This window comes from Coregonus lavaretus, assembly GCF_964263955.1.
Source record: "Coregonus lavaretus genome assembly, chromosome: 6".
Taxonomy (NCBI): Eukaryota; Metazoa; Chordata; class Actinopteri; order Salmoniformes; family Salmonidae; genus Coregonus; species Coregonus lavaretus.
In genome coordinates, this window is record NC_139993.1 from 63884584 (window position 1) to 63942099 (window position 57516).

Here is a 57516-nt window from a genome sequence, read left to right on the forward strand (position 1 = left end):
GCACAGAATAACTGACAAATTTACGAATGCTCAACACCTGTTGAATATGGCCGGTGTCAGTAAATGTCTGCCAAAAAAAAGTTTTTAAATTGTTGCCAGCAGCACAGTTGCAGCCTAACCAGCTCTGCTAGGGCGAGTAAAATGGTCAGAGTGAGCTGTTCCCTCATTTGTGTCTGGAAGTAGCTAGCAAGCTAGCCAACATTAGTCAGTTAGCTTGGGTGCTTGACTGCTGTTGTTAGGTCAGAACGCTCAGATCAACCCTACTCCTTGGCCAGAGCGTCCAGTGTGCGCTCTGAACGCTCAGAGAGCGAAACGCTCTGAAATTACGAAAGGACAATCTGACAACCTCTGAGTTTACGAACGCCCAGAGCGCACTCTGGCACTCCAAATGGAATTTACGAACACACCCGTAGTATAAACCAGCCTTTAGTCTTGAAATCTTTGGTTGTTTAGTACATGGCCTCACGTGTGAATCCTTAAAGAGATGGGTGGGGCTAAGGCTTAAGAGGGTGTGAACGATGCTAAATGGGTGTAGACAAAGAAGAGCTCTCCAGTAGGCACCAAAACATTCAAGGGCCATTTTCTCAAAAGTGAGGTTACAAGTTGATCAACCGTCCTCTGTAGCGCCATGCGGTCGAGGGCGGTGCTGTTGCCATACCAAGCGGTGATGCAGCCAGTCAAGATGCTCTCAATGGTGCAGCTGTAGAACTTTTTGAGGATCCGAGGGCCCATGTCAAATATGTTCAGCCTCCTGAGGGGGAAGAGTCTCTGTCTTGCTCTCTTCACAACTTTTCGGGTGTGTGTGGACCATGTTAAGATCTTAGTGATGTGGACGCCAAGGAACTTGAAGCTCTCGACCCGCTCCACTACAGCCTCGTCGATGTGGATGGGGGCGTGTTCGGCCCTCCGTTTCCTGTAGTCCACGATCAGCTCCTTTGTCTTGATCACGTTGAGGGAGAGGTTGTTATCCTGGCACCACACGGCCAGGTCTCTGACCTCCTCCCTGTAGGCTGTCTCATCGTCGTCGGTGATCAGGCCTACCACCGTCGTGTCGTCAGCAAACTTGTTAATGGTGTTAGTTCTGCGTGGCCATGCAGTCGTGGGTGAACAGGGAGTACAGGAGGGGACCAAACATTGTTTGATTTTTAAGCACACACCCCTGAGGGGCCCCCTTGTTGAGGGTCAGCATGGCGGATGTGTTGTTGCCTACCATCACCACCTGGGGGCGGCCCGTCAGGAAGTCCTGGATCCAGTTGCAGAGGGAGGTGTTTAGTCACAGAGTCCTTAGCTTGGTGACGAGCTTTGAGGGCACTATGGTGTTGAACGCTGAGCTGTAGTCAGTGAACAGCATTCTCACATAGGTGTTCCTCTTGTCCAGGTGGGAGAAGGCAGTGTGAAGTGCAATTGAGATTGCGTCATCTGTGGATCTGTTGGGGCAGTATGCAATTTGGAGTGGGTCCAGGGTGTCTAGGATGATGGTGTTGATGTGTGTCATGACCAGCCTTTCAAAGCATTTCATGGCTATAGATGTGAGTGCTAAAGGGTGATAGTAATTTAGGCAGGATACCTTGGAGTTCTTGGGAACAGGGACAATGGTGGTCACCTTGAAACATGTTGGGATTACAGACTGGGACAAGGAGAGATTGAAAATGTCTGTGTCCTGGGCCTGCTCCGTGTCCTGGGCCTGCTCCGTGTCCTGGGCCTGAGCCTGCTCCGTGTCCTGGGCCTGCTCCGTGTCTTGGGCCTGCTCCGTGTCTTGGGCCTGCTCCATGTCTTGGGCCTGCTCCGTGTCTTGGGCCTGCTCCGTGTCCTGGGCCTGCTCTGTGTCCTGGGCCTGCTCTGTGTCCTGGGCCTGCTCTGTGTCCTGGGCCTGCTCTGTGTCCTGGGCCTGAGCCTGCTCTGTGTCCTGGGCCTGCTCCGTGTCCTGGGCCTGCTCTGTGTCCTGGGCCTGCTCTGTGTCCTGGGCCTGCTCTGTGTCCTGGGCCTGCTCTGTGTCCTGGGCCTGCTCTGTGTCCTGGGCCTGCTCTGTGTCCTGGGCCTGCTCTGTGTCCTGGGCCTGCTCTGTGTCCTGGGCCTGCTCTGTGTCATGGGCCTGAGCCTGCTCTGTGTCCTGGGCCTGCTCCGTGTCCTGGGCCTGAGCCTGCTCTGTGTCCTGGGCCTGCTCCGTGTCCTGGGCATGGCGCTTGCATGCAGCGTGTGTGAGCAGGGAGGTCAGCAGTTAGATGTTTAATGGATGAGAGAGGCTATACCTCCTCTAGGTCCATAGACTCATTTCCACTGAAGCATCTCTCCTCTCCTCCTCTCGTCCCGGTATAAGAGCTGTTCTCCTCTCGCTCTCTGGCTTCTTCCCTCTGACTGACACACCGCTAGCTTTCCCACCAGGTCATCTCAGTACAAATGCCAACAGCCGGCCTTCAACATCTGAACTCTATGAACGGGCCGATTTGTCCCCCTTTTAATGGCCTACAGAAACATTTGTTTCCTCTTACATTTCTCTACTTGGAAGAGCGGTTTCAGATTTAAGGCTGTGCTGGGCGGCGGGCCAGAAACATAACTGCTTTCAAGTTGTGATTATTTGCACAGGGGAAGACCTCATTCATCAATGTATAGACTAAATTATGGAGGAGTAGGAGAGGGGGTGAAAGAGAAGGAGAGGGGGTGAAGGAGAAGGGGTGAAGGAGCGGGAGAGAGGGGTGGAGGAGAAGGAGAGAGGGGGTGGAGGAGAAGGAGAGAGGGGGTGGAGGAGGTGAGAGGGGGTGGAGGAGAAGGAGAGAGGGGGTGGAGGAGCAGGAGAGAGGGGGTGGAGGAGGTGAGAGGGGGTGTAGGAGAAGGAGAAAGGGGGTGGAGGAGAAGGAGAGAGGGGGTGGAGGAGAAGGAGAGAGGGGGTGGAGGAGCAGGAGAGAGGGGGTGGAGGAGCAGGAGAGAGGGGGTGGAGGAGAAGGAGAGAGGGGGTGTAGGAGAAGGGGAGGGGGTGGAGGAGAAGGAGAGAGGGGGTGGAGGAGAAGGAGATAGGGGGTGGAGGAGGAGGAGAGAGGGGGTGGAGGAGCAGGAGAGAGGGGGTGGAGGAGAAGGAGAGAGGGGGTGGAGGAGAAGGAGAGAGGGGGTGGAGGAGAAGGAGATAGGGGGTGGAGGAGAAGGGGAGGGGGTGTAGGAGAAGGAGAAGGGGAGGGGGTGTAGGAGAAGGAGAGAGGGGTGTAGGAGAAGTAGAGAGGGGGTGGAGGAGAAGGAGAGAGGGGGTGGAGGAGAAGGAGAGAGGGGGTGGAGGAGAAGGAGAGAGGGGTGGAGGAGAAGGACAGGGGTCTGGAGGAGAAGGAGAGGGGGCTGGAGGAGAAGGAGAGAGGGGGTTTGTTCTGTTTGATGTGAAGCCATTTGAAGTTAATTGACCTCTTCACTGGAGGATGTTTGATCTGAAGCCATGGGAAGTTAAAACCTCTTCTGGATATATCTCAATTTCCGCCTAAAATGACATATCCAAATCTAACTGCCTGTAGCTCAGGACCTGAAGCAAGGATATGCATATTCTTGATACTATTTGAAAGGAAACACTTTGAAGTTTGTGGAGATGTGAAATTAATGTAATGTAGTTACTTACTGTAATGTAGTTACTTACTGATCTGAAAGTGGATATTTTCCTTATTCCGCGCTGGAATCTAAACTGTGGTCACTCAGAGTCCTCATCCATTCGTTCTGTGTCACTCTCCCGGTCAATTTCTGCAATAATTGGACTTCGATTTAGCTTTTCCACTCTTGGTAGCCAAGTTTTACTTTTTCTGTTTTTAGAAAAATGTACAAAAGAGAAGGAATCGCTGTGTAACGTAAACTACCGTTCGTCCTGTTTTCTTTCCCCTTGAGAATGAATACGGTTACGCACAGCTCTAGCTTGATGGCTGTTTGTCGTACAAAGGGTGTTCACATACTACTGTAAAGCCCAGCTCATTGGCTATCTAGCTAGCTATGTTTTATAACGATAAGTGGTCATTGGTCCAAGACACTGTCAATCAAGTGAACACCGCTCGTCTCATTGGTGCGTAATGATGGCTGACCTTCATGGGCTAATTGACGTGCTGTGTAGCCAATAGGTAATGTAGAATGATGAAACATGTTTGGTTGCCTTCTAGAGTGTCTGAGGATTGCACGGAAACCAAATTTGACCGGGTTGAGGATTAGATTTCATAAATTGTTTTGTTGTTGAAAGAGTCGGAATTCATGCAAAACGCTGTACACAACATGCATCGTGTTAGGATATAAAAATTGATTTTATCAAACAAAACTACGCTACATTTTATCTCTGGGACCCTCAGGATGACAAATCAGAGCAAACCAGTTGCCTTGATAAAAGTGTTTTGTTGTTGTGTACTATCCTCAAACAATAGCATGGTATCTTTTCGCTGTAATAGCTACTGTAAATTGAACACTGCAGTTAGATTAACAATCATTTAAGCTTTCTGACTATATAAAACATGTCTATGTCCCAGAAAATTGGCTGTTGTTCACAACGCCATTCTAGTCAAATATCGCATATTGAGCAACAACTGTCCCGATTTCGGGACACTGATCCAGCAGAGGTTTTAACTCACCTCCTCACTGGAGGATGTTTGCTCTGAAGCAATGGGAAGTTAATCTCTAAAAGTCTAAGCCGTTGGGGGGGGCAAAAAAGACAGTCAAAAAATAAATCAAAAGGAATAACGTTTTGAAGTGTCTGTCCTATATCTAGGAGATGTAAGAAAGATCAGGAAATATATATTTTTTGGGACACATATTTAACCCCTTATTTTTGTTGGCACAAAACTACCTCCGTACTTCGATTAATTTTTTTATTGATTACCTTCAGACGAGTCCCATGACACGTGTGTGGGTCATAGAGCAAAACAAGAGCAAAACAGAGAACACCATTGTGTGCGTGAGAGTCTCATCTTTCCATAGCGTGGTCATACCATTCAGACACTACAGACGTTTTTGTAAGAAGACCGATTTTTACCCCCCAAAAAAGGGGTTGAATATGGTAAAAACTTGTTAAAAAATATATAATTTCCTGATCTTTCAGATATAGGACAAACACTTCAAAAAAACTTTATTTTTGGACTGTCTGTTTTTCCATGTATGAATCTGTTATTCAATGCGTTTCTATCGGCTAACAGCAGTAAGGGCAAATGTAATGTTTAATCAAATATTTTTAAAGATATTTTTTTTAGATACCTAAAGGGGTCCTAAAATTGAAAATCAAATAGCTAAATGATTCTTGGTAAGACTTGTTGACCGTCAGATAAGCTTGTTGACCAATCAGGAACTGATTATGACTGCACGTCACATAATAATTTAACACATTCATAAATGTTTTTACGTGGTTAATATAATTGATTACTCTTATCACTCGTATTTCATATGTCACATCGATTCGCAGACACTTATGCTTTGAAGCTGGTAAAGTCGTCTCGCGCAGCTACTGCTGGTCAGAAACACACTTCCCCAAGTTCTGGGACAGTGCTAGTCAGAAACACACTTCCCCAAGCTCTGGGACAGTGCTAGTCAGAAACACACTTCCCCAAGCTCTGGGACAGTGCTAGTCAGAAACACACTTCCCCAAGCTCTGGGACAGTGCTAGTCAGAAACACACTTCCCCAAGCTCTGGGGCAGTGCTGGTCAGAATCAAAGCTAGCTAGCTGTTGGATACAAACAATGTTCTCCCCCCAAAACATAGCGAAATGACATCATCTGTTTCAGTAGCTATAGTTAGCTATCTAACTCTCTAGCTAGGTGTCATCTAAAATACCCCTAATTTATAAAACAGTTTTCGTATTTGGTGGATTGTCGGACCCACTAGCCATGCTAATAACGTTAGCTTGGGGCAACAGGGCTAGGTAGCTTGCTAGCTTTGTATAGTTTGTTATCTAGCTAGCTAGCTAGTTATTTTCCTGAACTGAAGTTCGATTTCAATAGGAAAACAACAAGTGGCTTCGTAGCTAATACTTAGTCACATGAATTCCTAAATCATTGCTAAGAATATTGAAAATGATTGCAGTTTCTGGATATTGTTTTCAGGCTGGTTGCATTGGTGCTAGCTAGTATCAAGTTAAAGCTAGCTAGCTAGCTATCCTAGAAATTGGTAAAAACATCTATATCAAAGATATTTGTGAGTGACTTTGTCATACTGCAAACCAAAGTCAACATAGTAGGGAGACAGCCTACCTCCAGTTTACAAACTGTCGTCAATGTTGATGGTGCTTGGCTTGCGCATGCAAAATTCAGCTCACACAACATTCAAAAATATAATTTTGTTATTTGATGCGTCAAATTATAAGCTTATTTGACGTGTCAAATAGTGTTATTTGACGTATATTTTTTGACACACAAAGACCCAAACGGCGTTCCATAGTTATAGTTTGTATCTCTATCTACAGAATTAAATTAAACTCAAAAGTATTACATTGTATCTCTGTGGTTCTAACTATCCATTGTGAGACATTCTAGAACAGACAAGATACAGTTCATAAGTACTGGTGTTCAAATCATAGTGGATGGGAAATGTAGCCTGGTCCAAGTAGGCAAGCCAGCACAAACAGATTTGGGACCAGGCTAGGAAGAACACACCTGTCCTGTCGCCCTCGATCACAACAACGCTCAAAACCACATCAGACTTTCTTCCTGACTCTCACATTTGGTTCTCTTCCTGGTTCTCTTCCTGGTTCACTTCCTGGTTCTCTTCCTGGTTCTCTTCCTGGTTCACTTCCTTCTCAAAGCGTCTCCTTGGGAATAGACCATAGGTATTTCTCCTCACCCCTGTCCTGTCCTCCTCTTCTCCTCCCGTCTGTCGATCTCTCATTACCCTTTCTTTCGTTCATGCTGTTATTGTTTGGTGTTTTTTTTTTTATGTCGACCCACAACTGAAGGGTTCTGTTGCATGCTATTTACTGTCTTTATCCCCAAACTATGTGACTTGTCTATTGGATGTGTGTCTTTAAAAATCAATGTTGTTCTTTTAATCTTCATGAACAAACACTGTCTTCTCTCAATAGCATTTTAGATGCACATGTAGGTTACATATCCCAGACAGAGATAATGTTTAGAATAGACAGAAGCTTATTCACATTATCATAGTGATAAACAATGTCCCTACACATTGAAACTACCACTTGATCGGCCGATAGCAATAGATTGTAGCTATTCTTGAGAATACCTTTAAATAGTTACATTCCTGCTACAGTAGCCAAAACCTGTATTTGTCTAGTAAAGTTAACACCCATTTTCTGGTATTTGTAACACAACTATCAACAGGACCATTCAGAAAACCACCCATCCTGATTTGCTTTCAGTGTGCAGCATACTCCAACACTAGAGTAGGTTTTATAATCTGTTAGTTAGTAGTATTCATCGAAGACAGACAGACAGACAGACAGACAGAGAGACAGACAGACAGACAGACAGAGAGACAGACAGACAGACAGACCAACCAGAGACCACTATGTTAGTAGTAGTCATCAGAGACAGACAGACAGACAGACAGACAGACAGACAGACAGGCCAGTGACCACTGTCTCAGAGTTCAGACCAGGGTCGAGGAGCTCTCTGCTCAGTCGTTCTCTCTGCATGGTTAACTCCTCTCCTCCCTCCATCAGGACATTCTATCGCTTCGAGGCTGCCTGGGACAGTGCCATGCACAACTCCCTCCTCCTGAACCGTGTCACTCCCTACGGAGAGAAAATCTACATGACCTTGTCGGCCTACCTAGAGGTAACATATTATATAGTTATATACAGTATATAGTATATCATTGTATATAGTGCTATATAAATGACCTTGTCGGCCTACCTAGAGGTAGCATATTATATAGTTTTATATATCCTGGACTTCCTGACGGGCCACCCCCAGGAGGTAAGGGTAGGTAACAACACATTCGCCACGCTGATCCTCAACACGGGGGCCCCTCAGTGATGCGTGCTCAGTCCCCTCCTGTACTCCCTGTTCACTCATGACTGCATGGCCAAGCATGACTCCAACACCATCATTAAGTTTGCCGATGACTCAACAGTGGTAGGCCTGATCACCGACAATGACGAGACAGCCTATAGGGAGGATGTCAGAGACCTGGCCATGTGGTGCCAGGACAACAACCTCTCTCTCAACGTGATCAAGACAAAGGAGATGATTGTGGACTACAGGAAAAAGAAGAGGACCGAGCACGCCCCCATTCTCATCGACGGGGCTGTAGTGGAACAGGTTGAGAGCTTCAAGTTCCTTGGTGTCCACATCACCAACAAACTATCATGGTCCAAACACACCAAGACAGTTGTGAAGAGGGCACGACAAAACCTATTCCCCCTAAGGAGACTGAAAAGATTTGGCATGGGTCCTCAGATCCTCAAAAGGTTCTACAGCTGCACCATCGAGAGCATCCTGACTGGTTGCATCACTAACTGGTATGGCAGCTGCTCAGCCTCCGACCGCAAGGCACTACAGAGGGTAGTGCGTACGGCCCAGTACATCACTGGGGCCAAGCTTCCCGCAATCCAGGACCTCAATACCAGGCGGGGTTAGAGGAAGGCCTTAAAAATTGTCAAAGACTCCAGCCACCCTAGTCATAGACTGTTCTCTCTGCTACCGCACAGCAAGCGGTACCGGAGCGCCAAGTCTAGGTCCAAGAGGCTTCTTAACAGCTTCTACCCCCAAGCCATAAGACTCCTGAACATCTAATCAAATGGCTACCCAGACTATTTGCATTGCCCCCCCCCCCCCCCCCCCCCCCCCTCTTTTACGCTGCAGCTACTCTGTTTATTATCTATGCATAGTCACTTTAATAACTCTACCTACATGTACATATTACCACAATTACCTCGACTAACCAGTGCCCCGTACATTGACTCGGTACCGGTACCCCCTGTATATAGCCTCACTATTGTTATTTTTACTGCTGCTCTTTAATTATTTGTTACTTTTATTTCGTATTATTTTTTTTTTTTTTTTATATATATTTTTTGCATTCTTTCATAAAACTGCATTGTTGGTTAAGGGCTTGTAAGTAAGCACCCTAGTCATAGACTGTTCTCTCTGCTACCGCACGGCAAGCGGTACCGGAGCGCCAAGTCTAGGTCCAAAAGGCTTCTTAACAGCTTCTACCCCCAAGCCATAAGACTCCTGAACAGCTAATCATGGCTACCCAGACTATTTGCATTGTCCATTTTTTACTAAATACTTATTTTTCTTAAAACTGCATAGTTGGTTAAGGGCTTGTAAGTAAGCATTTCACTGTAAGGTCTACACCTGTTGTATTCGGCGCATGTGGCAAATAAAATTAGATTTGATTTGACTTAATGTATCAGTGATGATCCCTGCACTTAGACCTAACATGCAGTACTGTATCCAAAATGACCCCTACTGTATTCAACTGACTGTATCTGATGTTATGATCTAAATTAGCTTTTGATCCTTTTCCTTTCTGTAGATGGAGAACTGCACTCAGCCCACAGTCATAACCAAAGATTTCTGCATGGTGTTCTGCTCTCGAGACGCTAAACTCCCGACCTCCCGATCCATCCGAAACCTGTTTGGCACCGGAAGCCTGAGGACAGCAGAGGGGTGAATTAAACATCTATTATTATTATTAGCAGAAACAATATTTTCTTCTTTTGCATTCCTGAATGATGATTATTAAATCAATTACCTTGAAATAAACCATAAAATCAAGTCTGTTACTGTTTATCTCACCACAGTAACTCCACAGTCCTTTGCCGTGGTTGCATTCCTGAAAGATGGTGGTTAAATCAATGACCATGAAATGAACCCAGAGTTGTGTCTGTCTGCTGTTTCTTTCTCTGTCCAGTAACCGGGTGACAGGTGTGTACGAGGTCAGCTTGTGTCACCTGGCGGATCATGGGAGCCCAGGTGAGACACTTTCTCCTTTGAGCTTCCCCTTTGTCTGTGTTTCTACAACTCTTTCCCAAAATGCATTGGAGGAGAAGGTCCGAAGGGGAGAGGGACCTTGGACCTTTTTCACCAAAACGGTTTAAAAGGAGACAAGATGCAAAGAATCCAAACAAAACTGAGACAGATAAAGCGTATTTCTGCCTGACCCCTGACCTCTTTCACCACCCCGCAGGAATGCAGAGGAGACGTCGGCGGGTGCTGGACACCTCGGTGGCGTACGTCCGCGGGGAGGAGAACCTGGCTGGGTGGAGGCCACGCAGTGACAGCCTCATCCTGGACCACCAGTGGGAGCTGGAGAAACTCAGCCTCCTACAGGAGGTGTGTTGTACTACCCCCTACACATTTACATAATTTAGCAGACGCTCTTATCCTACACCTACACCTATACCCTACCACCTACACCGTACACTTATTCCCTACACCATATACCTATAACCTACACCCTACACCTACACCCTACATCTATACCCTACACCATATACCTATAACCTACACCCTATACCCTATACCCTATACCCTACACCTACACCATATACCTATAACCTACACCCTATACCCTATACCCTATACCCTACACCATATACCTATAACCTACACCCTATACCCTATACCCTATACCCTATACCCTACACCTACACCCTACACCCTATACCCTATACCCTACACCCTACACCCTATACCTATACCCTACACCCTATACCTATACCCTATACCCTATTCCCTATACCCTACACACTATACCCTACACCCTACACCCTATACCTATACCCTACACCCTATACCCTATACCCTACACCTACACCCTATACCCTATACCCTATACCTATACCCTACACCCTATACCCTACACCCTACACCCTATACCTATACCCTATACCTATACCCTATACCTATACCCTACACCCTATACCCTACACCCTACACCCTATACCTATACCCTATACCCTACACCTATACCCTATACCCTACACCCTACACCCTATACCCTATACCCTACACCCTATACCTATACCCTATACCCTACACCCTATACCCTATACCCTACACCATATACCCTACACCCTATACCCTATACCCTATACCCTACACCTACACCCTACACCCTACACCCTATACCCTATACCCTATACCTATACCCTACACCCTATACCCTACACCCTATACCCTATACCCTATACCTATACCCTACACCCTATACCTATACCCTACACCCTATACCCTACACCCTACACCCTATACCTATACCCTATACCCTATACCCTATACCCTACACCCTATACCTATACCCTATACCCTATACCCTATACCCTACACCTATACCCTATACCCTATACCCTACACCCTATACCCTATACCCTATACCCTACACCCTACACCCTATACCCTACACCCTACACCCTATACCTATACCCTACACCCTATACCCTACACCCTATACCCTACACCCTATACCCTACACCCTACACCCTATACCCTATACCCTACACCTACACCCTACATCTATACCCTACACCCTATACCCTACACCCTACACCCTACACCCTATACCCTATACCTATACCCTATACCCTACACCTATACCCTATACCCTATACCCTACACCCTATACCCTATACCCTATACCCTACACCCTTTACCCTATACCCTACACCCTACACCCTATACCCTATACCCTATACCCTACACCTATACCCTACACCCTATACCCTACACCCTATACCCTATACCCTATACCCTATACCTATACCCTACACCCTATACCAATACCCTATACCCTACACCCTATACCCTATACCAATACCCTATACCCTACACCCTATACCCTATACCTATACCCTATACCCTACACCTACACCCTACACCCTATACCCTATACCCTATACCTACACCCTATACCTATACCCTACACCATATACCTATAACCTACACCCTACACCTATACCCTATACCCTATACCCTATACCCTATACCTTACCCCTATTCCACCCTACACCCTACTACCCCTATATCCTACACCCTACTACAACTTGACCCTACACCCTACTACCCCTACACTCTACTACATCTATACCCTACACCTAGAGACATCAAGACTGATAAGACTGGGTGGAACTACATCTAGGGCCAGATTTCTAGACACAGGGTGGAATAGGGGTAAGGTATAGGGTCTAGGGTATAGGGTAATCTGATTTCTAGACACAGATCAGACCTAGTCCTAGACTAAAAAGCATGTTCAGTGGAGAAGCTTCATCTATGTCTGGTAAACTGGCCCCCAGAGTGTAGACGACAGAGTGTAGTTTAATAAACAAGTGAATGGTTGAAGGCTACTTCTTAACCGTGTACTGTATGTGTATATCCATGTACTGTTGTGGTGTATGTTCATCTGGTTTGATGTGTTCTAGGTGAAAACGTGACACTACTTGCTCCTGAGGGTTAGGGTTAGTTAGTTAGTTAGTTAGTTATGGTGTTTATCTGTTTCATTCAGGTGGTGAAGACGAGACACTACTTGCTCCTGAGGGTTAGGGTTAGTTATTTAGTTAATTAGTTAGTTAGTTAGTTAGTTAGTTAGTTAGATAGATAGATAGATAGATAGATAGTTAGTTAGTTAGTTAGTTAGTTATGGTGTTTATCTGTTTCGTTCAGGTGGAGAAAACGAGACACTACCTACTCCTGAGGGAGAAGCTAGAGTCCACCCTGCTGCTGGGTCAGGAAGGGTTGCTGTCCTGTGTGTCTGCGGAGCAGAGTGAGTCCCCTCAGCCTTCCGAGGGCCACGCCCAGGACCTCAGCCTCAGCCACACAGCTGACGCCCCCAATGAGAGGCAGAGGGAGCTAGCCGCTAAGGTCAGTGTCTCTTCTTTAAAAAAAATAAACTAGTAGAATTTAGTTGTAACATTGTTGCTTAAATATTCCCATTCTTCCTTGCGTGCATACCCGGGGGAAGATGTTTTGACTTGCATTGCATGCATGTGGTCCTCTGTAGCTCAGCTGGTAGAGCACGGCGCTTGTAACGCCAAGGTAGTGGGTTCGAACCCCGGGACCACCCATACACAAAAAAAAATGTATGCACGCATGACTGTAAGTCGCTTTTGGATAAAAGCGTCTGCTAAATGGCTTATTATTATTATTATTCATGTATAATTGCGTTTACGTGGTGGCATACAGTTGAGCAGATACATTTGTTGGATTTCCACACGTGTGGATTATTTTGTTGTTGCATGGTCTGGAAAAAATATAGCTTTTAATAAACACATTTCATGCAATTATACATCATTTACATGATAAAAGAAATTAGCAGAGTATTTTTCAATACCACACAAATGGCCAAAATGCAGGCTACTGTGAAACTTGCTATTCAGGTAGGATGCAAGTTTATAACTTTTTTTTCTTTTTTTTTCTCGTATTTATAATAATTAGTTTTATCATTATTATTCTTGTATATCATTGTTATTATTGTAGGCCTATTTAATCATCTAAACAGTTCTTTAAATATGCTAAACGTGTTTTGTTTCATTCTGTTGAGACATTTTCGTTGGCTAAATTAAGTTCGATCTATCTTTTTAATTGCGTGCTCCGTATTTAGTTTAAGATAGGTTATAAGTATCCTAGGCCTTCTGTAAAATAAATATAATTAGCCTATTGCTGTCATTTGTTGCGTACGTTAGGCACTACCCTTTCTTGGTAATTGCTGCAATCTAGCCTGTTCAAAACTTTTGTGAAGGTTTAAACCGGTTCTCAAGTGTTTATTTTTATTTTTATATTCTGTTGAGCCATTGTCTTTGGCCAAAAATACTGTAATGCTGTGTTTGCCGCGATATAACATCCTGCTGGTATTTTCCCCTGTAAACAATGACTTGACTTACTTTAGATATGACCTTAATAAAGTTAAGCAACTCTTGTGAAGGTTTGGTGAGGTGTTACTATTATTAGGGTTAGCTACTGCAGGCCAATGAAAGCGATACGCACCGGCGCTCCAACTCACTCCCACAGTTGGACTTGAGGTGAGGAAGAGTGTTTCAGGCCTACCGGAGTCACTCCTTTAATCTAACAATATAATGCTTATCTTTATTTTTAAAAAACGTTCTGATAGAAAAATAGAGAATTGGGCTCCTTCTTTACTCATGGGTGGATTGGGCCGTCTGGCAATTCTGGCAAATGCCAGAGGGGCCGGACCATCTTTTATTAGGGTGGGCTGGCCGAACCAGTCAAAAGTTTGGACACACCTACTCATTCCAGGGTTTTTCTTTATTTTTACTATTTTCTACATTGTAGAATAATAGGGAAGACAGGTGTGTCCAATCTTTTTACTGGTACTGTATATATATATATATATATATATATATATATATATATATATATATATATATATATACACATACAGGCTACAGAATAAACAGTGACACTGACTCACCCAATGATGAAAATGTGGATGAAAAAGAAGCATGGGTGATGTGGATGCAGATGAAGCATGGGTGATGTGGATGAAGATGAGGCATGGGTGATGTGGATGAAGATGAAGCATGGGTGATGTGGATGAAGATGAGGCATGGGTGATGTGGATGCAGATGAAGCATGGGTAATGTGGATGAAGATGAAGCATGGGTGATGTGGATGAAGATGAGGCATGGGTGATGTGGATGCAGATGAAGCATGGGTGATGTGGATGAAGATGAAGCATGGGTGATGTGGATGAAGATGAAGCATGGGTGATGTGGATGACGTTAAAGCATGGGTGATGTGGATGAAGATGAGGCATGGGTGATGTGGATGCAGATGAGGCATGGGTGATGTGGATGAAGTTAAAGCATGGGTGATGTGGATGAAGATGAAGCATGGGTGATGTGGATGAAGATGAAGCATGGGTGATGTCGATGAAGATGGGTGATGTGGATGAAGTTAAAGCATGGGTGATGTGGATGAAGATGAAGCATGGGTGATGTGGATGAAGATGAAGCATGGGTGATGTGGATGAAGATTAAGCATGGGTGATGTGGATGAAGATGAGGCATGGGTGATGTGGATGCAGATGAAGCATGGGTGATGTGGATGAAGATGAAGCATGGGTGATGTGGATGAAGATGAGGCATGGGTGATGTGGATGCAGATGAAGCATGGGTGATGTGGATGAAGATGAAGCATGGGTGATGTGGATGACGTTAAAGCATGGGTGATGTGGATGAAGATGAGGCATGGGTGATGTGGATGCAGATGAGGCATGGGTGATGTGGATGAAGATGAAGCATGGGTGATGTAGATGAAGATGAAGCATGGGTGATGTAGATGAAGATGAAGCATGGGTGATGTGGATGAAGTTAAAGCATGGGTGAAATGGATGAAGATGAGGCATGGGTAATGTGGATGCAGGTGAAGCATGGGTGATGTGGATGAAGATGAAGCATGGGTGATGTGGATTAAATTAAATAATGGGTGATGTGGATGAAGTTAAAACATGGGTGATGTGGATGAAGTTAAAGGATGGGTGATGTGGATGAAGACGAAGCATGGGTGATGTGGATGATGATGAAGCATGGGTGATGTGGATGAAGTTAAAGATGGGTGATGTGGATGAAGTTAAAGCATGGGTGATGTGGATGAAGATGAAGCATGGGTGATGTGGATGAAGATGAAGCATGGGTGATGTGGATTAAGATGAAGCATGGGTGATGTGGATGAAGCTGAAGCATGGGTGATGTGGATGAAGATAAAGCATGGGTGATGTGGATGAAGATGAAGCATGGGTGATGTGGATGAAGTTAAAGCATGGGTGATATGGATGAAGATGAGGCATGGGTAATGTGGATGCAGATTAAGCATGGGTGATGTGGATGAAGATGAAGCATGGGTGATGTAGATGAAGATGAAGCATGGGTGATGTGGATTAAATTAAATCATGGGTGATGTGGATGAAGTTAAAACATGGGTGATGTGGATGAAGTTAAAGGTTGGGTGATGTGGATGAAGATGAAGCATGGGTGATGTGGATGATGATGAAGCATGGGTGATGTGGATTAAGTTAAAGATGGGTGATGTGGATGAAGATGAAGCATGGGTGATGTGGATGAAGATGAAGCATGGGTGATGTGGATGAAGATGAAGCATGGGTGATGTAGATGAAGATAAAGCATGGGTGATGTGCTAGTGCCATATCTCAAGATAAGTTACTTTGAAAAACAGTGCTGTTCGCTCACAATCGCTCATAAATTGTTGAGAAATAAATGGTTATCTTCTAAAGACAAATTAGGCTTCTCTTTTCAGCAGTAGGCATTTGCTTTCCAAACGGTAGACCTACGTTTTTTTCTCGTGATTTTATTTAGAAATGTGTGAAAGGCAAACTCACAGCCTCAACCAACCATAGAAATGTATCATTTTGGGGTAGTTCAATTTATCAGCTGCAGCACCCCTACTTCCTGTGGCTCAGGAAATGGTTTCCTGTGTGAGTGACCCTTTTTAAACGTTATCTGTCTGCCAAGTTAAGCCTTCTCCTCAGGGAACCGTTCTGAGTTTTCTGTAAAGCCCATTGCTCTGAGACCTAAAGTGATAGAGGTTTGTCTCTCTGTCACTCACCAGTGCCTGCGGCTGCTCTCCCACTCCTTCAACAGAGAGTACAGCCACGTGTGTGTCAGCGCCAGTGAAGGCAAGGTAGGCCTCCTCCTGTGTCACTTCACTATGATGCTTTTCATGTCTGTATGCTGTTTGAAGTACTTAGATATGAGTGGGGATATGACGTGTTCATTTTTCTCAGTGAACTTTTTCCAGACAGTGTTTTGACATGCTGTATATGTGTGTGTGTGTGTGTGTGTGTGTGTGTGGTAACATGTGTGTGTTTGTGTGTGTGTTTGTGTGTATGTGTGTGCGTGTGTTTTGACATGCTGTTGTGGTGTGTGTTTCCAGCTGTCTGAAATGTCAGTGACTCTGCTGAGGGAGTCGACCTCTGCCACGACCCTCAACACCCTCACCCCCTCCTCGACGTGGCCCTCACTGGTGGAGGGATGCTACCCCAAGACTGAAGCGCTCAGGTCAGTAACAACACACTTCTGCTGCCATTACACACAACACCAACAGACTCAGGGCTGCTATGGCAACACTAATCTCTTGTGGATGGTTTCACGTAACATAGGATGGTTTTGGAATGCGAGGACTAACGAGGAACTTTGTTTTCCGGGGGCGCAGATTCTTTCAAAATCATGATTCTGCAGGGTTTTTTCGCGTTTCAGAAGGGGAGGGGATATTTGGCTCAAGCTTTATCTCCCCAGCACATAATACAGCATCTGACAAAATTATTAGATTTTAGTTCTGGGTTTCTGAGATTATGGCATGACTGAACTCAGATCAGACCTAAGATACCTCTGTCCTGCCACCACACGCAACACCTACAGACACCTACCAGAGGAGGCTGGTGAAGGGAGGACGGCTCATAATAATTAATGGATGGAATGGAATGGAGTAAATTAACTAGTATCAATCACATGGCAAACCAGGTGTTTGATGCCATTCCAATTATTCCGCTCCAGCCGTTGCCATGAGCCGGTCCTCCCAATTTAAACCGGCCATCACTGACACCTACTGTGTCAGCAGGTGGCTTAGTGGTTAAGAGCGTTGTGCCAGTAACAGAAAGGTCGCTGGTTCTAATCCCCGAGCCAACTAGGTGAAAAATCTGTCGATGTGCCCTTGAGCAAGGCACTTAACCCTAATTGCTCCTGTAAGTCGCTCGGGTTAAGAGCGTCTGCTAAATGACTAAAATGTAAAATGTACTGTGACCTGCTATGTATTGCACTCACAGTTGGAAGTGTACATGGTTGTCAGTATGCCTTCTAGCCACTACCTTCATTGTATGTCAGGCTGTCTATCCCATAGAGACAGCTAGAGGACTCATCTCTGTATCTGTGCCATTATTGGCATCTGTGACAGCATGAGCAGCGCCATTGAAGCAGCAGGGAAGGCCTGGTTGTAGCTAGATATGTTTGCGTCACAGTTTTCATAACAGTTTTCCTAACCTGCAACGTTAATTCTCCTAACCTCCTAACGTAGCAGGTTCTCCTAACCTGCTACGAAAAGTCACTTCTGCTATTCAAAACCGGCAGACCTGCCCTGAGAACAGTTTTGGTTTCCACTAATGCGATGTTCCGCCATTGAGGCCATCTCCATTTTAAAGTAGTATATTTTCGTATTATTTTGTGTTAGAAAAAAGTGTAAAGCTAATATTGGTGATTTACTGCCACCTGTAGTGCTGGAGTCCTGAACCAAATCTTGTGTGCCATTAATTTATTGTGGCCAGTAGATGGCGGTGATATAGCTTAAAGACGTTTACAAACCATACCACCTCATTTGAAGAAGACAATGCTCTGATCATTAGCTGATTGCTCCCAACCCCATATGAATCCCCACGCAGTTAACTACTTTAAAATGGTGGAAGCCCTCAATGCCAATATCCATGCTAAAATGGGTTGTATCCAAGATGAGTGCTCTGACTAGCTCTATGGTCTATCCCCACATGGAAAACTTTTCTTCCTCCGTCTCTCCCCCAGAGCCTCCAAGCTTCTCTCCCGCTGTGCCAGCCCCAACCCTGACTGCTCACAGCGGGACGGAGAGGTACAGAAGTCCCCTGGTGGGGTCGCCGCCCCGGAGGTTAAACCCAGGGTGCGTCGCTTTGTACCAGACATCCAAGAGATCCGGGTCAGGTGAGGGGTTCCAGAGATTGGTTGATTTGATTTATTGATTGATTGATTGGTTGATTGATTTATGGTTTAGTAAATTTGGTGGAATTGACCTCATCATAGTGCTTTTCACACTACTCGGCCAAAACGCTCCAAACTCTACTGAGAATTTTTTTTTTTTTTTCTTTTTATTTTATTTTTTGTAGTCTATTTTATTATTTTTTTTATTTTATTTTTTTTTATTTTAATTTTTTTTAAAAAAAATTTAGTCATTTAGCAGACGCTCTTATCCAGAGCGACTTACAGTTAGTGAATACATTTTTTTTTTTTATACTGGCCCCCCGTGGGAATCGAACCCACAACCCTGGCGTTGCAAACGCCATGCTCTATCAACTGAGCTACATCCCTGCCGGCCATTCCCTCCCCTACCCTGGACGACGCTGGGCCAATTGTGCGCCGCCCATGAGATGACCTGGTTACCTATCCACCATAGTTGCTGCTCGCGTCCTGAAAACAACAATGTGAAAAATAAAATATCAGATCCAGCAAAGTAGTTCGGGTCGGCATGATAGTGTGAAAAGTAAACAAGTGTAGTAATCTTGATCTTCCCACCAGCCCCATCGTGTCAAAGAAGGGCTACCTGCATTTCCTGGAGCCTAATACCAACGGCTGGGTGAAGCGATATGTGGTGGTGAGACGGCCGTACGTCTACATCTACAACACAGAGAGAGACAGCGTGGAGAGAGCCATCCTCAACCTCTCCTCTGCCCATGTCGAGTACAGCGAGGACCAGCAGGCCATGCTTAAGGTTGGTACCCTTTTACCTGCTGATACACCTTTACACACCTTTACACACCTTTACACACCTTTATCTGACACCCAAACCTAGCACCTTTACACACCTTTACACACCTTTACACACCTTTATCTGACACCCAAACCTAGCACCTTTACACACATTTACACACCTTTACACACCTTTACACACCTTTACACACCTTTACACACCTTCACACACCTTCACACACCTTTACACACCTTCACACACCTTTACACACCTTTATCTGACACCCAAACCTAGCACCTTTACACACCTTTACACACCTTTACACACCTTTATCTGACACCCAAACCTAGCACATTTACACACCTTTACACACCTTTACACACCTTTACACACCTTTATCTGACACCCAAACCTAGCACTTTTACACACCTTTACACACCTTAACCTGACACCCAAACCTGACACCTTTACACACTTTTACACCCTGTTTCCTGACACCTTTACTTAAAAGCTGTACACATCTTTATCCGACACCTTTACACACCTTTAGCCGACACCTTTACACACCTTTACCCGACAACTTTACACACCTTCACCTGACACCTTTACACACCTTTACACACCTTTACACACCTTAACCTGACTCCTTTTACCACACAATGTTTGAGGAGTGCCCTCCATCAACTGCTGTTTTCAGATCTCACCATAAGTTTTGGATGTGATTCAGATCTGGACTCTTAACTGGCCAATCCAGAACAGTCCAGCATCTCTTCTTGAACCATTCCTAGGTGGTTTTTTTTTTATGTGTGTTTGGAGTCGTTTTCCTGCTGGAAGACCCACAACTGCCAATGAAGACCCTGTTTTTGGACACTGGGTTAAACATTGGACTCCAAAACACCTGATAATGTGCAGATATTGTGACGCCTTGTGCATTTTTAAGGCCCCCAGTAGCAGAAGCAGCAAAGCCATGTTAGATTGTAGGTAGGGTGTTATCATTGAACGCTTCATTTGATTGTCTGTAAACACAGCGCTGATCTGTATTGCAAAGTGCTCCAATTTTTTGTTTCGTTAGTCCACAAAATATTTCCCCAAGGATTTAGGCTCTGGATTAGATAGATTATAAAGTTGTTTTAGAGTCCAATGTTTAACCCAGTGTCCAGAAACTGTGTGTCTGTTGAAGGTTGTGGATCTGCTAGCAGGACAAACAAACCTAAACACAACAATCAAAAGCACCCTGGAATGGTTCAAGAAGAAAGGCTGGACTGTTCTGGAGTGGCCAAATGAAGAGTTCAGATCTGAATCACAGCCATGAGATATGGCAAGAGCTGAAAACAGCCGTTGGTTGAGAGCATCCTTTAAACATTGAAGAATTGGAGCAATTTTCTGCTGAAAAGTGAGGCAATTTGCCAATAGAAATGTGCAGCAAGCTCATTGATGGCTACAAGAAGAACTAATCTGCAGTTATCTTGGCCAAAGGCTGTGCAACCAAGTACTAGCTCCGGGTGCCAATCATTTGTTTTTATTTTCTAAATTAAAATTGTAAAATTAAATTTACAAAAAATAAAATTGGTTCTGCAATGTTGAAAATCCAATAACAACGTGTGGAGAACAATTTTCTTTTTCAATTTCAACTTATTTGAAAAGAAATAGGGAATTATTTAAGAAAAGTGCAAGGGTGCCAATATATTTGGCCGCAACTATATGTACTGCATTTGAAAAGAGGATGGCATGTTTTTCCCTCCTCTCTCCCTCTTCCTACTTCCCCCCCCCAAACGTAAGCAGCTCTGGGCAGCTGGCTGGTTTTAACAGTACTGTACCTCTGCTTGTTTCCCCAACAGACCCCAAACACGTTTGCTGTGTGTACGGAGCACCGTGGCATACTGCTCCAAGCCAGCAACGACAAGGAGATGCACGACTGGCTCTATGCCTTTAACCCTCTCCTGGCTGGATCCATCAGGTAACACGGCTGATACACTAACGTTTTTTTTTAGTTTTTCCTTAATAAAGAATAATAATAATGAATTGAATTTGTATAGCACCTTTTTATATAGCGTCTTTCTACCAACGAAGGTACTCAAAGTGCTTTACATAGTACGAGGGAAACTCACCTCATCCACCACCTTCACTCTTACTAGCATTTGGTTTTTGCACATAGCGGCTATTTTGAAGAATGTCATAATTGCAATGATCGTGATCGTATGTGTTTTAAAAAAAAATCTACTTTAGTTTAATGCACTGATTGTAAGTTGCTCTGGATAAGAGTGTCTGCTAAATTAACAAAATATGTCAAATGTAATTGTAAACTTTAAAATCCCAGTTGAATTATAACTTTAAAGGAGTACTCTTTTCAAATACTTGTTTTCGATGTACCGCGTGTGGGCTTTCGCTAAGGACCGCCTAGTCTCGGAAGTACCAATCAAAAACATCTGTTGGAGACAGACAGATAGAGCGGCGAATGAGGTGAGACCCTCAGTTCCATAAAAGGAGCCACTCTCCCGCCCTCTGGTTATTCTCACTTCTCTTCCTCGCCAGAAGAGTGTCACTACTCTAGCTCTCCTCACATCGACTGGATACCTGTTGCCTGCTTACCTGCTCACAAGCGAACTGTGAAGGATATTGCTGCTGAGCGTAGGTCTTCAGACCCTGTTGAGAGGTTCAGTACTAACCAGAATATTTTTTTTTTCAGAGTAGAAATTCCCTTTTCTACTTCTCAGTCTCCGTTGGTCCGTTCAACCTGACCTCTTTTATTGTTGGGTTTTCAGGCTGAGTTACTGGAGGAGGGGGGGGGGGGGGGCGGAGCAACTGGACTCAGACACCCTAGACCCAGATGCTTGGGAGGAGATTGGAAGGAGATCTGAACCTCCCTGCCTCCCGTAGTGCCATCCAAGGCTGTTGCCATACCATGAGCCAGAACGAGCACTTTGGCTGAGCTTATCCAGCTTTAACAAACAAAGAAGAAAGTGGTCCTCCTCGACGCCCCAGTGACACCCAAGGAGTTGTTCGGGCCCACTGTCGCCGCCATGCGGAAGAAGTGTGAAATGCGCAAAAAAGGAAAGCGAAGCCTTTAACTTCTGCCTTCCCCGCAGACAAGGGCCCCGTGGCAGCCCGTTGGTTCCTGCATCTCGCCCCAGCGTCACAGCTTGGAGGGGGCAACAAGTTGGCCTTTGGGGACTGAGGTCCCCGGCGAAGCAGCAGTCTGCCAAGACTCAGGCCCCTGAACCAGGCCAAACCTGTAGGGAAGCAGTCTTTTACGCTGCAGCCGCGGCAAGGATCCGCCCTTCTATCCCTCCTATGGGGTGGTAAGAAAGGTTGGCCAACTTAGGGGGCGCAGCCATGGCGGCTGAGGAGGGTGGTGTGCAAGGCTTATGGCTCTCTGCCCTACCCCCTCTCTTCTGGTTTAACGGTTGCTACTCCTTCTCCTCTCTCAGGCTCTCCTCTCTCAGGCTCTCCTCCCTCAGGCTCTCCTCCCTTAGGCTCTCCTCCCTTAGGCTCTCCTCCCTTAGGCTCTCCTCTCTCAGGCTCTCCTCTCTCAGGCTCTCCTCCCTTAGGCTCTCCTCCCTTAGGCTCTCCTCCCTTAGGCTCTCCTTTCTCAGGCTCTCCTCCCTCAGGCTCTCCTCCCTTAGACTCTCCTCCCTTAGGCTCTCTCTCCGGCGCCTTCTCAGGTTCTCAGCCAGGGCCAGAAGTCAGCAAGCACTCCCTCCGGTCTCACCGACATACACGGAGCAGGGTGGTAATCTGTCTTTTGCTGTGGCCTTGTTTTCCCGGTGCCTTTTTTGCCTCTGACTGCTATGGCGTGAGCTATCACAGTCAAGCTAGTTAGAGTATAAGCCGCTCCGGTTTCCCGCCAGAGCTGCTACTCTGAACCCTAACCACTCCGTCACTCATTCTATGGGAGGACAGGTTTCCAGGGTTCAGCCCTTTTTAGGATTCTGAGGGGCGTTCTCACAGGCTTCAGAGACCCAGACAGTTATCTCACAGGCGTCAGAGACCCAGACAGCTATCTCACAGGCTTCAGAGATCCAGACAGTTATCTCACAGGCGTCAGAGACCCAGACAGCTATCTCACAGGCTTCAGAGACCCAGACAGCTATCTCACAGGCGTCAGAGACCCAGACAGTTTTATCACAGGCTTCAGAGACCCAGACAGCTATCTCCCAAGTACACAAAGCCTCTGCATTTCCTCCGCCAGTTTTTTACTGCGATTAGTTCATGCAACCAGGCTACTGCCTGCTCTACCTCCCCATCTCACGGGAGATGACAGACCAGTGATGTAATGGTCTCATTGTCCAGGCTGCAGTTGCTTCCTTCTTCCTTCGACTATATTGCCGGATGTTTTTATGTCGTGGCGCTCGCTGCTCCGTTCTGAGAGAGCCCTCTTCCCGTATCTATCCAGGCTGACTTACAGCACCCTGGTAGAAGTGACGATCCGATAGGGCTAGGGGAGGCCACGCCCTATAACACGGTGACCATGCCATTTGGGGTGAAAGAGCTGACACACCCAGGAAAGGTGGGTGATGCCATATGCTTTCCCTCCTCATCTTTGAGCCCCTCGATGACCAGTGATTTTCTGGTCGGCAGTTACAACTCTGCTTACGACCAGTCCTGGCAGCTATCATCATCGAGGGTGTATACCCTAGTGAACAAAGCAATTATCCATCGTGACCCGGATGATTTAGCCTTCGGGGCATAGCCGGCGAGGAAAAATGAAAAAAATGGATGGAGAGGTTGATTTTGTTGTGCTTTTTGCCACTTTCTCGGCCTGCCAAGGCCCCGACAGTGATACAGTTCATCCATAACTGTTGTGTCTACTCTAAGAGGGCCACGCCACTTATGCTCAGTCTCCTAAGCTTTTAGCTCGACGTGGGATGCAACTATTGTGCTTACAATCCTTTCACAGAAGCTTTGGCCGCTTGAAAAGCGCAGAGACGTCATATTCCTCCTTCTTTAACTTTACTGCTACCCTTGGCGTAGACTGTGCTCTCCCAGCGTTTTTCAGGTTAGTTACCTAACCTCATTGTTGTCCCGGGTCGACTCTTTCCAATTGTCACACCTTGAAGCCTATGGCTTTTACCCTGTAGCTTTCCCTAGAAGGACATCCCTGTCGTTGTCCAGTGTGTGCGGTTCGGATTGTAGGACAACTCCGGGGCAAGGGTGTCTTTTTGACTGTATCCTGACGATTCATGGGGACCATTGTATTTATCTTAGGAAGGGCCCTCTACTACACAGGAGTTGACCTCATGGGACATGTCTCATTATGCTGAGATTGGAGCCTTGTCCTGGGCTGTCCCCAACATTCGGAAAGCGTTCAGACCCATTTACTTTTTCCACATTTTGTTACGTTACAGCCTTATTCTAAAATTGATTAAATTGTTTTTTCTCCTCATCAATCTACACACAATACCCCATAATGAGAAAGCAAAAACAGGTTTTTAGAAATGTTTGCACAATTATACATTTAAAAAAACTGAAATAGCACATCTACATAAGTATTCAGACCCTTTACTCAGTACTATGTTGAAGCATCTTTGGCAGTGATTACAGCCTTGAGTCTTCTTGGGTATGATTCTACAAGCTTGGGACCCCTATATTTGGGGAGTTTCTCCTATTCTTCTCTGCAGATCCTTTCAAGCTCTGTCAGGTTGGATGGGGAGCGTTGCTGCACAGCTATTTTCAGGTCTCTCTCTGTACTTTGATCCGTTCATCTTTGCCTCGATCCTGACTAGTCTCCCAGTCCCTGCTGCTGACAAACATCCCCACAGCATGATTCTACCACCACCATGCTTCACCGTAACGATGGTGCCAGGTTTCCTCCAGACATGATGCTTGGCATTCAGGCCAAAGAGTTCAATCTTGGTTTCATCAGACCAGAGAATCTTGTTTCTCATGGTCTGAGAGTCCTTTAGGTGCCTTTTGGCAAACTCCAAGCGGGCTGTCATGTGCCTTTTACTGAGGAGTGGCTTCCGTCTGGCCACACTACCATAAAGGCCTGATTGGTGGAGTGCTGCAGAGATGGTTGTTTTTCTGGAAGTTTCTCCCATCTCCACAGAGAAACTCTGGAACTCTGTCACAGTGACCATGGGGTTCTTGGTCACCTCCCTGACCAAGGCCCTTCTCCCCCGATTGCTCAGTTTGGCTGGGCGGCCAGCTCTAGGAAGAGTCTTGGTGGTTCCAAACGTCTTCTATTTAAGAATGATGGAGGCCCCTGTGTTCTTGGGGACCTTCAATGCTGCAGAAATGTTTTGGTACCCTTCCCCAGATCTGTGCCTCAACACAATCCTGTCTCGGAGCCCTACGGACAATTCCTTCGACCTCATGGCTTGGTTTTTGCTCTGACATGCACTGTCAACTGTGGGACCTTATATAGACAGGTGTGTGCCTTTCCAAATCATGTCAAATCAATTGAATTTACCAAAGATGGACTCCAATCAAGTTGTAGAAACATCTCAAGGATGATCAATGGAAACAGGATGCACCTGAGCTCAATTTTGAGTCTCATAGCAAAGGGTCTGAATGCTTACGTAAATAAGCTATTTCTGTTTTTTATTTGTCATACATTTGCAAACATTTCTAAAAACCTGTTTTCGCTTTGTCATTATGGGGTATTGTGTGTAGATTGATGAGGGATATTTTTTATGTAATCAATTTTAGAACAAGGCTGTGACGTAACAAAATTTGGAAAAAGGGAAAGGGTCTGAATACTTTCCGAATGCACTGTAGTTATGAGGTTTTTCCTGAAGGGGCTGTCTCTGCACCTTCCTGCTGCACACTCCCTTCGTTTCAGGACCTCTGACGCTACGTTGGGACTTCCCTGGCTTCGGAGAGCATATGTCTTTGCGATAAGGAAGTTGGCCATATCGCCACTTGATACATATTAACAAGTATTTGAAAGAGAACTTGCGTAACCAGGTTCTCTGATAATATGAATGAGATGTATCACCACATTCCCCTGCTCACGAGAGCTCGAGGAAGAGAAGCAGGCTTGAGAATAACCAGAGGGTGGGAGAAGTGGCTCCTTTTAATGGAAGTGAGGGTCTCACCTCATTCGCCCCTCTATCTGTCTGTCTCCAACAGACGTTTGTTATTGGTACTTCCAAGAGTAGGCGGTTCTTAGCGAACCCCCACACGCGATACATCTCACTGATATTATCAGAGAACCGTGGTTACGCAAGTAACCTTACGTTTATCCACTGTATGTTATTATTCATACGTTGTGATGCCTGGTAGTCACAGTAAATATGAACAAAACTGTATCGTTGGTATTTTGAATCAATATGTATTCTCTCCCCCTTGTTTCCACCAGATCAAAACTCTCCAGAAGGAGAGCTGGACAGATGAGGATGTGACACAAACAATCGAACGACACACGTCTTATAAAGAAGATTGAAAACATTAGAACACAAAGAGACTAACCTGTATATAGATCCCAGATCCCAGATCCCAGATCCCTTATTACTCCTTTACTCCTGCGCTGACCCCTGACCCCCTCCATCCTACACTAGTAACTAAACTTGCTCCTCCTCCTTCTGCACACGCCCAGTTTATCACAAGCAGACCACCAGTGTATCCAAGGCCCTGAGGCCTCCAGCATCGTTGTATGTCTGTCAGGCCTGTACCACTGCCTGTCTGTGTGGCCTTTATCATCTGGTTAACCCCTCTCCAAGGCTGAGTGTTGCCGATGACTACCATACAGTACATCATAATGCTAGTCTGTAAAATAGGGAACCGCTAACTAACTATCCCTTCGTCCCCTTAGTCAGCTCCGAGAGGTAAGGAGGAGGTTTTGGCCTGCGTTCCAAATGTCTGTCAGGCCTGTACCACTGCCTGTCTGTGTGGGCTTTATCATCTGGTTAACCCCTCTCCAAGGCTGAGTGTTGCCGATGACTACCATACAGTACATCATAATGCTAGTCTGTAAAATAGGGAACCGCTAACTAACTATCCCTTCGTCCCCTTAGTCAGCTCCGAGAGGTAAGGAGGAGGTTTTGGCCTGCGTTCCAAATGTCTGTCAGGCCTGTACCACTGCCTGTCTGTGTGGGCTTTATCATCTGGTTAACCCCTCTCCAAGGCTGAGTGTTGCCGATGACTACCATACAGTACATCATAATGCTAGTCTGTAAAATAGGGAACCGCTAACTAACTAACTATCCCTTCGTCCCCTTAGTCAGCTCCGAGAGGTAAGGAGGAGGTTTTGGCCTGCGTTCCAAATGTCTGTCAGGCCTGTACCACTGCCTGTCTGTGTGGGCTTTATCATCTGGTTAACCCCTCTCCAAGGCCGAGTCCCAAATGGTACCCTATTCCCTATATAGTGCGCTAAGGGGTAGTTAGTTAGCAGGTCCCTATTTTACAGACTAGCATTATGATGGACTGTATGGTAGTCATCAGTAACACGTTGAGCTTTATTAAATAACACATTTATTCCATCAGGAAAGAGAGAAAAAAATTAAAATCAGCAGTTGTTGACAGTAAATCGCTCTGTCTAAAGCTGTTCACATTACTACATTACTGCGCCTCAGCTTACCTTACAGGAGAAAACAGAGATGGAAGTATTACCATAGAAATAGGATCTAGATTCTATGAGTACTACTGACTCCAGAGATGTGGTCTTGGTTATATTGCTGCTCTTAGTGTTGCTCTGTACAATGTTTAAAAAAAACAGGTTAGAATTCAAAGTAAACACATTTTCACCAAACTAGGGTTTCCTCAGTTCTGCTAAAATATAAGGCTGAAAAATTACAATTGACAGTTGTTGCGTGTAGTGTACCTCTTCTGTCCCTTTTCCCTATCCATACCAGCTCAGCTCTGTTCAGCTCTGTTGGACAGGACATAGTTACTCTATCTGTCCCTTTTCCCTTTCCATACCAGCTCAGCTCTGTTCAGCTCTGTTGGACAGGACAGAGTTACTCTATCTGTCCCTTTTCCCTTTCCATACCAGCTCAGCTCTGTTCAGCTCTGTTGGACAGGACAGAGTTACTCTATCTGTCCCTTTTCCCTTTCCATACCAGCTCAGCTCTGTTCAGCTCTGTTGGACAGGACATAGTTACTCCATCTTATGAATCTTGACATAATGTAATCTCCCTGTTCCTCCTGATAAGTCCTTAGACGTCAACACACACAGGTTACACCCCAAAACGGCACCCTATTCCCTATATAGTGCACTACTTTAGACCAGGGCCCATAGGACTCTCGTCAATAGTAGTGCACTATAAAGGGAACAGGGTGCCGTTTGGGATGCACCTACAGCCTGGCTACAAGACAGAAGGGTTGGCATTGATCAAGTGATCACATGTTCACACTGGTGTTCTGATAAAACAAGATGATGGTTTAGCTACGGTAACTATGAAGGTATCTACAGTAACTATGAAGGTATCTACAGTAGCTCTGAAGGTATCTACGGTAACTATGAAGGTATCTACAGTAACTATGAAGGTATCTACAGTAGCTATGAAGGTAACTACAGTAGCTCTGAAGGTATCTACAGTAACTATGAAGGTATCTACAGTAGCTCTGAAGGTATCTACGGTAACTATGAAGGTATCTACAGTAGCTTTGAACGTATTTACAGTAACTATGAAGGTATCTACAGTAGCTCTGAAGGTAACTACAGTAGCTTTGAATGTATTTACAGTAACTATGAAGGTATCTACGGTAACTATGAAGGTATCTACAGTAGCTTTGAACGTATTTACAATACCTATGAAGGTATCTACAGTAACTATGAAGGTAACTACAGTAGCTCTGAAGGTAACTACAGTAACTATGAAGGTATCTACAGTAGCTTTGAACGTATTTACAATACCTATGAAGGTATCTACAGTAACTATGAAGGTATCTACAGTAACTAGAAGGCATCTACAGTAACTAGAAGGCATCTGCAGTAGCTACATAAAATAACATTTTATGAAAATCCTCCCAAATGTAACCTTGATTAATCTCTAAAGTCTATTGATTTTTCTTTGTATTAATATGTGATATATTTAAATATTTAACAACATGATTATTTATTTATTTCTGCATGTATTTATTTACAAATACATTTATATTTCTAAACTAGTTACAGTGCAATTTTTGCACACAGCACTTTTTATTATGAGTTCCACTAACGTTTTTTGATAACACGACCTATGACCTCTGCCCCCTCTTACTGTGGTTAGTAGTGAATAGTGCTATCCCCCCAAAACAAATTGACACAGGGCCAGCTTCTATGTGCTATAGTATAGCGGCTATATATGACTTGAATTAAACCATCAACATCACATAGGTAGATTTTGAAGTGTTGTACCTGAACTAATTGCAAACCCGATTTTACTCATGCCACAATATTTTATCAGCTTGGGGAGATTGTGAATGTAATGGAAATGAATTCTAATTCAAACCCAAGATGGGAAACGATCCCGATCCCTTACATTGTGAATAGAATAATGTCAATGAAAACAAGCTCCCTGTTTTGTAGCACACTGGGGGGATAAGACAAGAAACTGGGTTTCTGAACAAGGATTTGTACATTGGATATGATGTAGTGCCTCTCTTTTCAAACAGTATGTCTGCAGTCACCGGTCGGTCGCTTTGGATCTACTTCTACCACATCTCTCATGGTTGCGGTCCCAAATGGTGCCCGATTCCCTATGTAGTGCACTACTTTTGACCAGAGCCCTATGGGCCCTTGTTTAAAGTAGTACACTACATAGGGAATAGGGTTCTATTTGGGACTCGAGCATCATCACGTGGCTGTTTTTTTTTCTTCTTCTAGCTAATCATAATCTGTTTATGTACACAGCAGGCTAATATACAGAGAGCTGCAAAAGTATTGGTACAAGTGACCATTTTTGTTGTTGTTGTGGTTTTGGCTCTGTACTCCAGCACTTTGGATTTGAAATGATAAGTGAATTTGTCCCAATACTTTTGGTCCCCTAAAATGGGGCGACTATGTACAAAAAATGCTGTAATTTCTAAACGGTTCACCCGATTATGGATGAAAATACCCTCAAATTAAAGCTGACAGTCTGCACTTTAACCTCATAGTCATTGTATCATTTCAAATCCGAAGTGCTGGAGTACAGAGCCAGAACAACAAAACAATTGTCACAGATTGACATGAGTGTATGCACTTGGAATTGTTTCATGCACTTAAAGACAGTGAATATGAGTTGTCATATACCGTATGGCATTTTATAAACATATTATCGAGTGATAGTATAAGATGATCCATTTCTACAGAAATCTACTACTGATATTTAATTGTAGACATTTTCTGTATAATAACCAGATCGAATCCAGCAAATTACATGGAGCTCACATCCTCCTTAATCGCTTCTTTTTAGTTCATCTCATGTGAAGCTTTAATATTTTAGTCTTTAGTCCCTTTGTTTTGCGTTCAACAGCACTTACTGTGTACATGTGGATGTATACATCAGTATTGCAGCTCCTGTATGTGAATGAATCGTGATGAATATAGTACATTATGGGTTGTTTGTTTTGTAGTGAGCATACGTTAGTCATCGTTGCGGTTCGGTCCAGACAACAGGGAAGCAGAATGATAACTGAGGAGCCTTTTTGTGTTTTTTTTTTACAAGTTGGTTATCAGTTGTATTGCGTATTACTAAGCTATTACCCTGCTATGTATTGCACTCACAGTTGGACGAGTACATGGTTGTCAGTATGCCTACTTTCATTGTATGCAGGGTTCTCCTTGTCCTTCTTTATGCGAGTCATAGCATACCCAGGGTGACGGTGTTTGATGGGCTCATTCATCATCCCATCGCCTTCCAGCCATTGGTGTGGAGACGGAGCCCAACTGGATCGATTGATACACCGGCACCTGTAGCTTTTGATAAGGAGCATGCCTGAGGCCAGCCAACCTACAGAGCATGCTCAATGCGAGCAGGAAATGACATAGCGCTTATAGGTTGTGTCTCGAATGGCACCCTATTCCCTATATAGTTCCTAGTATACTGCACTACAGTACATAGGGAATAGGGTGCCATTCGAGATGCATCATATTATTAAGAGAAGGAAGAACTGTACTGCCAATGTGAAGTAAGACAGCTAAAAGTACACTGCAACACCAACTCCAATGTGTGCTGAGTCTGACACAATGGACTTGTATTGCTGTGGCTCTGCTATTCAATACAACAGAACACAGCTGTGGCTCTGCTATTCAGTACAACGGAGCACAGCTGTGGCTCTGCTTTTCAATACAACGGAACATGCAATCCAGTTAGGGGATTTTTTTTTGTTTATTCCCCCCACAGCACTAGTGTTGTTGTTGATACTGTATGTTGAACTTCACTGTACCAACATGCATATCTCTTCACACACTGTACAATGTTGAAAGGGCTCTGTGTGTTGTGAATGATATTAGATTTTACAGTAATGATTCAATCTAATGAGGGTTGTAATGTAAGGTACTTTTACCCAAATCAGTGTATCTTACTGTATAACTACAGGGTATAACCTGCTTGCAGTAAATGTGTATTTAAAAAAACCGTTTGTCATTCCTTTGTAATTTCAGTGGATCACTGTCTATATAATAGCTGAGATAATCTAATATGATTATGACTATTTACCTAAATATCTGTCTGGCTGAGATGACTGCTCGTGGTCCCTGTGTGTAGTGCTGCTGAATGTGAGTCTGTCAGTGAACTATAATGTCTTGTAGCGCAGGCATTTGTGTGATTCTTGGCTATTTTTTTTTTGTTGAGGAATGAGATTCCAGATGTGTCGTATTGTTGAGGGGTCAGAGGTCTAGCATGTACCAGTGGGTCCTACACATTTTAGTCATTTTAGCAGACGCTCTTATCCAGAGCGACTTACAATTAGTGAGTGCATAAGTATTTCATACTGCCCCCCCCCCCCGTGGGAAACGAACCCACAACCCTGGCGTTGCTAGCGTCACGCTCTACCAACTGAGCTACAGGGTGGCCCTACACCTGTTGGGCCTGTCTGATTTCCATCACGGTTGTCTTGTTCGATTGATTTAAATCAGACAACCCGAATAGTCATGGATGGTGGCGGTGCATCACTGAAATCTCACATACAGTCTATTATCATTACATCATTCTTAATTATATTGGATTGCAGTGTGTGGGCGTATTGAGCAGGTTATGGTTGCCTCCTCCCCAGTTTACAATGTTAGTGGGACGCAACCCTATGGGCCCTGGTCAAAAGTAGTGCACTATATAGGGAATAGGGTGCCATTTGGAAACACAGACACTGTCTGTCCGTCAATCCTATTTCACTGTCTGGCCACAAAACATCACAACATCCACTCTGTCGTCACCGTCATATCCTAACAGCCTTCACAAAGCAGCTGTTTATCATCATTATGTTAATGAAGTGTGCTTCCATATTTAATCAGAACTGATGCTGTTGTTTCTAAAGCTCTGTCAAACTGCACCCGTTAAAACATTTCTCTATTTGTTTTTCTTCACATTATTTTTTGCATTGTATATAAATAAACACGATTGCTGTGAACCGTGCATTATACAGCTGTAACCCATTTAAACACTGTTTTTAAATGTTCAGTAGTTAAATCAATGTCTCTATTTGAGTGTTGGAGTTAAGCATAAAAAGTTTGTGTACACTAAAACACATCGTCAGATTGATATTAAATAAACGTGGAACTTATGAAACACGACCAAAGTACATGTCCATTTTTGTGTTGATGTTGTTCCCTGTATGCTGGAGATTATAAGCCTCTTTATTTATCGATTATATTCTATTCTAATAGATTATATTTTAGGATTTGATAGAATATGTAGGATTAAGTATGACATATAGGTTGGAAGAAACCACCCAGCAAACCGGGAACATTCCCAGAATGTTAGCTGAGATTCCCATTACATTTTAGTTAGGGTTTTATCTAACTTTAGGATGATAACATCCCCAAAACATTCAGAGAATGTTTTTTTAATCAAATCTATTTATTTATCAAAAATGTTTAAGATTAATTATCCTTGGAATGTTCTAACATTCAATCAAATGTTGTGTGTCTGTAACAACCACCACAGAACATTTCCCAAAAGTTTGTATGTTTGTATAAAACATTTGCAAGAATGTTCCTAGAACACATTTAATCTGTTCTCTAAAGGTTCCCAGAAGGTTTCATTAGGTTGTGGGAACAGTATGTTGGGAACATTGTGGGGACATCACAAAATATATGTTCCCAAAACATAATGTTGCAAGAATGTTGACCTTTCTGAATTCTTTAAAGGTTCCCAGAACATGTAATTAGGTTGTGGGAACAGTGTGGGTATATCACAAGAGATACGTTCCCAAAACATAAAATATGCTCAGTTGTGATGACATTCATACATTTAAGTTAGGTTGCACAGGAAAGTCCCTTAATGTTGTAAGAATGAAATAAGTCAGTTTTTATGACGTTCATAGCATATTTGTTTTAGGTTTAACATAATATTCCATTGATGTTCACACAGTATACATTTTACCTTGTCTTGGAGGTCCTCCGAACATTTCAAGAACATTTAGAAAATGTTACATTTAAGTTTGACCTAATATTACCACAACATTCTCACCATGCAAATCAAAGCAGATTGGAATGCATCCCCATTATGTCTTCATTTTAGTTGGATAGAGCTTCCTTTAAAGAACTTATATTCTTGTGTATTCATATTCTTCTTAAATACAGACTCAGATATATATATTTTTTTACCTCTTCTCAATTTCAAAAATCACATTTCAGAAGACTTTCAAAACGTTATGAAGAATGTTACAAGTACATGATTGACAAAGAAATGAACAAACACAAGGTCACAGCTATCTTCTTATGGCGCAGAGGGTTAATGATCTGGCTAGGTAATCAAACATTGTAGGTTCAAACCCCACATCTTAGTCATTTTAGCAGACGCTCTTATCCAGAGCGACTTACAGTTAGTGAGTGCATACATGTTTTTTTTTTTTCATTTTTTTTTCATACTGGGCCCCCCGTGGGAATCGAACCCATAACCCTGGCTTTGCAAACGCCATGCTCTACCAACTGGGCTATACGGGACTATGTGCAGATTGTAAACAAATGAAGTGTTAAAAATATGGTTATGATGAAATGCCATTCAAATGTTCTGTGAATTACAGTATCTCACAAAAGTGAATACACCCCTCACATTTTTTAAATATTTGAGTGTATCTTTTCATGTGACAACACTGAAGAAATGACACTTTGCTACAATGTAAAGTAGTGAGTGTACAGCTTGTATAACAGTGTACATTTGCTGTCCCCTCAAAATAACACAACACACAGCCATTTATGTCTAAACCGCTGGCAACAAAAGTGAGTACACCCCTAAGTGAAAATGTCCAAATTGGGCCCAATTAGCCATTTTCCCACCCCGGTGTCATGTGACTCGTTAGTGTTACAAGGTCTCAGGTGTGAATGGGGAGCAGGTGTGTTAAATTTGGTGTCATCGCTCTTACTGGTCACTGGAAGTTCAACATGGCACCTCATGGCAAAGAACTCTCTGAGGATCTGAAAAAAAGAATTGTTGCTCTACATAAAGATGGCCTGGGCTATAAGAAGATTGCCAAGACCCTGAAACTGAGCTGCAGCACGGTGGTCAAGACCATACAGCGGTTTAACAGGACAGGTTCCACTCAGAACAGGCCTCGCCATGGTCGACCAAAGAAGTTGAGTGCATGTGCTCAGCGTCATATCCAGAGGTTGTCTTTGGGAAATAGACGTATGAGTGCTGCCAGCATTGCTGCAGAGGTTGAAGGGGTGGGGGGGTCAGCCTGTCAGTGCTCAGACCATACGCCGCACACTGCATCAAATTGGTCTGCATGGCTGTCGTCCCAGAAGGAAGCCTCTTCTAAAGATGATGCTCAAGAAAGCCCGCAAACAGTTTGCTGAAGACAAGCAGACTAAGGACATGGATTACTGGAACTGGATTTCCTGTGGTCTGATGAGACCAAGATAAACTTATTTGGTTCAGATGGTGTCAAGCGTGTGTGGCGGCAACCAGGTGAGGAGTACAAAGACAAGTGTGTCTTGCCTACAGTCAAGCATGGTGGTGGGAGTGTCATGGTCTGGGGCTGCATGAGTGCTGCCGGCACTGGGGAGCTACAGTTCATTGAGGGAACCATGAATGCCAACATGTACTGTGACATACTGAAGCAGAGCATGATCCCCTCCCTTCGGAGACTGGGCCGCAGGGCAGTATTCCAACATGATAACGACCCCAAACACACCTCCAAGACGACCACTGCCTTGCTAAAGAAGCTGAGGGTAAAGGTGATGGACTGGCCAAGCATGTCTCCAGACCTAAACCCTATTGAGCATCTGTGGGGCATCCTCAAACGGAAGGTGGAGGAGTGCAAGGTCTCTAACATCCACCAGCTCCGTGATGTCGTCATGGAGGAGTGGAAGAGGACTCCAGTGGCAACCTGTGAAGCTCTGGTGAACTCCATGCCCAAGAGGGTTAAGGCAGTGCTGGAAAATGATGGTGGCCACACAAAATATTGACACTTTGGGCCCAATTTGGACATTTTCACTTAGGGGTGTACTCACTTTTGTTGCCAGCGGTTTAGACATTAATGGCTGTGTGTTGTGTTATTTTGAGGGGACAGCAAATTTACACTGTTATACAAGCTGTACACTCACTACTTTACATTGTAGCAAAGTGTCATTTCTTCAGTGTTGTCACATGAAAAGATATACTCAAATATTTACAAAAATGTGAGGGGTGTACTCACTTTTGTGAGATACTGTAAATTGAAATGCCATGTGTCTCCATATCTCCTACAATACAATCCTCAAATGCCATTCAATCTGAAAAGTAACATAATGGGGATGCATTCCAATCTGCTTTAAGGAGCTACACATTGGCATGCTGAGAATGTTGTGGTAATGTTAGGTAAAACTTGAAATGTTCTGAGGACCTCCAAGACAAGGTAAAATGTATATTGCGTGAAATGTATATTCAAGTCAAGTTAAGTTGAACGCACCAATTTGTAAGTCGCTCTGGATAAGAGCCTCTGCTAAATGATGTAAATCAATGTAAACATCAATGGAATATTATGTTAAACCTAAAACAAATATGCTATGAACGTCATAAAAAACAGACTTATTTCATTCTTACAACATTAAGGGACCGTCCTGTGCACCCTAATACAACTATTATCTGAATGTCAACAGTTTTAGTGTTTTGGGACCCTATCTCTTGTCAAATCCCCACAATGTTTCCACAACCTAGAGAAATGTTTTTAGGACCTTTCAAAGAACATACAACATGTGTTCTGGGAATGTTCTTGCAATATCAGGCAAATAGTTTTGCAACCTAATAGAAACGTTGTAATAATCAGCACAAATGAACCGTTTTTGTGTTCTAGGAACCTACACAAGAAGCAGCAGCTTTCGATGTCCCAACACGTTATTCAGACACCGCACAGGGGAGGACAGGGTTAATGAACTGAGCCGTCAACCTGGATGGGAAGAAGCTACGTCGTTGATAGTGTATAGCTATCTACTTCAGTCTCATCCTCCTTCGCCTATCTAGCCAAGGTATTTAGTTAACCACAGTGATGTTCAAAATTGATGAAATAAACATATATATATTTGTTTTAAACCAACAATAGCCAGCCACAGTAAACAACGTTAGCTAGCTTAGCAAGCGTTTAGCTTGTTCTACAGCCACGTAGCTAACGTTATGGCACTCAACGAATGATGCATTAAAAACGGACATTTTATGGTCTAGCTGGGTATCAAAGATAAATGCTGTGCTGAATGAACGTATAGAAATGCGGTTCATTTTAAGAAATGAACCCGCTAGTTAGCTTTCTTTAGAGCTAACTAGGTCATTGCATGTGTTTCCTTTGAAATGCTACATAGTAGCTAGTTAGTTAGGCATGACAAGTTAGAAAGTAGCTGACTACCGGTCACATTGTAGATACAGGAGGCCAACAGACTGACGTTTTTAGCTTTATGAGTTTGTTTACAAACCCATTCTTGACCTATTTGGACCGTTGCCTTATTTAAATAGGACTTGTCTCCCATGTATATAGAACAACCCCTACCCTATAGAATTACATAACATTATGTTACACATTTTACCTGCAGGTAACTTTTGGGCCACTTAACGTAAAGTCATATATCCTTTGGTAAAACCTAGGCTTTGCTTTCCATAAGGTAATGTCTGAACCAGCGAAGGCCAGCTCCGGCACAAGGGAACCGAGGGACCACAGTCACCACTCAGTAGATGGCCGTGCACTCTCTAACCATTCAGCGGCATCCGATGGTCACACATTCACTCCTTCCAGGGCGTTGGATGACCACCATGCACACTCGCACCATTCAGACACAGTTGGTGGCAACGGGCATACACACTCAGGTCTTCCATTTGATGGCCGTATACACACATATATTCCAGACATGGATGAGGACAGGTACGTGTTATCGCTGTTTGTCACAGATGTATACATGGGGTTGATGGGCGGCAGGTAGCTTAGTGGGTAAGAGCATTGTGCCAGTAACCGAAAGGTCGCTGGTTCTAATCCCCGAGCCGACTAGGTGAAAAATCTGTCGATGTGCCCTTGAGCAAGGCACTTAACCCTAATTGCTCCTGTAAATCGCTCTGGATAAGAGCGTCTGCCAAATGACTAAAATGTAAAAATGTAAAAATGTTGATGGGAGACCACTACAACCCCATTGAGTCCCAGTGGTCCTTATGCGCTATTCTATTCGGCTTCGACTCCTCCACACGATTCCTCCCACAGACGTGTTTTAGTAGGCCTACGTCATGGTACATCCTGTCTTCTCCCACTAATCACTAATGCTTAAATACTATTTATCTGAATCCTCTCTGTAATACAGGATCTACATGGACTACAATGCCACCACCCCGCTGGAGCCACAGGTGATCCAGGCTGTTACTGAAGCCCTGCATGAGGCATGGGGAAACCCTAGTAGCACCTACACACCAGGTGAGGGTGTTGGCACCAGGTGAGGGGTTGGCACCACGTGAGGGGTTAGCACCAGGTGAGGGGTTAGCACCAGGTGAGGGGTTGGCACCAGGTGAGGGGTTGGCACCAGGTGAGGGGTTGGCACCAGGTGAGGGGTTGGCACCAGGTGAGGGGTTGGCACCAGGTGAGGGGTTGGCACCAGGTGAGGGGTTGGCACCAGGTGAGGGGTTAGCACCAGGTGAGGGGTTGGCACCAGGTGAGGGGTTAGGAACAACCTTGGAGGACCAAAAACAGAAGTTGTTGACTATCTTGTCATCCCCACGGATTGTATTAACGTCTTTAGTTGTTGACCATCTTGTGTCATCCCCACTGATTGTATTAATATCTTTAGCTATGTGCGTTTTGAATTCGTCATCTCTTTCTTATTCCAGGTGTGAAAGCCAAGAAGATCATTACCCAGGCGAGAGAGAATGTGGCTAGAATGGTCGGGGGAAAAGCAGACGACATCATCTTCACCTCTGGTGGGACCGAGGTAGAACGATAGTCGTGTTATACTGCACATGAACACAACGTGGGCATCTGGCTTGTATTGTCTGGCTCAAAACCACTGCAGTGTGCTTGGTATGACTGAAGGAGATTTGTGCATGTTCTATCAGTGGTGAAACATACCATTTGGGATACTTTCCTCCTTTCTCTTCAGGCCAATAACCTGGTGTTCCGCAGTGCCCTGGAGGCCTACAGAGAGAGCTGCAGGGCTGCAGAGCGGAGAGGGGAGAGCCATCACCATGACAACGGCAGCACCTCCGCCTGGCCTCTACCTCACATCCTCGTCTCTAACGTAGAGCATGATTCTGTCAGACTGACCACTGAACACCTGCTGAAGGACGCCACGGCAGGTAGTGGGGTTTAACACGGCAGGTAGTGGGGTTTAACACGGCAGGTAGTGGGGTTTAACACGGCAGGTAGTGGGGTTTAACACGGCAGGTAGTGGGGTTTAACACGGCAGGTAGCGGGGTTTAACACGGCAGGTAGTGGGGTTTAACACGGCAGGTAGTGGGGTTTAACACGGCAGGTAGTGGGGTTTAACACGGCAGGTAGTGGGGTTTAACACGGCAGGTAGCGGGGTTTAACACGGCAGGTAGTGGGGTTTAACACGGCAGGTAGTGGGGTTTAACACGGCAGGTAGTGGGGTTTAACACGGCAGGTAGTGGGGTTTAACACGGCAGGTAGCGGGGTTTAACACGGCAGGTAGCGGGGTTTAACACGGCAGGTAGTGGGGTTTAACACGGCAGGTAGTGGGGTTTAACACGGCAGGTAGTGGGGTTTAACACGGCAGGTAGTGGGGTTTAACACGGCAGGTAGTGGGGTTTAACACGGCAGGTAGCGGGGTTTAACACGGCAGGTAGTGGGGTTTAACACGGCAGGTAGTGGGGTTTAACACGGCAGGTAGTGGGGTTTAACACGGCAGGTAGTGGGGTTTAACACGGCAGGTAGCGGGGTTTAACACGGCAGGTAGTGGGGTTTAACACGGCAGGTAGTGGGGTTTAACACGGCAGGTAGTGGGGTTTAACACGGCAGGTAGTGGGGTTTAACACGGCAGGTAGCGGGGTTTAACACGGCAGGTAGCGGGGTTTAACACGGCAGGTAGTGGGGTTTAACACGGCAGGTAGTGGGGTTTAACACGGCAGGTAGTGGGGTTTAACACGGCAGGTAGTGGGGTTTAACACGGCAGGTAGCGGGGTTTAACACGGCAGGTAGCGGGGTTTAACACGGCAGGTAGCGGGGTTTAACACGGCAGGTAGTGGGGTTTAACACGGCAGGTAGTGGGGTTTAACACGGCAGGTAGTGGGGTTTAACACGGCAGGTAGTGGGGTTTAACACGGCAGGTAGCGGGGTTTAACACGGCAGGTAGCGGGGTTTAACACGGCAGGTAGCGGGGTTTAACACGGCAGGTAGTGGGGTTTAACACGGCAGGTAGTGGGGTTTAACACGGCAGGTAGTGGGGTTTAACACGGCAGGTAGTGGGGTTTAACACGGCAGGTAGTGGGGTTTAACACGGCAGGTAGTGGGGTTTAACACGGCAGGTAGTGGGGTTTAACACGGCAGGTAGTGGGGTTTAACACGGCAGGTAGTGGGGTTTAACACGGCAGGTAGTGGGGTTTAACACGGCAGGTAGTGGGGTTTAACACGGCAGGTAGTGGGGTTTAACACGGCAGGTAGTGGGGTTTAACACGGCAGGTAGTGGGGTTTAACACGGCAGGTAGTGGGGTTTAACACGGCAGGTAGTGGGGTTTAACACGGCAGGTAGTGGGGTTTAACACGGCAGGTAGTGGGGTTTAACACGGCAGGTAGTGGGGTTTAACACGGCAGGTAGTGGGGTTTAACACGGCAGGTAGTGGGGTTTAACACGGCAGGTAGTGGGGTTTAACACGGCAGGTAGTGGGGTTTAACACGGCAGGTAGTGGGGTTTAACACGGCAGGTAGTGGGGTTTAACACGGCAGGTAGTGGGGTTTAACACGGCAGGTAGCGGGGTTTAACACGGCAGGTAGCGGGGTTTAACACGGCAGGTAGCGGGGTTTAACACGGCAGGTAGCGGGGTTTAACACGGCAGGTAGCGGGGTTTAACACGGCAGGTAGTGGGGTTTAACACGGCAGGTAGTGGGGTTTAACACGGCAGGTAGTGGGGTTTAACACGGCAGGTAGCGGGGTTTAACACGGCAGGTAGCGGGGTTTAACACGGCAGGTAGCGGGGTTTAACACGGCAGGTAGCGGGGTTTAACACGGCAGGTAGCGGGGTTTAACACGGCAGGTAGTGGGGTTTAACACGGCAGGTAGTGGGGTTTAACACGGCAGGTAGTGGGGTTTAACACGGCAGGTAGTGGGGTTTAACACGGCAGGTAGTGGGGTTTAACACGGCAGGTAGTGGGGTTTAACACGGCAGGTAGTGGGGTTTAACACGGCAGGTAGTGGGGTTTAACACGGCAGGTAGTGGGGTTTAACACGGCAGGTAGTGGGGTTTAACACGGCAGGTAGTGGGGTTTAACACGGCAGGTAGTGGGGTTTAACACGGCAGGTAGTGGGGTTTAACACGGCAGGTAGTGGGGTTTAACACGGCAGGTAGTGGGGTTTAACACGGCAGGTAGCGGGGTTTAACACGGCAGGTAGCGGGGTTTAACACGGCAGGTAGCGGGGTTTAACACGGCAGGTAGCGGGGTTTAACACGGCAGGTAGCGGGGTTTAACACGGCAGGTAGCGGGGTTTAACACGGCAGGTAGCGGGGTTTAACACGGCAGGTAGCGGGGTTTAACACGGCAGGTAGCGGGGTTTAACACGGCAGGTAGCGGGGTTTAACACGGCAGGTAGCGGGGTTTAACACTCCTTGTTCTGGATTTTATATTTATTTACGGATGAGGAGGAGAATGATGTTGAGATTGAGATGATGATGATGATGGTGATATTTATAACATATAACACTTAACAGTGTAACGAGAACTTTATTATCTCAATACTGTACATACAAAAATAATGATACTGTAATAAGGATATAACTGTAAAGTAAAGCCTTACCCTTTTTTTATTTCCAGTAACTGTGATAAATAAACCAAATGTTGTCCTTGATAGTCAATGACCTGACGGTAGGCCTATCTGGGTTGTCTGTCCTAGATGTGACGTCAGTGGCGGTTTCCAAGGTGACGGGGAGGGTAGAGGTGGAGGATGTGCTGGCTGCTGTCCGCTCCTCCACCTGTCTCATCTCTATCATGATGGCTAACAACGAGACAGGAGTCCTGATGGTGAGGGAGACACACGGACGGACGGACCTAGTTTTTTCACACCTGCATGGCCCTTACAAACACACACAACTGTCCACAGATCCTAAATGTTAACCCAAGTCACTCGTCTTGCCCAGAACCACAATGGATATTACTGCTGTACTATTTATTATTTATTACTACAGATATTACTAACATACTGTATATTACTAACATATATTACTAACATACTGTATATAACTAACATATATTACTAACATACTGTATATTACTAACATATATTACTAACATACTGTATATAACTAACATATATTACTAACATACTGTATATTACTAACATGTACTGAGTTGCACCCCCCCCTTGCCCTCAGAACAGCCTGGACTCTACAAGGTGTCGAAAGCGTTCCACAGGGATGCTGGCCCCATGTTGACTCCAATGCTTCCCACAGTTGTGTCAAGTTGGCTGGATGTCATATGGGTGGTGGACCATTCTTGATACACACGGGAAACTGTTGAGCGTGGAAAAACCCAGCAGCGTTGCAGTTCTTGACACAAACCTGGCACCTACTACCATACCCTGTTCAAAGGCACTTAAATATTTTGTCTTGCCCATTCACCTTCTGAATGGCACACATACACAATCCATATCTCAATTGTCTCAAGGCTTTAAAATCCTTCTTTAACCTGTCTCCTCCCCTTCATCTACACTGATTGAAGTGGATTTAACAAGCGACATCCACTTTCACCTGGTCAGTCTATGTCATGGAAAAAGCAGTTGTTCATAATGTTTTTAACACTGTGTAAATTACTAACATACACTATACATACAAAAGTATATGGACATCCCTTCAAATGAGTAGATTCGGCTAGTTCAGCCACCCTTGTTACTGACAGATGTATAAAATCAAGCACACAGCCATGCAATCTCCATAGACAAACATTGGCAGTAGAATGGGGCCTTACAGAAGAGCTCAGTGACTTTCAACGTGGCACCGTCATAGAACGCCACCTTTCCAACAAGTCAGTTCATAAAATGTCTGCCCTGCTAGAGCTGCCCCGGTCAACTGTTAGTGCTGTTATTGTGAAGTGGAAACGTCTAGGAGCAACAACGGCTCAGCCACGAAGTGGTAGGCCACACAAGCTCACAGAACGGGACCGCTGAGTGCTGAAGAGCATAAAAAATTGTCTGTCCTCGGTTGCAACACTCACTACCGAGTTCCAAACTTCCTCTGGAAGCAACGTCAGCACAATAACTGTTCGTCGGGAGCTTCATGAAATGGGTTTCCATGGCGGAGCAGCCGCACACAAGCCTAAGATCACCATGCGCAATGCCAAGCGTCGGCTGGAGTGGTGTAAAGCTTGCCGCCATTGGACTCTGGAGTAGTGGAAACGCGTTCTCTGGAGTGATGAATCACGCTTCACCATCTGGCAGTCCGATGGACGAATCTGGGTTTGGCGGCTGCCAGGGGAACGCTACCTGCCCCAATGCATTGTGCCAAATGTAAAGTTTGGAGGAGGAGGAATAATGGTCTGGGGCTGTTTTTCATGGTTCGAGCTAGGCCCCTTAGTTCCAGTGAAGGGAAATCTTAACGCTACAGCATACAATGACGTTCTAGACAATTCTGTGCTTCAACTGTTAGGCAACAGTTTGGGGAAGGCCCTTTCCTGTTTCAGCATGACAGTGCCCCCGTACACAAAGTGATGTCCATACAGAAATGGTTTGTCGAGATCGATGTGCAAGAACTTGACTGGCCTGCACAGAGCCCTGACCTCAACCCCATCGAACACCTTTGGGATGAATTGGAGCTCCGACTGCGAGCCATGCCTAATCGCCCAACATCAGTGCCCGACCTCACTAATGCTCTCGTGGCTGAATGGAAGCAAGTCCCCGCAGCAATGTTCCAACATCTAGTGGAAAGCCTTCCCAGAAGAGTGGAGGCTGTTATAGCAGCAAAGGGGGGGGGGGACCAACTCCATATGAATGATTTTGGAATGAGATGTTGGACGAGCAGGTGTCCACATACTTTTGGTCATGTAGTGTATCTCAATCACAGATATTACTAACAGTATTATGACTGCACTACTGTATGTGTTTCTCCTGACAGCCAATCAGAGAGCTCTGTCAGAGGATCAGATTTGTCAACAGACAGCGTCAACATAGAATCCTCCTACACACTGACGCGGCCCAGGCCATAGGCAAGGTGCGGGTCGACGCCCTTGACCTGGGAGTGGATTACCTCACCATTGTAGGACACAAGGTCAGGGGTCAGGTCACTTCTGGACTTCAGGCAAATCTGAAATGTGTTTCCTTGATTCCTTATGTTCTTCTCAAAACGTATTGGAGGAGAGGGTCAGAGGGGAGTGACCCTAAGATCTTCTCCTCCAATGCGTTTTGAGGTACGGGTCAAGATGCGAGGAATCAAGGAAATACAATTTAAAGATTCACCCATGGATACTGTGATTGGCTATGTCTTCTGTTGCATTCTGGGAAGATGAGTTCTTGTGTTGAGTTCTGAGAATCTTAGAAGGTTTTTATTCCGTCACTTTGGTTTCCAGTTCTACGCACCGAGGATAGGGGCGCTGTATGTGAACGGCCCAGGAACAACCACACCACTCTACCCCATGTTGTTTGGAGGGGGACAGGAGAGGAGCTTCAGACCAGGGTATCATTCAAGTAATTATGTGTGCTTCCCAAAATGGCACCCTATTCCCTATGTAGTGCACTACTTTTGACCAGGGTCCATAAGGCTCTGGTCAAAACTAGTGCATCACTATATAGGGAATAGGGTGCCATTGATACTCAATTACTCGCCACACTGAGATATTTTGACCATTTAAATAGCTATTATGTATGTATAAATAAAAAAAACACTGAAGTTATAATGAACAACAGATGAAGATATTACAAGTGATGAAGTAATAGCACTGTATTTTCATGTTTGGCTTGTTTTAGCACTGAGAACACACCCATGATCGCTGGCCTTGGAAAGGTACAGTATGGAATCATTACAGTATTAATTAGTCCATTTGTGTAACGACACGTTATGACCCTTTCTACTACCGTATTTTCCGCACTATAAGGCGCACCGGAGTATAAGCCGCAGCAGCTAAATTGAATGATATTGAATGATGTGTACATATATAAGCCGCACTGGACTATAAACCGCAGGTGTTTTAATGTTTAATTACCATATGTAAGGGTTCGTGCACAGAGGGGATTGTCGGGAAAGAGACAAACTGTCTCGCTCTCGTAATGTCTGTCTGTCTTGCTCTCGTTCTGTCTCTCGTACCACTCTCGGTTCCACTTTTACTTTTGCGCGCTACCTGTCTCACTCTTTTCCGGCCTCCAGCTTTTCCTGCTGGAGCCCGCCGCTTAAAGGTGGGGGGGCGCGGACCGGTCATAGAGCCCATAGAGTTAAAGTTGGTGGGCTGTAACCTGTAAAATCCATAGATTTAGGAGGTCTTCTAGTGGCCGTTAGCTGTAAAAATCCATAGATTAGCCGCACCGTTATATAAGCCGCAGGGTCGAATATGTATTTTATGTACTCAATATGTATTTTACTAAAACTGGTGGCCAAATACAGTTATATAAGTATTGCTAAAGCAAACCATATTCATGGTGTCTATATGATGTGATGATGCAGAGCCTGTAGCTGAACTAAAGAGTTGTCGCTCTACTAGGCAGCAGAGTTGGTGAACTAAAGAGTTGTCTCTCTACTAGGCAGCAGAGTCTGTAGCTGAACTAAAGAGTTGTCTCTCTACTAGGCAGCAGAGTTGGTGAACTAAAGAGTTGTCTCTCTACTAGGCAGCAGAGTTGGTGAACTAAAGAGTTGTCTCTCTACTAGGCAGCAGAGCTGGTGAACTAAAGAGTTGTCTCTCTACTAGGCAGCAGAGTCTGTAGCTGAACTAAAGAGTCGTCTCTCTACTAGGCTGCAGAGTTGGTGAACTAAAGAGTTGTCTCTCTACTAGGCAGCAGAGCTGGTGAACTAAAGAGTTGTCTCTCTACTAGGCAGCAGAGTTGGTGAACTAAAGAGTTGTCTCTCTACTAGGCAGCAGAGTTGGTGAACTAAAGAGTTGTCTCTCTACTAGGCAGCAGAGTTGGTGAACTAAAGAGTTGTCTCTCTACTAGGCAGCAGAGCTGGTGAACTAAAGAGTTGTCTCTCTACTAGGCAGCAGAGCTGGTGAACTAAATAGTTGTCTCTCTACTAGGCAGCAGAGTTGGTGAACTAAAGAGTTGTCTCTCTACTAGGCAGCAGAGTTGGTGAACTAAAGAGTTGTCTCTACTAGGTAGCAGAGCTGGTGAACTAAAGAGTTGTCTCTCTACTAGGCAGCAGAGTCTGTAGCTGAACTAAAGAGTTGTCTCTCTACTAGGCAGCAGAATTGGTGAACTAAAGAGTTGTCTATCTACTAGGCAGCAGAGCTGGTGAACTCTAACCTGACTGAGTATGAGACTCATATGCTGGATACAAGGGACTACCTGGAGGAACGACTAGAGGTATAGTAACAGAACGTTAGTCTGTTAATCCATCCGTCTTAGACTATCACAAGCATCAATGTTTTTGTTGGATTTCAGAAATTATTTATAGCCTGTGTTGACACTGTTCTGGAAGCTGTTTTGGAGATTTGTTCAGTAGTTTCAATGTAGAACCAACATTTATTTTCCTTGTAGATAGTGGCCTGTTTTCCTTAGAATTTACTGTTTCGTGAGTGAAGTCAATGTACAGTATAGTAAATCTTATTAATTCTATGTCCACATCTTTGCTGTTGTGTGTTGCCAGGCCGTCTTTGGGAGAGAGAGGATCCATTTCAACAGTCATTTCCCTGACTCAGAGACCCTCCCCAACACCTGTAACGTGTCCGTTCTGGGTCCTGGACTACAGGGTTAGTAGAAATGTGCTATTGAGCTGTGCAGTCTCTTTTGTTACATACGTCGGCCACGCAATAACAGCCAGTGAAACTACATTGGTAAATATGTAATAATTGGCCAGTGGACTATCACAGCTCCGTGGATGTGGACTCTGAATTGAGCTGCAGAGTCACACTGGCCTCGTCCTTGTCTCTACCCTTCTTGCTGTGGGATTTGTCTCTGTCAATCTGCCACCCTGTACAGCAGCCTTTGTTAAAGTATGGGTTGGGTCGCGGACATGTTAATGGTGGGTTGCGACATTGCAGACTAAAAAAATCAATATATACAGTGCCTTCGGAAAGTATTCAGACCCATTGACTTTTGTGGGGAAAAACTCATTATGACTGGCTGGGCCTGGCTCCCAAGTGGGTGGGCCTAAGCCCTCCCAGTCCCACCCATGGCTGTGCCCCTGCCCATTCATGTGAAATCCATAGTCTAGGGCCTAATTTATTTATCTCAATCGACTGACTTCATTATATGAACTGTAACTCAGTAAAATCATTGAAATTGTTGCACATTACTTCGGAAAGTATTCAGACCCCTTGACTTTTTCCACATTTTATTACGTTACAGCCTTATTCTAAAATGGATTTAAAAACAAATCCTCAGCAATCTACACATAATACCCCATAATGACAAAGCGAAAACAGATTTTTAGAAATTTTAGCAAATGTATAAAAAAACAAACAACAGAAATACCTTATTTACAGAAGTATTCAGACCCTTTGCTATGAGACTCGAAATTGAGCTCAGGTGCATCCTGTTTCCATTGATCATCCTTGAGATGTTTCTACAACTTGATTGGAGTCCACCTGTGGTAAATTCAACTGATTGGACATGATTTGGAAAGGCACCCAGCTGTCTATATAAGGTCCCACAGTTGACAGTGCATGTCAGAGTAAAAACCAAGCCATGAGGTCGAAGGAATTGTCCGTAGAGCTCCGAGACAGGATTGTGTCAAGGCACAGATCTGGGGAAGGGTACCAAAACATTTCTGCAGCATTGAAGGTCCCCAAGAACACAGTGGCCTTCATCATTCTTAAATGGAAGAAGTTTGGAACCACCAAGACTCTTCCTAGAGCTGGCCGCCCGGGTTAAACTGAGCAATCGGGGGAGAAGGGCCTTGGTCAGGGAGGTAACCAAGAACCCGATGGGTCACTCTTGACAGAGCTCTAGAGTTCCTCTGTGGAGATGGGAGAACCTTCCAGAAGGACAACCATCTCTGCAGCACTCCACCAATCAGGCCTTTATTGTAGAGTGGCCAGACGGAAGCCACTCCTCAGTAAAAGGCACATGACAGCCCACTTGAAGTTTGCCAAAAGGCACCTAAAGGACTCTCAGACCATGAGAAACAAGATTCTCTGGTCTGATGAAACCAAGATTGAACACTTTGGCCTGAATGCCAAGTGTCACATCTGGAGGAAACCTGGTACCATCCCTATGGTGAAGCATGGTGGTGGAAGCATCATACTGTGGGGATGTTTTTCAGCGGCAGGGACTGGGAGACTAGTCAGGATAGAGGGAAAGATGAACTGAACAAAGTACAGAGATCCTTGATGAAAACCTGCTCCGGAGTGCTCAGGACCTCAGACTGGGGTGAAGGTTCACCTTCCAACAGGACAACGACCCTAAGCACACAGCCTAGACAATGCAGGAGTGGCTTCGGGACAAGTCTCTGAATGTCCTTGAGTGACCCAGACAGAGCCCGGACTTGAACCCGATCGAACATCTCTGGAGAGACCTGAAAATAGCTGTGCAGCAACGCTCCCCATCCAACCTGACAGAGCTTGAGAGGATCTGCAAAGAAGAATGGGAGAAACTCCCCAAATACAGATGTGCCAAGCTTGTAGCGTCATACCCAAGAAGACTCAATGCTGTAATCGCTGCCAAAGATGCTTCAACAAAGTACTGAGTAAAGGGTCTGAATACTTATGTAAATGTGATATGTCAGGTTTTTTTTAAATATAAATTAGCAAAAATGTCTAACAACATGTATTAAAATGCATTGTCATTATAGGGTATTGTGTGTAGATTGATGAGGGGGGAAAAAACAATTTAATCCATTTTAGAATAAGGCCGTAACTTAAGGGGTATGAATAGTTTCCGAATGCACTATTCATACCCCTTACTCATACCCCTGAACTAAAATATAAACGCAACATGCAACAATTTCAGTGATTTTACTGAGTTACAGTTCATATAATGAAGTCAGTAAATTGAAATAAATTCATTATGCCCTAATCTATGGATTTCACATGAATGGGCAGGGGCACAGCCATGGGTGGACCTGGGAGGGCTTAGGCCCACCCGCTTGGGGGTCAGGCCCATCCGCTGGGGAGCCAGGCCCAGCCAGTCAGAATGTTTTCCCCACATTAGGGCTTTATTACAGACAGAAATACTCCTCACTTTCATCAGCTGTCTGGGTGGCTGGTCTCAGACGATCCCGCAGGTGAAGAAGCCGGATGTGGAGGTCCTGGGCTGACGTAGTTACACGTGGTCTGTGGTTGTGAGGCCGGTTGGACATACTGTCAAATTCTCTAAAACGACATTGGAGGCGGCTTATGGTAGAGCAATTAACATTAAATTATCTGGCAACCGCTCTTGTGGACATCCCTGCAATCAGCATGCCAATTGCACGCTCCCTCAAAACTTGAGACATCTGTGGCATTGTGTTGTGTGACAAAACTACACATTTTAGACTGGCCTTTTATTGTCCCCAGCACAAGGTGCACCTGTGTAATGATGTTGCTGTTTAATCAGCTTCTTGATATGCCACACCTGTCAGGTGGATGGTTTATCTTGGCAAAGGAGAATTGCTCACTAACAGGGATGTAAACACATTTGTGCACATTTGAGAGAAATCAGCTTTTTGTGCGTATGGAACATTTCTGGAATCTTTTATTTCTGCTCATGAAACATGGGACCAACACTTTACATGTTGCGTTTATATTTTTGTTCCGTATTTTTTGTACAGTATATACAGTTGAAGTCGGAAGTTTACATACACTTAGGTTGGAGTCATTCAAACTTGTTTTTCAACCACTCCACAAATGTCTTGTTAACAAACTATAGTTTTGGCAAGTCGGTTAGGAAATCTACTTTGTGCATGACACAAGTAATCTTTCCAACAATTGTTTACAGACAGATTATTTCACTTATAATTCACTGTATCACAATTCCAGTGGGTCAGAAGTTTACATACACTAAGTTGACTGTGCTTTTAAACAGCTTGGAAAATACCAGAAAATTATGTCATGGCTTTAGAAGCTTCTGATAGGCTAATTGACATCATTTGAGTCAATTGGAGGTGTACCTGTGGATGTATTTCAAGGCCTACCTTCAAACTCAGTGCCTCTTTGCTTGACATCATGGGAAAATGAAAAGAAATCAGCCAAGACCTCAGAAAAAAAGTTGTAGACCTCCACAAGTCTGGTTCATCCTTGGGAGCAATTTCCAAACGCCTGAAGGTACCACGTTCATCTGTACAAACAATAGTATGCAAGTATAAACACCATGGGACCACGCAGCCATCATACCGCTCAGGAAGGAGACCCGTTCTGTCTCCTAGAGATTAAAATACTTTGGTGCGAAAAGTGCAAATCAATCCCAGAACAACAGCAAAGGACCTTGTGAAGATGCTGGAGGAAACAGGTACAAAAGTATCTATATCCACAGTAAAACAAGTCCTATATCTATGGTTTTCAAGTGCACATGGTGACAAAGATCGTACTTTTTGGAGAAATGTCCTCAGGTCTGATGAAACAACAATAGAAATGTTTGGCCATAATGACCATCATTATATTTGGAGGGAAAAGGGGGATGCTTGCAAGCTGAAGAACACCATCCCAACTGTGAAGCACGGGGGTGGCAGCATCATGCTGTGGGGGTGCTTTGCTGCAGGAGGGACTGGTGCACTTCACAAAATAGATGGCATCATGAGGAAGGAAAATTATGTGGATATATTGAAGCAACATCTCAAGACATCAGTCAGGAAGTTAAAGCTTGGTCGCAAATGGGTCTTCCAAATGGACAATGACCCCAAGCAAAGTTGTGGCAAAATGTCTTAAGGACAACAAAGTCAAGGTATTGGAGTGGCCATCTCAAAGCCCTGACCTCAATCATATAGAAAATGTGTGGGCAGAACTGAAAAAGCGTGTGCGAGCAAGGAGGCCTACAAACCTGACTCAGTTACACCAGCTCTGTCAGGAGGAATGGGCCAAAATTCACCCAACTTATTGTGGGAAGCTTGTGGAAGGCTACCCGAAACGTTTGACCCAAGTTAAACAATTAAAAGGCAACGCTACCAAATACTTATTGAGTGTATGTAAACTTCTGACCCACTGGGAATGTGATGAAAGAAATAAAAGCTGAAATAAATAATTCTCTCTACTATTATTCTGACATTTCACATTCTTAAAATAAAGTGGTGATCCTAACTGTCCTAAGACAGGGAATTTTTACGAGGATTAAATGTCAGGAATCTTGAAAAACTGAGTTTAAATGTATTTGGCTAAGGTGTATGTAAACTTCCGACTTCAACTGTATATATATTGTTTAGTTTTTTGGGGAGTGTGGGGGGGGGGGGGGGGGAACTCTGTCAGGGTTCTCAACTTCCTGTTGAGAGTTAGAATAATCGAGGTGGAATTTCTAAATGTGCTTGTGCATCAGCAGTTATTATCTTGTTACGTCAGTCACTGACAGTCACTCAATTAGCCCATGCCAGCTAACATTTTGTAGATTGGTAAGTTAGTCTAGCCAGTTATCTACACTTGTAGTAATCATGGCTGAATACCGACCGGGCACGCAGGGCACGTGCCAAGTAGGGTTGGGCGATTTTTACGATTGTATCGTCTGTCGACGATGTTTGACAGCTGTTGTCGATGGTGACGACATCGTGATGTCACAAAGGATGGTTTAGCATATATATATATTTGCGAGAAAAAAAATCATATGGGGGATTGGAAGTGATGCAGACAATTACATTGATGGAAGTTACAATCTATCTGCAATATTAAAGCTGATCTACCCCCTAAAAAAAAAAAAAGAAAAAGAAGAAGAAAATATAGACTAATCCAATAGGAAGTTTAAACAAACCTGATATGTTTCTGCTTTACATGAACAAAGTGTATGCAAAATAAATTGTGCCATCGGACAATCCCTCCTGGCAACCCAAACAGCCAATAATAGAGACCTAAACATAGGCTACTGTCAAAAGTTGCAGTAAACATTACTTTTAACAAGTAATGGTAGAATTGCGTAACGTAATCCTTGAATTGCGTAACGGGCAGTCAGGGGAAAATCTCCCGCAGCAGCACTTTCAATAAGCGGGAACAAAAAATGATGGAATGATGAGTTGTCTCACAAACAACTTTATTTTAAATAGCTTACAAATGGGCTCATTCATCCCTCCTCCTCTCCCCTGTAAGTATTCCACAGGTCGTTGCTGTAAATGAGAATGTGTTCTCAGTCAAAACGGGGCATGTTTTCATGAGCTTGGGTCCCAGGAAAACAGTGAATTTCTCATTTGGTTCCCAGGAAAACAGTGAATTTCTCATTTGGTTCCCAGGAAAACAGTGAATTTCTCATTTGGTTCCCAGGAAAACAGTGAATTTCTCATTTGGTTCCCAGGAAAACAGTGAATTTCTCATTTGGTTCCCAGGAAAACAGTGAAGAAGAACCCCTGCTGTGCAGTATCTCTAACCCTACATCGTCGCGAGGTCACGACCTGCGTTGCTGTGGCTATTTATAAACTACAGCGGCTGTTAATGATTCATGTCTCTTCTGTCCCCCGGTACTGTACTGTAGGGAGGAAGGTATTGTCCAGCTGTAGAAGACTGCTGGCCAGTGTTGGGGCTGCATGCCATTCACACAGAGGAGACCGGTAAATACCTGACGCCTACAGTTACTAGCTACTGTATATCATAGACCTACAATAACTAGCTACTGTATATCATAGACCTACAATAACTAGCTACTGTATATCATAGACCTACAATAACTAGCTTCATCATAGACCTACAGTAACTAGCTACATCATAGACCTACAGTAACTAGCTACATCATAGACCTACAGTAACTAGCTACATCATAGACCTACAGTAACTAGCTACATCATAGACCTTCAGTAACTAGCTACATCATAGACCTACAGTAACTAGCTACATCATAGACCTACAGTAACTAGCTACATCATAGACCTACAGTAACTAGCTACATCATAGACCTACAGTAACTAGCTACATCATAGACCTACAGTAACTAGCTACATCATAGACCTACAGTAACTAGCTACATCATAGACCTACAGTAACTAGCTACATCATAGACCTTCAGTAACTAGCTACATCATAGACCTACAGTAACTAGCTACATCATAGACCTACAGTAACTAGCTACATCATAGACCTACAGTAACTAGCTACATCATAGACCTACAGTAACTAGCTACATCATAGACCTACAGTAACTAGCTACATCATAGAGCTTCAGTAACTAGCTACATCATAGACCTACAGTAACTAGCTACATCATAGACCTACAGTAACTAGCTACATCATAGACCTACAGTAACTAGCTACATCATAGAGCTACAGTAACTAGCTACATCATAGACCTACAGTAACTAGCTACATCATAGACCTACAGTAACTAGCTACATCATAGACCTACAGTAACTAGCTACATCATAGACCTACAGTAACTAGCTACATCATAGACCTACAGTAACTAGCTACATCATAGACCTTCAGTAACTAGCTACATCATAGACCTTCAGTAACTAGCTACATCATAGAGCTACAGTAACTAGCTACATCATAGACCTATAGTAACTAGCTACATCATAGACCTACAGTAACTAGCTACATCATAGAGCTACAGTAACTAGCTACATCATAGACCTACAGTAACTAGCTACATCATAGACCTACAGTAACTAGCTACATCATAGACCTACAGTAACTAGCTACATCATAGAACTACAGTAACTAGCTACATCATAGACCTACAGTAACTAGCTACATCATAGACCTACAGTAACTAGCTACATCATAGACCTACAGTAACTAGCTACATCATAGACCTTCAGTAACTAGCTACATCATAGACCTTCAGTAACTAGCTACATCATAGAGCTACAGTAACTAGCTACATCATAGACCTATAGTAACTAGCTACATCATAGACCTACAGTAACTAGCTACATCATAGAGCTACAGTAACTAGCTACATCATAGACCTACAGTAACTAGCTACATCATAGACCTACAGTAACTAGCTACATCATAGACCTACAGTAACTAGCTACATCATAGAACTACAGTAACTAGCTACATCATAGACCTTCAGTAACTAGCTACATCATAGACCTACAGTAACTAGCTACATCATAGACCTACAGTAACTAGCTACATCATAGACCTTCAGTAACTAGCTACATCATAGAGCTACAGTAACTAGCTACATCATAGAGCTACAGTAACTAGCTACATCATAGACCTACAGTAACTAGCTACATCATAGACCTACAGTAACTAGCTACATCATAGAGCTACAGTAACTAGCTACATCATAGACCTACAGTAACTAGCTACATCATAGACCTACAGTAACTAGCTACATCATAGACCTACAGTAACTAGCTACATCATAGAACTACAGTAACTAGCTACATCATAGACCTTCAGTAACTAGCTACATCATAGACCTACAGTAACTAGCTACATCATAGACCTACAGTAACTAGCTACATCATAGACCTTCAGTAACTAGCTACATCATAGAGCTACAGTAACTAGCTACATCATAGAGCTACAGTAACTAGCTACATCATAGACCTACAGTAACTAGCTACATCATAGACCTACAGTAACTAGCTACATCATAGACCTACAGTAACTAGCTACATCATAGACCTACAGTAACTAGCTACATCATAGACCTTCAGTAACTAGCTACATCATAGACCTACAGTAACTAGCTACATCATAGACCTACAGTAACTAGCTACATCATAGACCTACAGTAACTAGCTACATCATAGACCTTCAGTAACTAGCTACATCATAGACCTACAGTAACTAGCTACATCATAGACCTTCAGTAACTAGCTACATCATAGACCTACAGTAACTAGCTACATCATAGACCTACAGTAACTAGCTACATCATAGACCTACAGTAACTAGCTACATCATAGACCTACAGTAACTAGCTACATCATAGACCTATAGTAACTAGCTACTGTATATCATAGACCTACAGTAACTAGCTACATCATAGACCTTCAGTAACTAGCTACATCATAGACCTACAGTAACTAGCTACATCATAGACCTACAGTAACTAGCTACATCATAGAGCTACAGTAACTAGCTACATCATAGACCTACAGTAACTAGCTACATCATAGACCTACAGTAACTAGCTACATCATAGAGCTACAGTAACTAGCTACACCATAGACCTACAGTAACTAGCTGCATCATAGAGCTACAGTAACTAGCTACATCATAGACCTTCAGTAACTAGCTACATCATTAGACCTACAGTAACTAGCTACATCATAGAGCTACAGTAACTAGCTACATCATAGACCTACAGTAACTAGCTACATCATAGACCTACAGTAACTAGCTACATCATAGACCTTCAGTAACTAGCTACATCATAGACCTTCAGTAACTAGCTACATCATAGACCTACAGTAACTAGCTACATCATAGACCTTCAGTAACTAGCTACATCATAGACCTACAGTAACTAGCTACATCATAGACCTTCAGTAACTAGCTACATCATAGAGCTACAGTAACTAGCTACATCATAGACCTACAGTAACTAGCTACATCATAGAGCTACAGTAACTAGCTACATCATAGACCTTCAGTAACTAGCTACATCATAGACCTACAGTAACTAGCTACATCATAGACCTTCAGTAACTAGCTACATCATAGAGCTACAGTAACTAGCTACATCATAGACCTACAGTAACTAGCTACATCATAGACCTACAGTAACTTTACAGTCACAAGAACTGCCCTTAGCCAAACTTAAGACCGTTACAAAATATATATATATACTGTATATATAGTCATTATATATATATAGAAAGCATGCACATTAATTACAAACAACAAAATACATCACCCCTGTTTAGTGGAAGCATTTTGTTTTGTTGACACTGTTAGTTTTCACTCTGTTTGTCCCTCAGGCCCTCCCATATCCTGCTGAGCTGTGGCATCCCTGAGGAGGTGGCAGCTAATGCCCTGAGGCTGAGTGTGGGGAGAAGCACCAGCAGGGCTGAGGTAGGCCTGGTGGTGGACGACCTGAAGAACGCTGTAGAGAAGCTGCAGGGACTCAACTGATCACATTGATTGATTGATTGATTGATTGATTGATTGATTGATTGATTGATTGATCGATCGATTGACTGATTGGTTGATTGAGCTACAGACTGATTTACTGATTGGTTGATTGAGCTACAGACTGATTGACTGATTGGTTGATTGAGCTACAGACTGATTGACTGATTGGTTGATTGAGCTACAGACTGATTTACTGATTGGTTAATTGAGCTACAGACTGATTGACTGATTGGTTGATTGAGCTACAGACTGATTGACTGATTGGTTGATTGAGCTACAGACTGATTGACTGATTGGTTGATTGAGCTACACAATATACACCTGATAGTACTTTGATCTGCTGTGTTACAAAGAGTAAATCATTTAAAGCAATACCTTGTAAATTCTACAATGAGAATTTATTTTGCAAATTTAAATAAATTGTGTCCTTTGTGAAAGGTGTTTGATATTTGTATGTAGACCTAATGTATACCTTTTGTGTTTATTAATTTAATTCAGGAGAAAATGTTTCCAATGTTTAAGACTGGAAAAAACGTATTCAAACTGACTTGAATGATGTGACTAGATGGATGGCTTTATCAAATCAAAATCAAATCAAATGTTATTGGTCAAATACACATATTTAGCAGATGGTATAGCGGTTGTAGCGAAATGCTTGGCTTCTAGCTCCGACAGTGCAGTAATATCTAACAAGTAATAATAATAATAATATGCCACTTAGCAGACGCTTTTATCCAAAGCGACTTACTGGTGGTCCTGGGGGTGGTGGTCCTGGGGGTGGTGGTCCTGGGGATGGTGGTCCTGGGGGTGGTGGTCCTGGGGGTGGTGGTCCTGGGGGTGGTGGTCCTGAGGATGGTGGTCCTGGGGGTGGTGGTCCTGGGGATGGTGGTCCTGGGGGTGGTGGTCCTGGGGATGGTGGTCCTGGGGATGGTGGTCCTGGGGATGGTGGTCCTGGGGGTGGTGGTCCTGGGGGTGGTGGTCCTGGGGGTGGTGGTCCTGGGGATGGTGGTCCTGGGGGTGGTGGTCCTGGGGGTGGTGGTCCTGGGGATGGTGGTCCTGGGGGTCCTGGGGAGGGTGGTCCTGGGGATGGTGGTCCTGGGGGTGGGGGTCCTGGGGATGGTGGTCCTGGGGATGGTGGTCCTGGGGGTGGTGGTCCTGGGGGTGGTGGTCCTGGGGATGGTGGTCCTGGGGGTGGTGGTCCTGGGGATG

The 57516-nt window shown here is 44.5% G+C and overlaps 1 protein-coding gene across 2 annotated transcripts; it reads left to right on the plus strand.

The window, feature by feature from the left end:
- The first annotated feature begins 36761 nt into the window (after positions 1-36761).
- Positions 36762-56978, plus strand: LOC311130570 (selenocysteine lyase-like). Of its 2 annotated transcripts, XM_084163336.1 has the most exons (13): positions 36762-36865; positions 37490-37746; positions 38174-38283; positions 38694-38794; positions 38963-39158; positions 41927-42054; positions 44139-44291; positions 44590-44696; positions 44987-45023; positions 46445-46528; positions 46812-46914; positions 52745-52820; positions 56154-56978. In XM_084163336.1, exons 2-13 carry the CDS (start codon positions 37493-37495, stop codon positions 56305-56307), a joined length of 1503 nt encoding a protein of 500 aa, XP_084019462.1. In that variant the 5' UTR covers positions 36762-36865; positions 37490-37492; the 3' UTR covers positions 56308-56978. The 2 variants fall into 2 exon arrangements, with proteins under 2 accessions (XP_084019462.1, XP_084019463.1); XM_084163337.1 differs by lacking the exon at positions 37490-37746 and having other exon boundaries at positions 36831-36865.
- Positions 56979-57516: the final 538 nt, after the last annotated feature.

Excerpts from the sequence above, each read along its gene's own strand:
- LOC311130570 (XM_084163336.1), top strand. The coding sequence starts at position 37,493 with ATGTCTGAACCAGCGAAGGCCAGCTCCGGCACAAGGGAACCGAGGGAC. Across the intron at positions 39,159-41,926 it reads GCTGAAGGACGCCACGGCAG|ATGTGACGTCAGTGGCGGTT; the intron begins GTAGTGGGGTTT and ends TGTCTGTCCTAG. Across the intron at positions 45,024-46,444 it reads TGATCGCTGGCCTTGGAAAG|GCAGCAGAGCTGGTGAACTC; the intron begins GTACAGTATGGA and ends TCTATCTACTAG.